Here is a 72,089-nt window from a genome sequence, read left to right on the forward strand (position 1 = left end):
GAAAGTGGACCATTATTGGGAACCTGTACCCATCCTGAATGACAGGTTGGTGGACCTAACCCTTAAAACGATTCCTTTTAAGGATGAGTTTACACAGTTTTTTGGACCGGATTTTGATGCGGAATACGCCTGAAAAAGGCATCTAGTAGCCGCAAGCCGCGGGAGGTGTTTTTTTTTTTGGACTGGGTTCTGAGGCGGCCTCCGCGTCGATATCTGGTTCAAAAAGCTCTGTGTGAACTCAGCCTTACACGTCCATAATCTAATTGTAATGAGTTGACTCTGCTTATTCTGTCCCAGTCTATACAGTAAAGCTGACAAGTGACCTACTGGAAGTGTCTGGGAGATTGTTTGCTCTAGGGTACGGCATGAGGACTGGAATATTTCAAAGTTTTTGTATTTTGTTTTTTTTTCTAAGCCACAAAAAATATGACCAGAATGTTTGATATATTGATAGGTTATCATATATAATTTATACAAATCGGATTTAAAGGAACATTATATTTCTTGACAACTTGTTACCTCCAAATTTTTATTCGCTATGTTGGGCCCCCGGCCTTAGAATAGAAAAACTGTCAATATCTCCTTGTTTAACTCTTGTGTTTCCCCTGACTAACCTTCTGTTTGTTCCAATGGCTATATGGAAGACGGTAAAGACAAACTATACATTGATGTAAATTGTGCACAGGTCGAGGCTGCTTTACCTCTAGATATAAACACTTCTCAGATATGACTAATGCAGAAGAATATAGGGACAACATGGTGGCTCAGTGGTTAGCACTGCAGTCTTGCAGTGCTGGAGCCTTGGGTTTGAATCCCACCAGGAACAACATCTGCAAGGAGTTTGTAGAATGGGAGGAAATCCATGCAAACACAGGGAGAACATACAAAGACATACTGATAGGGAAAAAAGTACCTTGTGATTCCTATATGAGGCTCACAATTTACATAAAAAGTGCAGGAAAATATAAGTTTTGGAATATTTCTTATTTAAGAAAAAGAAAATCTAATTTGTCACGAAATTCTAAAACAACAAGGGCTATAAAATGAAGGTAGCCAGAAGTCACAGAGTTCTTCTCAAGCAGAGCTGAGGGGGATCATTGACGCCAACAACACGCTCATTATATGGCGTCCCAGCCAGCTGCTGAGATGCCGGAACAATCACAGGCACGGTGTGAGGAATAAGTTCAGCAGCAGGCCAGCTTGAGAGCTGCTGAAACGCCGGATCAGGCGGAGTATTATGATGGCAATAATTTGCTGAATATAGGCAGATCATCGACAACAACATGCAGATGAAGTCGTGGACAGAGGCTAGTGATCAGACAGTAAGTCGGGAGGGAGGGGCTGTAAGCTAAATCTGTATTCACACTGCCCTGCACCCCTCCCCTCTGCTCCTGTACTGAGGCGGCTGTCAGCTCTGCTGCTCTGTATAAGAAGTGTCACACTGGCAGGACTGACGCAGCGCTCATACAGCTGGGCTAGTGCAGGGTGAATGCAGATTTGTTTTATAGCCCCTCCCTGATGACTACGTCATTGGTCCTGGAGATGATGCGTCACCTCAATGATGGGCAGAGACTCTGCTTATTAGCTTTATATTGCTGGTAATGGGGCAGTACATCGTGTCCTGAAGTGGAGCAGGGGGCAGAGGCTACAAAGACATCCCAATTAAGCTGCTGGTTCAATCCCCAGACGGCTGAGGATAAACCATAAGTGTGAAGAGAGACAACCGAGGGGGTGGATCATACCAGAGTCTATGGTGGAGCAGATCAGTGGACATACAGGAGGGAGTTGCATTTCAGAGAGAGGAAAGTTTGAGGTTGACTGTGAATACAGTGTATGATGCTACAATGTTTTGCTCTCTGTTATCAGCCATTATAGTACAGTGAGGTAGTGTAAGGCTTAGCTGCTCTGGTCAGTTGGATGTTATAATACAGATAACAGGGTGAGGTTTCACATCCTGAGGTGGTGCAGAAGGTAAAGTCTCTGGGGCAGGGACAGAGGGATCCTGGTTCTATCCCTGGGGCAGCAGGTTGGGGACTGAGGGTAAAAGGCATCCCTATCATAATGTTAATGACCTGCTGGTATTTGTTGTCCACCAAGGAGGTGGTACCTAACCTATTACTGTTAACGGAGGGTGAAGGGTTTTTGGATGATCCCTATAGTGTGTATCTAATAATCCAGAAGGAAAGTCTGAACTGTGATGAATGTAGGAAACCAGAAATGCCTATCTACAATCTATTGCTCCCTGTTATCAGCCATTTCGGGCCAGGGGTGGTTGACTGTCTAACTCCAACTCTAACTCTGTAGGTGGGGTACATACTTCCTATTATAAGTCATTTTAGGTTCCCGACCTGAGGCCCTCCTGGTACACTGTAATGCTTACCTGCTAAGTCTAGTGGTGCACAGAACTCTTTTGTATGTTATAATATAGATAGCAGGGAAAGCTTTCATGTCCTGTGGTGGAGCAGAAGGTAAAGGCCTTGGAGCTGGTGATGGAGAAGCTACAGATGGACTCTGGTTCAATTCCCCAGAGCTGCAGGAGGCTGATACAGAAGATAAATGTCATCACAAGAAGGAGGATCACAGAACATAGAGAGTCAGACCAGTGATCGTACAGAGGGGGAATTTTAAGGCCCTTCACCTATTTCTAGCAAGGGCCCCAGAGTAAATGGGAACTTCCCACCATTTAGTCAAACACACAGACCTGCCCACTTTTCATATGACCAAAGATTGCCAGGGTGCCTTGTGATTCCTTAACTAATGCAAGGGGAGCCACATTGTAACCCCAGGGGCGCTGCAACAGCTAATCACAAAAAGAAGGAACACTGATGGATATTTTGGTAGTTCTAGCTCCCTTTGGGTCACAGTGTGACTCGATTCACTTACAATAGTGAAGAAGTTGCAGAGCAATATGTCACTTCATTGTCACACAACAGGAGTTGTGGCCAAAGTTGCCGTGTATCCTTCACCTAATGTGCTGCACTACTCCTCCCCCATCTCTAGGATGGAACTGAGATCAGCACAGACTTTTGCAACATGAATGTAACAGACAGACTGTCACCCCCATCACATTTACATACTTTCCCATGGTGCATTGCCTTTAACTCTCCTTTGGTTAAATAGATTTCCCACTGAAGGCACCCATGTGTGAGGTTCATAGCCTCTTGGTTCAGAGATCAGGAGGAGTTGGGAGCCAATTCCTTATGGTGATGGACATTCAGTACGTTCTTGGCCTTTTGGCTAAGATCAAGTGTAGTATCTGTTCTTATCAGAAGCAGAAAGTACATGAAACTGCTGGAGGTGCTGAACTAGGGCCCACCATGCAGGAGTAGACCGAAATCTGTGGAGATGGGAACGTGAGAACCACTTTGGGCATGTTGCTGAGGGATGCAGTTAGTAATCGGTTCCGCCAGTGGTATTGCGTCGCTACCACTGTAGGGGACCGACAGAACACTGCTGACGCTGGCAACACGACCACTTGGCACCTCAGTGCCATGGATCTTGGCTGGAGGGTCGGGGAGCGCTCGAAGGCCTCTTGTGTTGTGTTGTGCCTCGGGGGCTGAGTGGACCCCGAGGTTCCTTAGCTCACTGGGCGTGGGGAAACCCACTGAACTAGGCACATTGCGTGGCACATGTACACACCTTTTTGAGCACCCACTCCAAAAAAAAAAAAAGAGGAACGCAGTGCTAGACAACTGGGTTTACTCATAAACTGAGTTAGTCACTTGTGTAAATGCTTGAGCATGGACAGAAGTAAAGTTAAGAAACTTAAGCACAGGAAGGCTGATGGAGTCATTGGGCCTTGCTCCATGGTGCACTATAAGTGGTGAGACGACCTGGGAGGACTTATGTGAGGCTCCTCCTCAGTAATAAGATTATAATAGAAACACCTTCAGCCCTTTAGATTTACATAAATTCCCATAATGCACTGCCTGAGTTTCTCCTTAAGTTCAATGAATGTTGCTCTGAGGTTGTCCCTGTGAGGATGCGGCTTCTTTTATGCAGAGTGTATTCTACATTCCTGAGGCTTATGGCTTCTTGCCGGTAGAGGCCCAGGGCTGCCACTAAGTGTGGCCCATGGTTGCTTCCTGGTAGAAGCCCAGGGCTGTTTTTAAGTGTAATAATTGAGACTCAGCAGTGACAGTTCTGAAACAATGTTATCTGGGGACACCTCTGGATAGACCAGGCACATAGCCTCCATGCTCTTTCCTCTCCTTACTGCCATACTTAACACTTCCTCCCCTCCCCCCTTTTCTTTTTTGACTCTGGGTCACCCTATATGTAGCGCCTTAGATCATGGCATTCTGCACAGAGATCTAATCGTTGCACTTTTGATGGATTGGCTCCTGTGATTTCTCCTGAATACAAGGGAAACTCAACTGCAGAATTTGTGGTAGTGGGGGGCTGCGGTCGCACTTTCCTCTGTTTGTTTTTTGTAAATGAAAGTAAATCAACCCTGACCCAAAGCACGGCCCAGAGATTCCACTTTCTTCAGGGTGGCTAGAAGGGAGTGCTTGCTTCCTTGCATGTATGTATTCCCTTTTCATTTGGAAATTGATTACATAAAAATCTGCCTACTGCAAGCGCCATAGAGTTGTAATGTATTATTATTAAATTACATTTTTAAATTAAATTATTAAATTTTCTATATCTATACACACATGCACCGCCCCCTTCAAATATGCAAATTTTCCCATGATGCATTGTCTTGAGCTCTCCTTAGTTTAAATAGAGGGCGCTCAGAAGTTGTCCATATACGAAGCGGATGGTCTTGCTTTGCTCTTTTGCAAGTTGCTTGTTTTGTTGGTTGACTTGGAGGTTGTTGTGACTTCCTGAGTTGATCAGTTCAGAAAATGATTATGTGTTTTCCAAGTTGTCTGACTTGCAACAGCTCCAACAGTAAGAAAAGAAAACCAAGTGTTCTTTTAAGATGATCCTCTTTGTACTGATTAGCATGAGAAGGGTGTGTTATAATCACTGGCCCCAGCTTCATGCTGCTCCTCCCCCTCCTTTGTTTCATATAATTTCAGCTGTTCTAATTTGCATAAATTCCCACAATGCTTTGCCTGAGATTCTCCTTAAGTTAAATGAATGTTGCTCTGAGCTGGTCCCTGTGAAGACGCCGCACATTAGACATAGAGTGTATTCTGCACTCGTGAGCGCTGTGGGGCCTTGCCTGTAGCTGTTGCAGCACGGTGGCCTTGCAGTGCTGGTGTACTGGGTTTGGTTCAAAACCTGCCAAGTACGCCTTGAAGGAGTTTGTATGTTATCCGTGTGTTTGCATGGCCGGCTGACAATGACCATTTCTCTGCATGTAATTGTTGCGGCCGTGCTGTATGGTGGCTGGAGGTTGATGCTCCAAAATGAAAAGTGAAAAAAAAAATTGCCTCAACAGATTTTTCTTCCCTGGCACCGGCCGGACGGCCAGCCAGGCCCAGATTCTACTCTCCAGATAAGCTCCGCCCACTCTTCCAGATCAGATCAAATTTCCAGATTCTAAGTCATTTTCCTTCATTTAATTTATTGTTTCCGCTATTCATTCAACTTAGGGCGAGTTCCTGCAATGCATTCTGGGTAATTTATGCAAATGAGGCACTTTTGATTGGATAAGAAGTTAGGTGGGCGGGTCATGTCAGAAAAGAAGGCATCTCAGCACCAGAACCATGGGCTTCTACCTTCAGTCTGCCCCTCGATAGCCATCATCCTGCTCACCAGATGGTAATGGGTAGCAGAGATTGCTGATCACAGGGATTACGGCTGTTGGACTAGACGGAGCAGCTCTAGACCTTTATCCACTTCTGGAGCACTCAGATACTATAGCCTTCTGGGCAGTTGTAACCCTGCCATGACGTATAGACTGCCAGACATGTTATCTCACCCAGTATATCCCAGGAGTCTCCCAGTACTCAGGGCCCTAGTGAAAAATAGCAAAGCCTTGTAGACTCGGCTGCCGGGACATTAGCACTGTGACGTCAGCTCAGTAATGGGAATGTTAATGAAGAAATTGCCTGGAAATTTACATAGATAGATAGATAGATAGATTTAGGTATAGATATTAGAGATGAGCGAGTAGTAAAATATTCGACTATTCAAAATTCAATTCGAGTAGAACCTCAATAGTTGACTATTCGATCGAATATTGAATCCCATTATAGTCTATTGGGAAAAAATGCTTCATTTCAGGGAAATCCAAATTCAACCCATTGGAGTCACCAAGTCCACTATCACACCTCAGGAAATGATGCCAACACCTCTGGAATGCAACTGGGACAGCAGGGGAAGCATGTCTGGGGGCATCTAACACACCCAAGTCACTGTATTACCCCACTATCACAGCCTATCAAGTAGACACTCCAAACTCAATACAACCTCTATGAAAGTGGAAAAATACTTCGAAACCTTCTTTCCTCTACATTAATATGGACAGAAACACAAATTTAAGCTAAAGAAACATTAGTATGCACCCCTTTAAAGGGATTCTACCATTAAACTACTTTTTTTTTCTAATTACCACGTCAGAATAGCCTTAAGAAAGGCTATTCGTCTCCTACCTTTAGACGTGGTCTCCACCGCGCCGTTCCGTAGAAATACCGGCTTTAACCGGTATGCAAATGAGCTCTCTGCAGCAATGAGGGCGGGCCCCAGTGCTGAAAGGCCGATGAGCGCGTCCCCATTGCTGCCCAGAGCTCTTTCCTGTGCCGCCTCCTTCTTCTGCAGCAACTCCGCCTCTTCTGGCTTCTCTTGTTCTTGTAGTTCTATACAGGAGCATAGAGAGGCCACCCCAAAATGGCCGCAGTCTCCTGTATAGAACTGCAAGAGTGGCTACCCAAAAATGGCCGTCGGCCATTTTGGGGTAGCCACTCTTGCAGTTCTATACAGGAGCTGGCCGGCGGCCATTTTGGGATGGCCTCTCTACGCTCCTGTATAGAACTACAAGAACAAGAGAAGTCATGTCAGAAGCGATGGTTTTCTTCTTCCAGACACCACACTTGTAGGTTTAGGGTTTTCTGCCCCAGTACTAGACCATTACACACCAACAACACCGATGATAAATGTCATTTTATTCATTGTAAACAACTGTTATTGTACCAACATGAGACAACTCGGCCCCAGCAGTCCAACGTGTCACACAGACAGAACACAAAGGGCCATCTACAAATGCTGCAGCCGTCAGTAAGTGCTCTAGGTAGTCTGGTATTGCTTGTAGTAGACTGCAGCTATGGATTTCCTTTACGGAGTCCATTATAATGGTAACAAAAAATAAAATAAAAATTGCATATAAAATACAGCCAAGTTATCTGACAGCATGACATCACATCTAGGACTAACCTTACCAAGCCAGGGATCAGCATCAGGCGCCGTATCATTCATGCATTCAAGACCTAGCTCACTACAGAAGTGATACTTGCTGACTAGACCAGGCCGTGGCCTCCACCGCTACATAGAGTTACATATAGGACAGTCCTTAAAGGGAGTGTCATCAGAACTCATCCAGCAGAGAGATAGGGTTAGTGACACCTGAACCAAACAGGGGTTTTCCCCTTGTGCCTCCTGTGCAGAGACATCACATGTAAACTAGCTTTTGAGCAACAAGAGTGTTGCCATGATTCAAGGGTCACCTGGTTCAAGTGTGTCCCCTTTGTGAATCGCGGCCTCTATTTTTGTCAATATGCAAATGAGCTCTTTGGAGCGCTCAGTGCTTTAGATTCTCTGAAGTGATAAAAACAGCAATATCTTGGTAACAGAGGCCACAATTCTCAGGGGGGGGGGGAGGAGGAGTACCATAACTCAGGGCAACCTAACCCATCTATCAGCGGGGCTGGGGGTGATATGCTGGGCTCTGGTGACCACTCCCTTTAAAGCCTGTGTATTGTATGGAGCTGTAATAGGGCCCTTAGAATTGCACAGGGTCTCATATGCCTCATATTTTATTCAGATTTTTTTTTTCTCTTTACAATCCAGATCTAAAAAAAAGTGCTATGATCCACTTGATACTTTAGAGCCATTCCATGACATGCAGCACCCAATGGGACTCAGTTCACCATCTTTGCTATAATAACTATAGCAAAGATTTCAGGACAAAATCTAAGCAATAAGAAGAGGATTAGGTCCAAGATTGAAAAAGGTTAAATAATCTTCCACCCCCACCCAAAAAACCCCAAAACACAGTGCCACACGTCTGCAGGTTGTGTCTGGTATTGCAGCTTGTCTCTAAGTTACTAGAGCTAAGGACACAGCCTATGGCCAGATGTGGTGCCAGTTTTTGGAAAAAATGAAATGCAGATCCTCTTCTAGTTGTGGACAGTTGTATAACCAAGTATGCCAATGGTGAGTGATTTACACAGCTTTAACCCTTGAGGGTACAATTTAGTAAAGAGGGTCATTTATTAGATGTAGTCAAGCCACTGAACTTCCAAAAATTAATTGTGCTATGCCATGGACGACTTATCAGCTTTGACTTTTGTCTATAGGTATTTCCATTCCCATCCCCCCCTAAGAGCAATGCATGGTCATCCCAATAAAACAAGCAAGTAGGTAAAACAGAAGACAATAATACATAACATTTGTGTTCAGTCCCCTCTTGAAGAACAAGACTAGTCGCTGACTAGTAAGGGGTTGTATTTTGCATAGCATTTTACAATTCTGACTTACCAACCAAGTGGTACATGAAGAACAGTCAAAAGATTGCTAAAGAACTAGTAAGGCAGCACCAAGGTCTAGTAAGGCTCTGCACAGAGTAATGTTATACAAGGCAGTCTGCGCCAAAATCCGGACATCTGTGCATAGGTCATGGGCTACTTGGTCAGGACACATATATGGTAGCACCAAACTGTACTACAACCTGGGATGTTAGAGATCTGGACAGATGACGACATAGAATGGGGTGATGTATGGATGAAAGGAACCAAATAATAGGGTGAATATTACATGCCTGCCCTTCAAATAATGGCCGACCATGTACTACAGAAATGGGTATGCTCAGCAATAGATTCTATTTGTCTACTGTGGCTCATAAAGTGAAGTGCCAAGATGGCGGCCAGCACCTTCATGATGTCCGTATAGTTCAATAGTGCATGTAGAAAGGGGGCGTCTTCATGAAACAAGTTCTTCCAGCGTACATACAAGGAACACTGCTATAGGTGTTTGTTCTTGGCTTCTTTAAATAACCAACAAGTATTCTCAAGAAGGAGCAGGCACCAGGAGTGGATGGACCAGTTCTCTCCATCTTTGATTTGGAGCAAATGGATGTGGCAAGGTCTAGAATACAGGTAACAGCTGAGAGGCAGGTTGCTGTATCTGAAACCTCTCTCCATTGCTACCAGAACCAGCACTGACCATTTTCAGTCTTGGGATATTAATCCAAACTTTAAACCTAGAAGGACACCATGTTAAATTCCCAAGTTTTATTGTTTTGTTACTACTTTAAAGAGCACTTTTCACCCCCTCCATCATCTCCCACACTTTGCATCCTTCTATAGGCGAGACTCCACATCTTCTACGGTTGGAATTTTCTCTGTAGCCCCCACCATTTCAGAGTAATCACTTGTTACCTTCAGCACAGCCATGTTGTCAGGTGGGCGGTCCCTGTGTGTCAGCTCCAGCCAAAGAACGCCCACCTGACAGCACGATGCGCTAAAATGTAACGGTGCGGGCTACAGGAGAAAAATAAAAAAAAGTTACAATTGTACCAGTATCGGCTGAGCGCCACCTACCGCAGGGTGCAGTGAATTGGCATGAAAAGTCGTCTTTAAGAAGTTACTCATTATTTAAGTCACAATATTGTAAAGAATAAAACCATCATCTTAAATAAAAGTTTTATTTATAAGGTCTATGTGGGCGATAAACCAGAGGAACCCTGAGACAAAAAGATTAAAGGAATTAAAATGTAAAAAAAAAAGTGAAATAAATAAAACTGATACATAATTCAATAAAGTCGCTTGTTGGATTCTAAAATCAGGACGTGATGTAGATGAGGGCTAAAAGCAGGACGTAGACAGAACGGAGACTTGCCTATTGTGCCCAAATCTCTTAAAAGCATAGGAGTTTCAAAAACTGACGTTGTCCCCCCTCAATAATAATTGGGGAAAAAAATTCCTGCAGCAAGACCACCACTTTTTTTTTTTTTTTTTTTGGCATTTGGATTTTACACCAAAATACATGCTATACTATTCAGCCATTGAATAATATTCAATTACACATGACCGATGAACTTCACATCACATGGGCTGTAATACAGAAGGGAGCTGCCCTGCCTCGTCATACAGCGGAGCCACGGGGGTCTCTCCCAGACACAAGGCCCTGCACAGATCTTCTACTGATGACCTATCCTAAGGGTAGGCTATTAAAGTTTCTAGAAAACCCCTTTAAGATGCTTATAGGATTCTCTCCCATCATGCTTAGTATATATATATATATATATATGAGCCAGCTCACCCCACTGTTACATACAGGGACATAGACTTGATTCTTGGTAGGAGTTGAATGAGGACAGACGGATGGATTAATGGCAGTATCTTTAACATCCCAGTTAGAAATATGTGCACCCTAGAATCATGTGACCTCGAATACCGCCATGTCCTTCTATCGGTAAAGAAACTGGATAAGATGACGGACCATGCAAAGTAGAATACCTGCCTAAGAGTAAATGCAGACGTGGTGATACAACCAAAGCTGTAACCTTAAAAAAAAAAATTAAAAAAATCCATGACTGTAAACGCTGTCACTCCAAAAAAAGTCTTGCCCATTATGTCCTCTATTCAACAGTGGGACCCCTTTGTAAGAACTCTATGCACCGCAATGCTTTATATATACTGTATATCTATATATACACACGCACACACATTGATAAAAATAATCATTACAGGTTTCATTTCTTACAGGACGCAGCCGGATGGTTTCCGACGCGCCACAATTAAAAAATAACCTATTAGATTTATACTAGATCATTTCTGTAAGGTCTATCAGCAAAATCCTACTATTGTCATCACAAGGTTAACACATTCTGAAACCCCAAGGAAAACTTCATGCTGTGACGCTTTTCCGGGTCTTCCTGCCTTGGCTTTGCATTAGAGTTTTGCAGCCATGACGTTGTGTGGCTTGACTGGGAAGAGAGGTAGACTCCTCTTAAACTCTGTAACGTCACTGATGACAGCGGGCTGCGGGGAGAAGAAAGTGGAAACTACAGTATAATACAAGGATTCAATGACTGGACATGACTATAACCCCGCTGGACTTTAGCCATTATAATCATGGGGTTGTAAAACTGAACTAAAGTATAATAAAAGTGACAACACGGGATTGTACCTGAGGAAGAGCCGGGGCTGGGGCGAGATTGACATCATTCTGACTAGGGAAATCCTGGATGACTGTGCCTGGAAAAGAGCACAAAGGACAAGGTTAGAAAATGGCATTTTGTATACTAATACATTGGCTTAAAACTCCTGAAGTTCTGGCCATTTTACATTGTAGGGCAATGGTCTGATGAGGATAGGCGCTTATTTACACTGGATGATGTAAACTGCATGAGGAGGAAGGATCAAGATGGCAAATGGTCAGCACCGTAGTGTTGTACAGAAAGCCAACGAAACCACATACAGTCACTGCACCTCCTCTCCAGTATTCACAGCTAGTTCACCTGTCCCATGAGGACTGACTTTACTATATTTAGGGAAGCCCTTACAGCACAGGAAGGTTGCAGAGCGACCCATTGGTCCGAACAGGAGCAAGCGATCGTCATGTAATGGAAGGAACTGTAGGTCCAGACCGCAAGAGGCAAGAAGTGAGACAATGGTTGGACACATGAGCCTAGCACTAGCAAGAGTGTGCTGGACCATCCTTAGGGGTCGTGTCCATGTAGGCATAGGATTACTTGTCTTCACCAGTATGGCAGGTCACAAGGCAGCCATTGTTAGCGGCTACCAGCATCCCATGTGATGTACCGTCCATACGGATGGGCTAGTGCAGGGGTAGGGAACCTTCGGCTCTCCAGCTGCTGTGAAACTACAACTCCCAGCATGCTCCATTCACTTCCATGGGAGTTCCAAGAACAGCAGAGCCAGTATGCATGCTGGGAGTTGTAGTTTTGCAACAGCTGTAGAGCCGTACGTTCCCTATCCCTGGGCTAGTGTATGCAGCACGTTGGATACTTGGAATAAGGAGGGGCTGCTGCACATGGGTTACGTAGACACAGCTAAGGCAATACTCACTTTCGTCCATCTCTCGGGCGAGCACGTGCACAGACACTTTATGCCTTCTCGAAGCTTCCACATCTAATAATTCCTGAAAAATACAAGCAGCTACACTTAGTATAAGAAGTTTTGAGATGTAATAAGGTTTCGGGTCCTGTTGGTGTGTGACAGTACGGCAAGGTTTGCTAAGTAGTTGTAGGCGTACTTAATCCATTTACTTCTGTGACCTTGAGGGGGGGGGGGGGGTTGTATACAATGACATGTAGTTTGCTGGTAGCTAAGATTAGTCACAAAATTAATTCCCTAGTGCGAGTCCATGTAAATCAGGTTGCCAGGAAACGACTCTCGCAGCGAGAACCAGCCGCATTGTAATATACAAAGATAGAACATCCATTATTACTGACGTACGGCAGTGACCGCTCCACAGAGGGCCAGTCGTGGCGTGACAGTCAAGAGAAGTTACTGTGATACAGATTTCAGACTGAGCGTCCAGGAAACTACTTCAGGAAGTTACTGAAAGAAATACAAAGTTTTTCAGGTATCCTCTTTAAGGGGTTTTACCTCCCAAAGCTAAAAAGATTTCTGATCTATCCTAAAGATAGGACACCGATATCAGATTGGTGGAGTCTGACACCTGACACCCCCATCTGTTTGTATTAGCTGCTGAGAACGCCTCAGAGAATAGAGCAGGAAGCAGACAGCACTGTTCTGTGTGTAGTGGTGGAACGGAGGTACTGCAGTATCATGTCTGGCCACTACACAGTGTGTAGTGTATTACCATAGAGACATATTTCTACATAGGCGCTAGAGACGTAATTGTAACACACCATACAACTATTACCCTCTTTTTTCTTTCCCTGGAGCTCAGTTGTACAGTCCCATTCCTGTTTAGCGGCTGTTCTGGGTTTTGACAGAACTGGAGGGATACTAGTGACTACCGAGACTGATCAGGGTCGTCAAATGGTCGCCGGTCAGGAATGGCGATATAGGTGATTGACGTCACCAGTCCCTCTTAAGCAACCCCTGCAGCCAGTGACTAGTCTCAGCAGTCACGCGAGCCTCCAGCCCAGCCACAATCCTGAGTTATTGGACCTACGACAAGGATCAGGAGTGCTCAGACTGGAGAGCTCCAGAACATCTGCCGTATACACAAGACAAGTATCTTATCGTTTCCACTCCCTGGGTTTCACACTGAGAGGAGGAGCGCGATGGCACAAAGCGCACAGCTTGCTCTCCACTGCAATATTTAATAAGTAATGAGACTAGGGAATTTTTTTTTTTTTCCGTCACAATCGATAACATTAGGCACAAGATCAATCTTAGGCTACCTTGTAAAATTTGATGATATCATTCTTGACCAGGGTTTTTAGAAACGCCACTTCAACATTATCTGCAGAGACAAAACAAGAAGCATTTCACTGGAGACGGGCACACTACACCGCAGGCAGATACATGAATTATACAGAGCGACGCAAATCTGGTTTTCTTTTTAATAATGGCACTTCAGGACACAGCAATACTTTGTTACCATTACAGAGAGCATCTGCTTTATAGGATCCCTCCTCGTATAGCCTACAAACACATATAGGCCTTGGGTAAAGGCAGGGAACTGAAAACAATGGATGCCCAATCATTTAAAGGGGTATTCTAGGCCAAAGATATTCATGGCTGTAGTGCCGTACACTATATAGTGGCTGTGCTTGGTATTGCAGCTAGGTCCCATTCATTTGCATAGGATGGAACTGCATAGAATGACCATTTAACCCTTAAGTACTATCATGGTGTCTATTGTAATGATGTGTGTATGATAGTGGTGTATGATAGACAACATGATAGTACTTAAGGGTTAAGGCCCCACGGGATGTACCACAGCCAAAAAGCGCTGCAGGAAAACGGCATCAACGCATTGCAGTTCTTCCCACACCGCTTTAAATAGAAAGTTTGCAGAGTTTTCCTCCGTGGACTTTCTGTACCAATTATATCTATGGGGAAACCGACGGCGGTTAGATATAATTGACATGCTGCGATTTCCACCGCAGTTTTTACTGCAAAGTGGGCATGGGATTCGCTAGAACCCTGTCCACTTTACACTTATTGTAAAATGCAGCGATTTGCTAGCCCATGGGGCCCCGGCCATAGGGTGGTTTTCTGGGACTAGGATATTGAGATTCGTTTCCTCTTCTCAGGCCGATGACATCACATCTGTTGGTCACATGGCCGTGCTGCAGCTCACTCTCATTCAAAAGAATGCAATACCACGGACAGCCACAAGACAATGAATGGCGCTGTGCTTGATATTGAACAGGCCACAGTAATCAATATCAGTTATGGAAAACCCAAGTATGTGATACAGGTCTTGGCCATGTTAAACACAACAGGATCCGCTCTGGTTTAGGATCGCCCTGAGAGACAAAGCATATGGCTGCTGGGCTACCACTCCCCTCTTTGATACCATATATACATCACTACTAATAAAAGGAGAAATCTGATGGGCACTGAACAATGACAAGTGGCTCAGAGGAGTTAACCCATGACATACAGGTGCAGCATTAATACAGGATAGCCGGTACTGAGTATATCTACATCACTGGCGCCCCCTCTCACCTCTATCAAATTGATACTGTTGAGAGATTATTTCCCCCCAGTATTTTGCACATTCAGCCACCAGCTTCTTTGGCTTGTCCAGACGCCGAAGCGCAAGGGCTTGGATGTGTTTCTGGAAAGCCTCATCTTTCATGTCTTCCACCATCTTCTCCGTAGTCTTCAAAAAGGCCTCCACCCGGGTCTCTAAGTAATAAGGTTGCCGCTCAGACTGAATAATAAATCGCAGGCCTTGGATCCCATTCGCCCTGCGGGGGCCGCTGAACACAATATAGCCTTTAAAACACAAAAGTACCAAGTTTAGAGGGTGAGAACAGCACCTTAATCTCATAACCTCCATCAGCTAGTCATGTATAATGTCCCAGTATGTGCTGTCATCGTTCACATGGTCTTGGACAAGTCATAGCCATGTTCCTCAAGAACTAGATGTGCCCTTTTGATACGGTATGTGCAAGACCATATGGCAGTGACAGGTCGGGGTTGTGCGGTGCTCACCTAGCTGCTCCTTGGTACGCAGGGTGTTGAAGCAGGGCTCCTCAATGATCTGGCAGAAGAGCTCCAGCAGCATGTTCTCTGATGTACTCTGCATGTCTGTCTGATAATAGATCTCGATACCGCAGTTATTGTGAACTTCATTCCGCTTCTGATACACAAACCAGCCCCCTGGAAAGGACAAGAAATCAGGTTGTAACAAACCACCAAGCGTCGGCCGCTCTAGTCACCAAGTGGAGGGGGAACCGTGACTTACTGTCAGGCAGTTGTACTTCTCTGTATCTGATCAGCTGACTTGGCAGCAGGGGTTTGGTGTGGGCATATTGTATGAGAGTGTCCTCAACCATCTGCATGATGCCCAATGCCGACTGGAGAAGGGAAAAAAATAAATAAGTGCCTTGAAAATCTAGTTCTTTTTCCTAAATTGACAGTAGGAGGCACCCATACACATTAGAGCAAGAGTCAGCAGCCTTTGGTCCTCAAACTACAAGTCCCAGCATGCTGAATTTTTTTGGGGGGGTTCCAAGAACAGCAGAGCATGTGTGCATGCTGGGAGTTGTGGTTTCCCAACAGCTGGATTACCAAAGGTTCCCTGCATTAGAGGGGAGGTCAGCTGAACCTGCTGGTTGTCACAGGACTCTCCAGCCATGTGTCCAGTGGTGACTGATAAAACCATTAATATTAGATTGGTAAAAAAAATATATATGACAACTTGGACCCTTACTATCAGCGGAGGTGAGCTCCCCTTCCTCTTCTCAGGCCAGAGACATCACATCCATTGATCACATGGCCATGCCACAACTCAATTCCATTCAAAAGGATGTGAATGAGCTGTAATACCATGTAGAGCCACTGGACAATGTACGGCGCTGTGCTTGGTAAGTAGTCATGAGGAACAGCCCTTTCAATCTGTATGAGGGGGGGAAGGGGTTCGGTGTGTTGGATGTCCTATCCAATCGGTGATCAATATAATAGTCCCAGAGAGCCCCCTTGAACCCTCCCTCACTGGTATATGTGGGGAAAAAGAAGGGTCAGATAGGCTGTATTTTAACATGGCTGATTAACTTTGGAGCAGCTAACACCCCTCTGAAAATCCATTCATGACCCCCATAAGCAAAGGAGCGGGGCCACACCACATAAAACCATACACCAGGCCTGGCTGTGACGTACGTGGGGGTCTCCATCACTCCATCTGTTACAGCCCCCCATACACGTACAGTGTAAATAACCAACCTGCTTTGTCATATTGCCATGGAGAAGGGCCTCAATGTGCAACCGGGACAGCAGCTCAGGAATGAAGGCCTTGAGACGAGGAAGGGTAACATCTGGGAGAGACAAGAGCACAGTCATTACAGAGGCTCATACACTATTCACATTACTCAGGTTTTATGGGAAGAAAGTGAATTATCAGGTAAACCTTTTATACAAGCAAAGCTGTAATGGCCACCGGTTATAACACACAAGTCAGTGTGTAACGTGTCGGAATAATCACATTTTATAGATTACAGCAGAGAGGATTAGGAAGGATTAAATCCAGCGACTACACCGTAATAAAGTTATTAGTCATTAGCTACATGACGTATCTAAGCAAGCTCTAAAATGAGAATAAAAACAGCCGTTTACCAAATAATACAGAGAATAAACCTATATGTAGTCATCTCCCCTCGCTGAGCAGTCTACGCCATTACTGGCCACTTTAATGCCGTCTGTAGACATCGGCTATCGCCAGGCAAAGCAAATCAATTTCAGCTAGATCTGTTGATAATCCGATATCTATGAGGTCTGCCCGAGAGCAGCAAATTTTCTCTGTTCAATCCAATTATGTCACCCCCACCAGTCAGCAACACCAGAGCGAAAAATCATTAGTGCAAATCTTTGATCTACAGATCAGAAATGGGAGCGAAATGCCGTGTCCCTGTTCAGCAAAAAAAAAAAAAAATAAATATATATATATATATATATATATATATATATATATATATATATATATATATATATATATATATATATATATATACATATACATATACACACACACACACACACAGGTAGTCCTCGACTTACGACGTTGATCCGTTCTTACACAGCGTTGTAAACCGAATTTCAACGTAAGTCAGAAACATGTACCATACGACGCCACAAAGGAACGAATCAACGTGATATAGTGTGCAGCGGCTCGGAACCATATACAGTACAGTCTTCCTCGGTTCCGAGCCGCTGCACACTAAATCACATACTGTACAGGGAGAGTTGGCAGCTTGCAAAGACGAGCCTGCAGCAAATCAACACTGGTTTTGCAGAAGGCTCTTCCTTGCTAGTCAGGAGAGCTGGCAGCTTGCTGTTACGAGGGAGCTTACTTTTTCTCATAGGAATGAATTGAACAGCGTTGTTGGCCAGTGTACAGCAGTCTCCATTGTGGTCCGATTGTAGACTCCGCCTCCTCACAGACGAGCCTCTGGCAGAACCAGCGTTGATTGGCCGAATGCTGTACACTAGCCAATCAACGCTGTTCAATTCATTCCTATGAGAAAAAGTAAGCTCCCACATAAATGCAAACTGCCACCAGCAGGTAGCCATAGTACAGTCTCTAGCTGTCTATGTAATGCTGTGCTGATGGTTCATGGGATTAAAAAGAAACTTGCGAAGATGGAGGAGTCTGGAGCCTAGAGGAAGCTGGAGTGCATAGATACCTGGGGATGGGTGCACAGATTGGGAGTGGGGTAGAGCCCAGTAAGTCCCCTTCCCCACACCCAAGTGTTTCTTAACTGCTTACCCTAAACATAGACCATCACCATTCACATAGCTACAATGGCTTATGCGCCTGAGCGATCGGTACTGCAGTTGTTGCCGTCCATATAAAACCCTTTACATTTTAGTTGGAGCCATTTCTTAATATTTATTCCATCTAATGAGTCATTTTCTTTTTCTTTCCTGGTCAAAAACTTTGGTTTTCCCCCATGAACGGGTGACATGAGCAGGAATCGTATCTGAAACCAATGGCGGAAATGCAGCTGGGTATGGAAATTGCTTTCGCTTCTATGACCATCTTTTTTATCTGAGCAATTGGGTGATGTATGGAGGCAATAAACAAATCTAAAACCAAGTAATGTTTCCATTTTGTATTAAATGACATGAGCGGAGGCAGCGCTCATAATCCACTCGCTTCTGACCCACTTTCTGCATTTACGCTCGGCAATCTTCCGGCACATGTGTTTACGCTCCAGAGCAAATAGCTTCGCTCGTTCAGGTGGTGTAAGGAGATAAAGCTGCGCTCTCTGCAGAGCGGGGAACATGATTTATAGGGCTGCTGGGAAGGCAAATGAAGTATTATACAACTGGAAAATGGTCTATTAGAGCAGCAGCAAAAATAATCACCCGTGGCCCAAACAAAAGACTCCAAGCGGAGGAAATGCAGCGAGATAGAAATGTGATGTTCTAGAAAAAGAATAACGGAATGTGCTCCTGTCTGCACACACAAGGGGGAAAAAAACCTATACAAATCCAGAAATAGAACAGCCGGGGTGCAATCTACGAAATACGTGAAGTCACGTTCTGAATCCAGCCCTGCCGGGACTACGCAGAGTACAATAGCTGAACGAGTACAGCAGAACTACTCGCAATGTCTCTGCAGTCTGTATGTCACCCACATGACTTCGGGATGGGAAATTGAGTGTGGGAACAGTGCGGGAGAGGAGAACGGGAATATTAAGAGAAACACTAAATGTACATCTGGGAGGATATACTCCGGACCCCAAAACCCCATATTGACTACACTATAGGATGAAGGAGGATGCAACCTTCACAGTCTAGGGCAGCAGCGACAGGTTCTCCGCCATATATATCCCCACCTTCAAGAAGAATGCTTTATCAAACCTCTACCATGACAAGATGGCACACAGTTTTTACTGGAGGAGTTAAGAACCCACTGTGTGGGCACAACTGACATTTCAGGTTAAAGAGAACCTGTGTGAAAAGCCACCCTGAGCGATGCGGTCACCCTGCGCATTTTGTTGTTTTATCAAAATCTGTTCAGCTATTCCAAAGATATAGGCCCTTATAGTGTTTATACAAAGTAGTGTCTACTAGTCAAGTGGGGGGTAAGATACTGCACTCAGACCCTGTCCCTACAGAAACAAGTGTTATCACCCCTTGGCTAGTAGAGCTTAATTTGATTGGCTGAATTAATTTGGATACACTAAATGCCAAAATGCTGTGATCTGGTAACAAGGGTTGTTCTCAGCCCTACCAGACAGCACACATACCTCCTGCACCCTGGAGTGCTGGGCGTCTTCTGTGACCAGTGTCCAGGTTATCGTACATGGAGGTGATCTTTCCCCTACAGTGAATGGTGTGATCTTCTCTATATCCAGGTGTTACCCTTCATTGTAATCCCTGTGATACAGTGGTAACTGCAAGGAAGTGATCTCTACTCTACACAGGAAGCCTTGGTCTATTAAACTCAATGGATTCAATTTTCATTAAAAAAAATTATGGGGGGGGGGGGTTGATTTCTCTGACCATCTAGGGCATCCCGAAGTTCATCTTTGGTCCAGGCCACTTCAGTCATCAGCACCCTGAGGTAATACATGGCATGTTGGTGCGGCTGCTCTGCCCGGAAGTTGTTGAGGGAGCGCATGTACTGCAGAACAAAAAACACAACAATCATTTTCCCAACCACAGACATTAAAAAGTCATTTTACAATGGTGCCTGGTTACAGAAGGGAGAGCCTTAGAAGCAGACAATCTGCACATATTGATTCTTTATTTGGTTCAGCCAAATCTGCATTTTTCTGGGGTTCAGCTAAACAGGGATATTTTGGGGAGTTTGTCACACATGAACTACAATAATACTCTGAGGGTCTCTTCAGAAGATTGCTGAGGATTCTCTCCATGCTCTCCAGGCAGTCACGTAGCCAACGCGTCACTACATTACGTGATCCATGCCACCGCCTGACATCTCTAGGCCGTAGTAGCATGAGGAGCAGCGTCAGGACAGGAAAGTAATACTGTGTTTATATTCCATTACCTCACAGTGGCATATATCCCTGGGAATAGTTGGATATACCCCAAGGGGTAAGTGTACTGCGCCTTGGAGTATATACTACTAAAGTGTATAATCCAAGTGTCTGTATGGCCACACACACACACACACACACACACACACACACACACACATAAAGCAAATAATACAAGATATGGGAACAGACTTACCGCTTCTTTTATGATATTGAACCGTTTCTCATCTATTTCAAAGGTGGCCATTTTCTCAATGATCTTCTTCAGCAGGATGGGCTGTTTGTCATTGTAACCCTTCACCGCCAGCTGCAAAACAGGGCACATCTCAATACACCCCCAAAACTACACATTATCAAAAAAAAAAACTAGCAGAGATTTCTTCATCTTTCAGTGCTAGCCTTCAGTGGTTCTGAAGCAGCCATTTGGGGTGAGAGGAGTTAATCTGGGCCCCTACATTCAGGGAACATTTCCATAGGCAGACCGTTACCTAGCCAGAACACCCGCTGTACTAACAGGGGATTTAACCATGGGGTTTTCTGAGTTAGGGGGAGTTCACACGGAGTTAATGAATAAATGCACGGCCGCAAACTAGCGCGGCACATACGATCCCCGCTCTCATTGAAATCAATGGGAGCGTGTACGGCCCGCAAAGGGTCCCGCAGCGTCTACGTGCCACATCACGCGGCACGTAACTCCGTGTGAACTCCCCCTTAAGAGACGGGTATCCAAATATCACATGTTCTGGAGGATGCAGCAAGACCATACAATACATGGATATCACACTGATCTCTAAGGGCATGAGCTAGTGCTTGGGTTTCTATATGGGAACACTTCCCACCATCTGCAGGACACCAATTAGCTTATTTTGGGGGAACACTTCTTAGAAATTTTGATTTCTTTCCCCAGTGGTTTCATATTAAGCATTCTTAGGTCTGCCTAAAAAAAATGGCTTCCTGCGTGTAGGGACCGAGTATATTGCACTGCACCCAACTGGAGTTAAAGGGATTATCCAGTTTCAGATCAATATTAAGAGACAAAATGTTATTTAGTGTAGAATGAATTGTTGTACAATTTTCCAATATACTTTTTGTATCAATTCCTCATTGGATTATTGATCTCTGCTGTTCTTTTGCTTATTTCTAGTGGATAATAATCAGTTCATGGCCATGTGATGAGCTGTGCGCTTGTGTGTCCATCATGTGACCATGGACTGTAGATCACATGACCATGGTCTGATTTTTATCCACTGGCTGTAAGCAGAAGGAGTGACCGCAAGCAGAGATCTAGAAAACAGCGAGGAATTGATACAGAAAGTATATAGGAAAGTTGTACAACTTTTTATTATACAAACAATAACATTTGGTCTCTTAAAATTGATCTGTACCTAGACGACCCCTTTAGGCACGATACCTTAATGCATTGTGAGGAACACACATGCAACTGTTAGGACCACATGCATAGGGGTCACATACACAACACAGCATCATAGGAGAGAGATAGATGACCCCGTCAATTTTTTTTTTTGTTGCATGTAGCAACCTCAGAAATGGGTCACCAGAGAGGGGACAACCCTGCATCACAGAAAGGATTTCTAATAATGAACCTTTTTAGGGAAAGTCATGAACATGTAACAAAATCCTGGGATGAAATTACCAACGTTACCATAACACGATAGTTGCCATCTATTAGCATGAACGGCTCAGCCCTTGAGGACTCACCAAGTCCATGCGTTTCTGTGGAAATGCTGTAATGCTATATTTTACCCCAAGGTGGCACTGCGGGGAACTGTGGCACCACAAGTCACAGCCGATTACATAGAATCTCTGCAAGGGGGCGCTCTGTGACCACCTTATTGCTTTTAGGGGCCTTGTAACTGTGCATAGTACACTCCGCCTACCAAATGTGACTGGGCATAATAACCTTGGAGTCACTTAGACCCCCAGCAATCTGACACTTATCCTGCGTATAGGGAATAACTGCTGGGACCCCAAACAATAATGAGAATGGGGGCCTGAAAGCTCCAACGGTTGCTCTATTCACTTCTATGGAGCGTCCAGGACTGCAATTCCATAGAAGTGAATGGAGCCATGATCGGGCTGGTGCACTGGCACTTTATCCTCATGAACGATGCAGGAGGAATATCGGCCCCCATTCTGATCTCAGGGGGTCCCAGCAGTCGGCTCTCCAGCGATCTGACATTTGAATAGGGAATAAGTGTCTGTAATGAGAAAATATAACAAAAATCTATTGTCCATGTTCGGCTGAATTCTTACTTTACAAGATCTGAGCCCCAATGTTAAAAAAAAAAAAGGTTTAACCCCCTAAAGGTTCAGAAAGTAAACAGGAATTGGAGGTAGACTTTTGCCTAAACTTCCTTTCCACTTTCTGCTTGGGCTCAGATGAATGGACGTAATGAGAGTAGTGGGGTGCAGCACAGGATCTGTGGTTGAATCTGCCATGGTATCCATTTGGTACCTAAATTAGGGATACACCCCTAGCGTATGGGGGTTCATACACAAAAAAAAGACTCAGAATTGAATTAGTATGACAAAAGCGTTACCCAACCTGCAAATGGTGATCTTCACAGCACCCATGCATTTTATTGGCTATCAATCCCTAACACTGCATTCATATACCAATGACAAACTGGCTATTGCACATATGGTAAAAGCCTTCACAATAAGGGGAAACCTGTGTCCATATATATACACACCAGAATAAGCACCCCACACAGTTATATATATATATGTGTCTTTCATGCCTTGCGGCTTCCTTGCCATATTTACTTACAAGAATTGCATTCATTCCTGATGCAATGCCATAGTTGACACCTGCGAGGCGGGCTGCATATGTATACTCTTTTAAATCATCCTTCAATAACCTTAGAAACAGGTATGTCATGTTGCAATGGAGGGGGTCAGCATAAAGGTAGCGACTAACAAAAAGAACAATGGAAAAAAAAAGGGAACAAAAAATAAAACAAACTAAAAAGAAAGAAAAAATAAAAGGAAAAAGATTCAGCAAATCTGATAGTGCAAGCAATGAGATGACCGTGCGAGGAGGACCCTTGGCAAAAAGAGTATGAATATGCAGCGTCACAATCACATTGTCTTTGGGATGGGATCTGTACAATGACACCGATCACATTTCTGTGCTCTGAGCCATTAAATGGGTAATGGAAAGGTTGGTTCCCCATAAATGACAAAGAAAAGTAACAACTCTAAGCTTGAGCAATAGTAATGAGAGTCTTCCCGCCACTATGAGGATGTGGAGGAGATGGTCTGATGTCCTCCTTGGTTTCCGGTACTTACATACATCCCATAGACGGTACTTTGGAGGTCATAGTTCAGGCCGGCTAGTTCTGCTGCATATGCATACTCGCTGAGGGAATCTTTAAGCAGTTCAAGGTACAAATAGGCCATGTTACAATGCAAAGGATCCACATAAGCAAATGGGCTGAAAGAGAACATTGAGATTAAAAGTCTGGCTTGTGGTATATGTCTAAACTAGAGGCACTCCGACTACATGGACCTCTTGCCATTAGTCCTCCACCTAACCTGGAGGAGAAGAACATGAACACAATACTATACACAACAGAACAACGGAGGGTTAACAAAAAGAACAAACATTTGTGCAAAAAACACTGCAACAAAGCGTGATGTAAGCTAACCAAAAACTTCAGGCCCCATGCACGCGACAAGGACGGTTTAAAAGCGCTGATTCCAATGCGAAGTCGCAGGATCTCATCTGGCACGCAAGTCCTTGGTGGATCAACTCAGGTGCTGGTTCCAATGACGTCATCTAGCTGGAACCAGCCTAAAAACCCAATGTGTGCCAAAATAGAGTCCCAGAGGAAGTGGTTATAACAGTCCCTGGGTAATCCCTTTAAAAGTCTTGATCCTCTATGCATAGGAAAGAATGTGGGGTGTATGCATAAAGCCTGACCACAGCAAGGCAGAATGTAGGTGCACCTGGTGGTGGACATTGTTTGGGGACAGCCAAAATATTCGACTATCTCTGGTGCTCCTATTAAAATAAATGGAGACCTCGTCCACCACCAGGGTGGGGGTAGTTGTCTCAGTGGGGAGACCCGCACCAATCAGGTATTTATCCTCTATAGTCTCTATCCTATGAATAGAGGGTAAATACTCTTCATGGCATAACCCCTTTAATGGCCTATCCTAAGGGGCAAGTCCTCTCATAATATCCTGGAATACCCCTTTAAGTTTTCTTTCACAACCCTGTAAGAAAACAATGAGGGTAAGAGGGTGACCATCTGAAACATGCAAAGTACAGGGGGGAGGGGAGGTTTAAATCAAAAGTAAACCAAACACAAGTCAGTAGCGATATCATACACTGCATTGTTCTAAGAATCTACATCGGCAATCCTCAATTCATCCCTTTATGAAGCGTCACACTGCCCATAGTTCTTAGGAGTAGAGTTATAATGAAATGTGTAGGCTTATAATCCCTGGTAATCTCCTAGACTTTATAACTAAAACCAACATCTAATAACTGCTGTGTATGACAAAACATGGGGCCCGAGGGGTTCAGTACAATCTCTAAGACCCCTGTGAGGATTCAGAGCTGCTACAGTGACTGTGGCGGAAAACTAATATACTATAAGGTATGCTGCAAGCTATATACAAACCTATAGGTAATGGATATAGGAGGCTAATACCTCTTTAACTAGATGGTCTCTATAGTGGACGCCAAGTCCTGTGATCACAGCAGACTCTGCACATTTCCAAGCATGTAAAAGCTGATGCATTCAAGGAAAAAAAAAAGTGACCCACAATGCACTTCTATGGCTTCTGGTCTCTCTTCTAAAGTGAAGTCTCTCTCCGCATTAAGTAACTTTGTGCATTTCTCTCCGCGCTACACTCCTTCACTCAGAGACAGAAATGGAGCGACTGCAGCATTAACTGCTTAATGGGTTATGGCCAAATATTTCAGACGTGGTGGAATTTATCATTAGCCATAAAGGGAAGATAAATGAGCCACAGTTATGGCCGACGCAGGGTATTATGACAGTTTTATGGAAGTTCAAGCAATAAAATACACGAACATTATAGTGCTCAGTGTCAGCACATCGCGATCCTTGCGATTCCAGTCTGCCACATAAATATTAGCAAAGCGCTTAATATCCATGCTTGGGAAACACAGTCTCTTGTAATTCATATATAGATGCTGACAGCGGGCTTTATAGGGGATGTAAAAACCACTTATATAGGGGATATACCTACCTGAAGAACTCAAAGTTGAGGCAGGCTTTGGGCAGAAAGAATTTGTCATCTTGCTTGAACCAGAGTTTGCTCATCGCTGTGTCCTATAAAGACAAGACCAAAAATCCACTTACCCAACAGGAGGGCACAATGCAAAACAATACAACATACCTCTTCCCCAAGATGCTGGTGTTTGGACAAGAAACTTCCAAGACTCAATGGCCTACAGGTTATCAGTATCAGACTGGCGGGGTCGGAGCAGTCTCTTTGTGAATACACCGGACTTAAAGTAAGTGTCTGGTGTCTTCTATTAATGCTCCGACTAGCCACGTGGCACAATATGACGTGTACCATTCTGACTAATAGAAGGGCGTCCCCATGCTATGCTGCCCTTACATAGTATACTAATATACAATATATAAAATAACATTGTCTGATGACTGTTCCACTAGAACACATTTTTATTAACAAGATTAATCCAAGTATTAGAACTGCGGCATAAGAAAATGTAGGATCTTGCACAAACATACCGGCGTCTGGTTACCTAATGGTCATGACGTTTTACATTTAGTGACTGACCCCTTATTCTTACCTTTACTAATGCAGGGTAGGGGGCTGCATCCTTTTCTAGAGGAAGGATCTCAAAATTTGTGGGAATAAACTCATTCTTCATTGGTAAGTGAAACTTTCCGTTTAGATCAGCATTTTGCCACCTCTAAAAGATACAAAATAGAATATTATAAGTGAGCGACTTACTATAGGGATAAAGACACAAGCCAAGGCAGAAAGTGGACGATATGTAGAGAGATCTACAGGAGAACAAAACTGCACATGTAATAGTTATTGAGCAACAGCAAATATGGAAAATACATCAGACTTCTCATCTAAAATATACAGGCCACACAGCACAATATACAGGCCAGTATATACAATTATATATTCTCGCAAGACCATTGATTTTCTGTCCAGTTCTTAAAGAGGAATGAAGGTTTGTTTTTTGTTTTTAAAGTCTTCTCTTCTCCCTCTCCTTTGCCTGCCCTTAGGGGGCCTCCTACTCTGCCTCCCCCCACCCGTATCAGACAGTCTCCCTGTTTACCTATTTTGTGTTATTCTGGCCCATTCGGACCCTTCAGTAAATTCTCTCGACTTATTTTCTCTTTTACTTTATTATCAGCCTGTTATTTCATGGCGAGGACAATGTCCGGTTGGCTACGTCGCGCTCTTTTTGTTTGATTCTTGTATTTTTGTACCTTTATTTCTACAGTGAAAAATCTTAAAATAAAAGAATTTGTAATCTCCAAACCTGGAGAAGCTCCTTAGGGATGTCTTCTTGCTTGTACTGTGTTCCGTACCACTCTTCCGTCTGGTCAGTTTGGCCCTCAAAAGACTTGGAAACCACGGCCACTCTGTGGGATGAAACAGATATAAGTGATGTTGGGCGCAAGATCTCCACACCACATACACATATACATATGGCAGCAGCAAGTTAGCTAAAGTGAGATTTCTCGTATGGCTTCTAAGGGGTTCTCCAAGACTTAGTCTACGGCCCCACGTTGCAGAAAATCAGGGTTTTTTTTCCTAATTGCAGGTTTTGCTACGTTTTTGAGTCAAAGCCAGGAGTGGAACATTAGGAAAAAGTATAAGAGCTTCCTAGATATTTCCCATTCCTTCTGTAGTCACTACTAGGTTCGGCTCAAATACAAAAAAACCCAAAACATAATAAATATAATATTATATATAAAATCCGTAACATCAGGCCTTAGGATAGATCATCAATATCAATGGCAGCTGGCATAGCCACCACACAGTGTACAGAGCAGTATGCTTCTGTCTCCATACATGGCTCTCCAGACAACTGATCTCAGAATGTGACATTTTTCCAAAATACCTTGTATCCCAATTTTTGCAATTATTTACATGTACCCTAATAATCTTCCCAGCTGCTTTCTTTCTATCCATTCTACGTCTTCTTTCTGTACACAGGGAGCAAAGAGGGTGCACGTGGCCACCATTTGCTTTCCCTGTAACACTTTGCGCCTCCTCCTCGCTCCCTGTATTGCGGTGTACACTAGTGAGCATGCACAGTGTACACCGCAGGCAGGTCAGATGAGGACAACTCTATTGGAGATTTAGAATTGTAGAGCTGAATGTTATTCAATTTAGGACTGAATTTCAATACTAAAAATTACATTCTGAAATAAAACTAAATAAAAAAAATAACCGTGAAATAAAAAGTTTACCATCATAACATTATTAAAAGTAAAATAAAACCAACTTCTCTCCGCAAAGGCAAAGCCTTCCCCGCACATGGAGAAAATGGAATATGAACCGCCATAAAAGCGGCCGATGCTAATGAGATTCGCAACACAATCTTATGATCTAGAAAAGGTCACATCATTAATTTTAATAAACGCCACAATTCACACAGGCAGTTTTATAGCAAAACCTCTCTTAGCACAGAATGTCAGAACTTACAACGACCGATAAAGAAAACTAATAAAACTGCCGGCATCTTTTCTCTAATAAACCAAAACATTCTTTATCTTGGGTTTTAATGGTTTTCCAGTTGTAGATTTTTAATTCCACTTTCTGTAATTCTCTGCGAAGGATTATGGGGGCAGCCATCTTGTCTGAACAGCAGTACAGAGATTTGCTTTACAGCAGCATGTAAAAAAACCAACCATGACAAATCTGCTCTACTACGGATAAACTTTGGGGTTCTAAGCAGTTCTTGATCTTGCGCCATGTGATTGGAACCAACAACCCCATGCCCCCAGGGAGGAGGGAGGGGTGCTTGTTCCGAATCACATGACCTGGGTGAGAACCAGCCCAACAACCCCTAGAGCCACTCAGGAAACAAGTGCTGAAAACTTCTTTGGAAGTCACTGCGGATAAAAGGGGGTAGGTAGCAGTGACCCAGGACTTATTGTACAATGGTGGATCTGGTGTGATCTGCAACCACCCGCCTTTATATTAAAAGGTGTCGCTTTAAAGCCTATCCCTGCCTGAAAGGATAATGAGACTACTACAAAAATTTTTTGTTTTTAGGTCCCTTTCACCCATATTCAGACCAAGAAACACAGCCTGGATGACAGACTTCTACAAGAGAGTCTTGTGGGCATGCTCGGACCTTTGTAGAGGTCTCTGTACAGGACGGGAAAGGTGTTCATAACCTATTGTGAATGGTGAATCCTGAGCTAGAGTTACATTTTACCCTCCGCCATAATCCTGCCTGTGATAACAAGATGATTGCTGAGCAGTGATCTCTACAGAACAGGAAATCTGGAGACATCTAGGCATTCTGCATGACATTTCTGGCACATCTGAAAAACCACAGATCTAGCTGCAGGGGTTAAACACACAGCGAAAACCATCCATGTTCTGCTATGGATGGGGCCACTACAGGATACTGCCCTGTGGAAATACCACAGCGCTCTGCCATAGATTAGAAAACTTAACGCTCTGTTCACACTTGTTTGCAGACTCCATCCAGAGCCTCAGGGTCAGATACTGGGAAAAAAAAAGGGCAGCTCTATTAGTCCGCATGTACCGAGTGTGCAACCGATGTGGGGCCAAGTTTGCAGCAGACCCTTGGAGTGACATCCGAGTGCATTCATGTCTATGGCGGCTTCTGATCTGTTCCGCTGACATGCAGCAGGATAGAGCAGGTCCCAGAGTCATCATAACAGATCAGACGCTCCCATAGATAGGGCAATTGGCAGGAGCCTCATGGCTTTTTTTGCCTTCCCCTGGAACAACACCGTAGGGGATTGTAGGGTTATAGGTTGGACTTGATGGACTAATGTCTTCATCCAACCTCATCTACTATGTAACTGTGTAGATAGGATTTATCATGGAACGCACTTGGATAACACTCTGTGTGTCATATGACTGTATTGCGCTGCAAACTTAGTCATGTGCATGAGGTCTCACTACAATAAAATGGACATCATGACGGAATTAGAAAGACCCCATTATACGTCAATGGTCCAGCAGGTACCAGTTATGCAACAGATCCAGCTCGCCATCATTTTTGCATTTCCACTCCTATAACGTATTTGGTTTAGGTTCTCCTCACATGTGACTATGGATTGTAGGGTCTGATCTTGAAAACGTCGCAGGACTCTTACAACCGTTCTGCTACCAATCTGAATAATTTGTCATGTTTGCACACAGACAGTATATTTATACCAAGCGTGATCCTCCAATTGTGCCCCTTAACTATGTGACAGACGGAAGTTGTGCCTGCAGGAAGACTATGCAGCCACTTGTGCAGGATCAGCAGAAACCTTGGCCGCTACAAGTCTCTAGTACATTAGACTGCAAGAAGCAACAAGGTTAAGGGCACCGGAGAAGATGGGAAATGGAAAGTGAGTAGGAGACATTTCCCAGCACCGTCTGCAGTCGTCTCATCAGCATGCAGGCTGTGCCACTACAGATGGCAGGCAGAATCCAATCCAACATTACTTTACAGATAATGGTGTTCCTTCTGTCTCTAGGGCTGCTTTTCTGCTATAGTAAACAAGCTTGTGCTTGCTCGCAGCAGAGGGGAGCGCGTAAAACTCAATTTTATGGTGCAGGATGGAAATAACAGAGCATATGGGCACTTAGTACTGCCTTTTCAGCTCGTGCTCTCTGCTTACTAAACACAAATCTGCAGACAGAGTAGGAAAGGTTGGTAGAGTAGAACATCCCCATTTAATCTCCACACGGCCCTTCTGTTAAATGACAAAAAAAAACAAAACGCAAAGCAAACACAAATTGCAATGTCCTTATTATACAGTGAATGAATAATACATTGCATGTAGGATCGGAATAATAATAAGATAATGCAAATTATATCACAATAGCCAAAGGGGAACTTTATACATTACGCTACTAAAAAGTGCAGAGATAGATTGTATAGGGGAAGATACTGTATATATAGTGTAGAGGAGACGTCATGTCTGCAGAAGGATTAGCACAGAGCAAAGCGTATCAGGCAGAGGTCTCACCACGCGTAGTACAGTACCTGCAATGTGGATGGGAATCCGGCTAATCCCATACACACATCGCAGGAAAAATCTGCAAGGGAATTGCTGCAATTTCAAGAACACTTGCGTTTTTGCAAATCTTAACATGTCAATTATTACTGGTGCTTTCCATATTGGTATAATAGGGGCGGAAAGTCTGTAGAGGAAAACTCTCCCCCCCCCCCCCCCCCCCAAACTAACTATAATGCATATCTGCCACACTTTTGGCTGCAGCTGGGTAGACTAGAATAATCTGCAATACCAAGCACAGCCACTATACAGGATACTAGATCTGTAAGGGGTCTGACAACTGGGACCCCTGCAGATCACTGGCGGGACTGTGGTACTACTCACTTGCTATACACATTGTAGCCCCATACACTTCAGACACCATAGATTTCATTTATCTCATCCCCACATTTGGAAAATGCAGCTTTTCTCCGCGGCGAAACATTTTTTTTTTAACCAGGCACAAAGTCACACGTGCAGGACTTTTTGTCCGGTTAAACAAAAAACGGTTTCGCTGCGGAAAAAACAAACACACACACACACACACACACACACACACACACACACACAGCAAAACTCTGACCCCCCTGAATATTTTCTTCCACCTCATCCACTATATTAGTACTCTACATCTCACCTGGCTAGCATTGAGAATGCCCTTTGTCTCCTGGATCTTAAAGGGGTCTTCTTACCTAAGACATTTATACTATATCCACAATGTCAGTTTTCTCAAACTTGACCTTTTTCTACAAAACAGTTACCATATTTTTCAGACTACAGATGCACTTTTTAGCAAGAAAGTACCTTGCCAAAAAGTGCCTGTATCTTATAGTCCAAGTTAGGGGGTCCAGCCAAGCCAGGTTCCCTCTCCCCTGATAGATCATTTTACCCAATCACACAGAGCTGGCCCTGCACCTCCCCTCCGCTTCCTGCGCCACGCTCATCTGTCAGGTCAATAATATACAGGAGAGGTGAAGCTGCATGTAATGGCTGTGCCCTTCATTCTATCATGGAGAGAAGAGTGTGAGATACGCGCCCTCTTCATTGTGCAGGGGTACTCCACTGGCAGACTGCAGACCTCCACTCCATTTGACCACCAGGGAAGGTTAATATTTTAGGAAATATGGTTTTGCAAATTTTCCTTGCCTAAACCTAGAATGTGTCATAGTCAGAGGCGTCTTCCTCTAGTACCGTGCTTTCCCCAAGATTATGTATTGTAGACAGGCCGTATACAGTATATAGAGAATAAGGTCATCATGATAAGCGACTGGAGACACAACACTACCCGGATGGTTTACGCAAGGATTTCAATGCAGAATGTGACATGTTATAACTTACCTGACATTGGCCGGCCTGAGTTTATCCAGCACCATGTCTATTAAATCTGGCCGGAATTCTTCCAGCAAAAACTCAGCTGATATCGCTTCTTTCATACAGTAATCCTGAAAAAACAACATAAATGATATGGATTATAAGCTAGCAATGTCCAAGTGGTAGAATGTGAGAGAACTGTAAGCTGGATGTTTAGTCTGGGTTGTGTCTGCATGTGTCCCAGGAGAAGGGAGTAGGAATACCAATCTGTCATTAAGGAATCTGGGAAAGCTGGGTAACCCCTCCTGAGGAATCTGCAGGTGCACCCATGTGTAGAATTTTCCAGAATCAAGTAAAATCCCATAAATTATATGCAAGAAAGAAGAACACATGCATTACATAAGAGGCGAAGTGACTTTATTAAACCACATACACACCATGTATACCGGGAGTAAAAAATAAAATAAAAAGGCAGGCAGTTATTGCAGAAAGGCTGCATTTGTTGTTGCAGATTTTTCTGAGACAGAGCCAAGGCTGGCATTGGATTATGCAGAGGGTAGAAGTCTTCGAGCTTCCTATGCCAGTCCCATTCCTTGTGAAGCCAATCCTAGCTTTGGTTCAATATCTGCAACAACAACACAGCTTTTCTGCAACGTGTGACTTCAGCCTTGAAGGATTTCCCGGAAATATTGATAAACACATTATCCTTAAACAGAACAGCGCTGCGGTACCAAGCACAGATGGACAACTGGATATGTCACTGTTATAAGTGCTTTGTACCCTTCATTCTGGGGGGGAGGGAAATCAGCCCCCCGACTATCACATACTGATGGCTTAAATGAAGCAAAAGCTTCCAGGAATATTGGAAAATACGTTTAATAATGTTTATTTTAGGAGTACACAGGTCTTTCACTTTATACATTCTCTTACTACGTTCAATTCATAAATTTCCCCCGCTAGCTTTGAGAAGCCATGTCCATTTAGAGCTGCTGATAGGGGGTTCTCCATCTTTTGTATACAGGTTAATGCCTCTCCCTCTGAAACTAAGCTTTATTTTAGGAACAAGATTTTGGCTCCACTTTAACCCCATCCCAGTGGATTGACTGTTACATATCCATTAGCAGGGGCAGCTGACGGATCACCCTTACGGGGCCTTTCTTGAAGGTCCATCACAGGCCCCCATCGGTTGTATAGTTTTTATCTTTCAGTCTGACCCCTAAGCTTTCGAGGCTGTAACGTCTTAGGCATTACTTTCCATAGCCGGTGGTCCTGCCCTCATGGCCATCGCTTCTGGGAAACTATTCATAGATCAGCACAACGACTTCTTGGCTTGTCACTTTGACTGTCAGCCACCAGTTCTGATACTCGCCCTCTTTTTGACAAAGTTTGGACATTCTGGATTACCAGATCCAACTTCCAGGGCCTGCGATACGGTCTCCAGCTAGAACTGAGAATTGAGATTGAGCGTGAAGTACCCCCCACTCCCCCACTTCTCCCTAGCAGTACCCCCCACCCCCACACTTCCTATTGTAGCACTATTTACTCCCCCTCCCCTATTCCCTTTGTAGTCAATGTTGGTTTTTGTGTGTTCTACAGTTTCAATCATTTCTCCAGGTTGGCATACTGATTTTGGAATGGTATCTACTACATTATTCTAGACTTACCCTGTGTGGACATTTTGTACTGTTTTCTGCTAATTTTATTGCTTGATGTGTTTTCGATGTAGAGTTTAGTAAATACCTTTGAAACTAAACTACATGTGTAGCTTATTGCCGGAGAGCCTACAATGAAGGATGTCTATATGGTCACTCAGCAACTTACCTGTAGTAATCCGGCCACTTTGGATGTGTAGCCACGTGGACGCTCTTTATCTTTAAATCTAAAGGCAACTGCATTCAAGTCCTATAGTAAAAAAAAACAAAAAAAAACGATAAGACACGTCACATCCTCATAGCAGAAGTGTAAGACGACAAATCATTATAGTGCCATTTAACTGAGATTTTAGGAAAGTCCCTCAGACATCCTATAGATGTAGATCACTTTATGACCTCCGGACCCATACATATCCTACAATTAGGACGGCTGCAGTACGGATTCATTGTTGGGTACCCTTCACACTGGCGATCCAGGCCACACATCCATGTAGAGACCTCTTGCTGGCCTCATTCACATGAATAGAGCCATTCAGCAGAGGAGGTGACTGAGGCACTGATATAAAGGAAAACACTATTCATTCTTAGGATCAGTGGCATTTCCGAGGTCAAGCCCCCAAGGAAAATAAAATGGAAGATCCAAGTTATAGATCACCATTTTATATTGTAGAAGTATTGCAATCTTATACTCATGTACTTTAATAAGTGTCAGGCTCTTGACACACATCTTGATCGATGTATAGGACGTGTCAGTACTAGATATAGCTGTATCCGTGCTTGCAGAGCGTTCCCGGTCACAGACTACTACTAGCATCTACACAGTCATCTCTTGTTCGCCAGTGCTGACTTATTCTGTGGGATTGCACAAAGCACAGAGGAGGGAAAAAAAACACAAACAGCAAAATGAAGTCACAGCAGGCGCGGCAGATGGAGCAGGTTTACAGAAGAGGTCACTGAGGACAATATGGGTCACAGTCATGTGAACAGAGTCCTTAATGACCCTCCCAGAATGCTTTGCTTCAGTAAGTCATAAGCATCCGGCCCTCAGTGACCTTTTGGAGCACCGAAGCATTGCCATGAGTTTCCCCATGAACCAAAAAAAATAAAAAATCTGCAGAAGTCATCATTGCATAATTTCTAGCCCTGCAGATCAGTGGTTACCAACCTTTTCAAGTGAAGAACCCCTGGGGGAGAAAATGTCCCAATCCAGAACCCCCAAAGTAGTGATCACTTATAAATGTTACTAATGCTCATTCACAATTATGTAATGGCCCCCTCAATGTCCTCCACATGTAAAACAACAACCCATACAGTAATGTCGCTAAGTGGCACTCAACCCCATATATAATGTCCCCTATCTTAATAAAATCTCACATACATAGGGATTTTCTTCCAATATCGGGTGTCATTGTTTTTTTCTGGGGTTCACCACACACAAACTAGAATTATATTCTGAGGGTCTCTTAGGACCCTCAGTGTAATTCGTGGAGGCCTCTTTAGGAGGGGTAAAGATACATAAAAACAGTATTACTCATCTATCCTGGGCTCTGGTGCTGCTCCCTGTGCTCCTCCGATGAGACGTTGGGTGGTCACGTAGTGTAATGACGCATATGGTACGTGACGCCTGACGTCGTCTCTATAGGCTGGAGGAGCACAGGGAGCAGGACATTTAAGCAACATTGTTTTGGGCTTGTTCAACTCCCTTGGGCCACTGCTAATTATTCTGAGCGTCCGAAGAGAATCCCACAGCAACCCCCGGGGATAGTTGCAGGTACCCCCAGAGGTACGTATGCCGCATAGAAGCATCGCCATAGCCAACAGTTCTCAACTGAAAGCAAGAATCACTACACATCAGAATCTATCTCCCGCACTTAAAGCGAAGCTTACAGGTAACAGACATCCCGCACCGCAGCAGACCCACCTACACCCCCCCCCCCCCCCCCAAAAAAAGGGAAGAAGTGGATCTGCGCAAGTTGGCTGTGGTTCAATAGAAAGTGAGCAAACACTGATATTTCTGTCCCACTGCTGATCATCTGGCAGACATTTGCGATACGATTGGCTGATATCTGACATTTCCACCTATGGACAGAGGATAAATCTGCCATTTCACGGTTATAGTGACACTCACCTTTATTTCCTTGAAGACCCATTCTTGTGGACCCTCTGCTCGGAGTTTTTGGATGTACTGAAACATGTGGTAAATGATATCATCCACATGCACTAAAAACAAACAGAGAACCCATTACATAGGTAATAACTGTGTGCGCCATCTTTGGCCTCCTGCACGACCATAGTTTTTAATAACAGTAAGGACCTCTTCACTTCTCTAGGTCTCGTCTGTAGCTTTTGAGGCCTTGTATCCGTGCTGTATACATCTGCAGCACAGACAAGTGCAGGGGATCATATAAGTCCTTTTGCCGATCAGTGACTTTGGATGACGTGGACATTTTTTTTTTTTTTTTTTTGGCGGACAGTAAAAACCACTAGAGTTGTGTGCAACAGGTTGAAAGTTGCCCAAAGAACTCAATGGAAACCATATTAGAGGACATTCACAATGCACAAGGTCGGTCTCTTCCATACACATTGAGGAGGTTAGCAAATGTTCAGTCACAGTGTGAACATGCACTTCCATAGATCTTGTGATTACTTACATAGGCCTTCTTCAGTCAGGTCTACATTAATGATGAAGAACATGAATCCCTTGGCTCCCTCTTTCTGCCCGCCAACCAGGGTATTTACCCAGCCTATGGAAGAAAACAGGGCAAAGTCAATAATGGCAGATCATGTGTAATGACCGATGGTGGAGCCAGAGCACGTTAATTAATCTTAGACTTAACCCTGTAAAGGCACATACTATTTTGGCCTTCAGGATAAGGCTTACTTTACATTTTTTTAACCCCAGTTTAAAAATATTTTGGTTTTTGCAATGCCATATTGTAAGAGCCTAAATTTACATTTACATGCGGGCTGTGCTGTAATGATGAGATAGTGTGAGAGCCTACAACTACCAGAATACATTGCAGCAGGAAGCTACACCGAGTAAACAAATGCAGAAGATGCCAGGCACTTCCAGAGGAGCCCAGAAATCACTATAAACACTGCTAAAGTGATATGGGTGCACTTATTAACTATTACTGCAGTTCTAATAGGTTTTCCTTTAATAGAGCTACTCTGCAATCCCATGTACAAGCTGTGACCAGGTGTGGTGGTGTTTGATGACAAAAGCAGCCATTATGTCTAATCCTGGATAACCCCTTTAAGCTCTGAGAGAAGGACTTCTGAAGTCTTCTTTACCATCTTGTAGTACATTGGAGATTTCCTTGCTGGGGCCTGTGTAACTTACCTTTAGACTTGAGCTCAGAGAGGAGACTTCCAGGACCTTCATGTCCAATGAGGTGCCCAAGATAATGACCCGGATTAGACTTATAATATTTCTGGAGGTCAGGAATCGGGAATGTGACGTACAGATTCCTTAGGTCCTTGACAGGCACTATTTTGCACATTTTCTAAAAGAAAAACAAGAAATAAATTCATATAGTCTTCATCATGAAGAAACCTATATCCTCACAGTGGTGTAACTATAGGGGTCACAGCAGTTGAAGTTGTGACAGGGCCCAGAAGTCCAGTGTACACATAGCTCTTATTTGCTAGGAAGAAACTGCTGAAACGTATCGGAAATTTCACTCTATTCAGATAGGTGTCAGCAAATGCAAGTATAGCTGAATCACTTCTCACCGAACATGACTTGGTGCTTTCCTTATACACCATACACAGCTGTGTGAATGAGGCCTAATAGTAAGACCAGCGCTTACCTGCAGATATGGCATATGGAAGGGATTCTCAGGAAATTCAGGAACTGGGACATTTTTATTCTCTACTTCGCCAAACAGTTTCACCAGCAAATCTGTCAACTCGTCGAGGGTTTCTGAGGATGTGATAGTATAAAGAAGATGATGCTAGGTTAGTTTTCTACATATTCTTGAAGCCAGCATATAGTATGTGCCCATACTACAAAATCTTCAGATTCAGCCTGTGTAGTACAATGAGCTCATCCAGTAATGACAGCAATCCCCTACATGTGTATGCGGCAGTAGTGGGCATGCTCAACCGCTGCTCCATTCACTTCCAGGGTGGTCCATAAGTCACATGTAAGTAAATGGAGCGGGACTGGGACCTTCACCGATTAAAACTGCTGACATGTCAAGTTTTCTGAATGTGGAAGTACATGTTATATACCGAGTGAAGCAGGAAAAAAAATCCCTTTGTTTCAGATCTTACTGAAGGTATCCCAGCAACTAATACAAGGGTACACAGCACGCTATAAAAAGGATGACTAGTCCAGATCACATTTCTGTTGGCATAGCACCAGCATCTGCAGGGACTAACGCTCAGCTATACAGAAGGTTACTCGCTCACATGGAAGCAACAGGACTTTTCTCCTAAGTTTTATATTTTTGGAGTGAGAGAAAGCAATAATGCTGTTATACAGGAGAATGGCCGGGAGAAATGGTCACCATTACAGCTGCTCTATCAATACCATGAACTTCTGCTGGTGAAGCACATGGTCAGTACTCAAGCAACGCAGGAGGAGGGTGAATAGTCAACTGGTCACTGACAACACTACAGGAGGCAGAGCCGACCATCCGAAAGGTGAACAGTGCAGTACCATATAAGAATACATAGACAGTAGGCATAACCAAGTGGTCACCATCAGACTGCTCCACAATCCAGCGGTGCTCCCATTAATGCCTTTTGCCTTCCTTGAAGAGTTCATATAGACAAAATATGGTTTATGACCCTTCAGAGTACTGGGAATCAGTTCTTCTCTTATCACCACTTGTGGGGGGCAATTGTACACAAAATGGTCATGTAGGAGCATCTGAGCAGATGTATGGGGGCCTGTATCACTGCTGGCACTAATCTGGTGCGGTCAGCAGTCCTGACACCGTCGTGCAATCCTATCCCTACTCCTTGTAGTGTAGTGAAGTGTCTGACAGCTGATCTACATGGTCCAGGTCAGAGCCAAGTGTTCAAAGTAGTATTTTAGCAAAAGGGGGCTCAAACTTGGCTCTGCCTTTTCTGATTTTAACAACGGTGATAAAATCTTCTTATGTCGTACATGTAACTATACAGACGACCTTTCCTCACCTCCACCAAGCCCAGTTCTTTAAATAATTTATTAGGCAAAGCCCCACTGATTCTGGCACAGTTGGAATTGTTTTTTTTTTCTCTAGCCCCAACCATTCCTGAGCAGTCAATGCTGTTAGTTTTGGGGCCTGATATGCTATTTAGACTCTGTACTGTCAGGGGTCGGTGTCAGGCAGGAGCAGACAAGGGGTGCGATTCTGAGCTCTGACACTGGCTGCCTCTGTTTGGAGCTCCAAGTCACACCCCCTGCCTGACTCCGCCCTTCTGACATTATAAAGCCTAAATAGTACATCAAGCACCAAAACTAACTGTGCTTATTACTCAGGAATGGTGGGGGCTAGAGAGAAAATTCCAACTGTACTGGAATCAGTACAGCTTATAAGTAAATGCTAAGAACTGGAGTTTGTGAATAATCCTCTTTAATGTTGCGACCTCATCAACCAGCTTTTTTGTGGGGTTCCCGAATATGTCCTCAATATTAATGCCGTGGAAACCCCTTTAACATTAATTGATCAATATGGTGCCTAAATTACCCTGAATAAGTAAAGAGATCTAGTATCATTTTATTACCTCTTCCAAGTATACAGATGCACATGAGGTTAGAAGAATAAAACGTGGAGTGGAATTTCAGTAATTCTTGTCGCACATCAATCCCTTCTTGCATAGGTTTGGTTTCAAGAGTAACCTTATTTCCTGAAAAATAAATAAATAAATAAAAAAAAGTTCCATAACTACCAAAATAAGCACAAAAAAAAACAGCCAAATTATTTTCTGGAATAAATTTTGTTTGTGCAAAAGTAAATTTTATTAATTATATATTATTATTTAAAGACTTTGTAAACACACACGCCATGTGCATGTGGCCTTATTCACATCGGTATTGGATCAGTATATTGGAGGGTAGAGGAGCCATCTTGTCCCAACCCAGGTAGCTATACTTGGCCTACATGGCACAATGACTTCCATGCTTTAGCTTCATCAGCTGGTGCAGGGAATATGAGAGCAAGTCCATAGAGCCAAGTCACCTCTGACTAATAGAAGAACATAGTAATGGCTGCACTTCAGTGACATGTTATTGTCAAGCTGCTGCCCCTTATCTAGAAAGACTGGAAATAAATTATTGGGCTGAACAGAAGCCAGCGAGCAACACCCGATGAGTAACACATTGCTATGTCCCACCCGTGCACAATAGCTGATGTTCATTACATTGAGTACAGGCTGCCAAGTGAACCTTAAAGTATAAGGGGCAGGCTGCCAGAAATAAATGTGGCTTAATAGTACAATGTCATCCAAGGGAAAGCAGAACACACCAGCCTGGCCTGTGCAACGAGATCTTCTTCACACTGGAAAACGGGCGAATCTTGAGAACCAACACCCCACTAAATATTTACATGGGTGCTAAAGTTCAGGCGTGATCGCTACACGTAGGTGAGGGAGCCACAAGATTGGCAATATGAATGGATGTGCGGTCACAGTTTTCATTTCTGTACGACTGCCGGAGAAAGCCAAGCACAGTAGTCGCTGGATCGGGCAGATCTCTGACACATCACGTGGGGATGTCCTACCATTCTAAGGGGTTCCTCCTTTATGATATTTGGCCACATCCTACATACACAAACATATATTCAGCAACAAGATAATATGCAAAGAGCTTAGTAGTAATACCAAGGGATGTGTGAGCAAATGTTATGACTGCTGGGCTACACCCTGGAATACCCATATGTATTACCATATAAGCACCGGATACACCGCAGCGGTACACAACAGCTCAGCCATCCTTCATGTGACGGCGCCAACCAGTTACATAAATAATAAGGGAGGGCTTAAATAGCCAAAAAACAAGTCAATATTACATTACAAAATGTGAGTTAGCAGACATGACAGTAGGAGGAAGATGGAAGAGCATGACTGCAGGATCAGACTACAGAGATTGAAGTCTCTTACCATGGAAACAAGTCTGTTAAAGGCGTAGTACACAAAACTATGTATAATTAAGGATTATTAGCCAAGGCATCACTTATCCTCTTAAATGCAATGGAATGAAAAAGATTGTATAGGTGCAGCGAAACTGCATCAAAACCTGTGGCCCCAGTAAAACAAGAGATGTCACTGGTTAAAATGGGAGCTGCACATATTCACAGCTCTCGCTTCAACCAGTTTAAGGAAGAGGAGAATAATTTTTTTTATTCTCCTAGCCCTGGTTCTTTAGGGGGTGCCCGGGAAATTTGTCCATGGTGTCATGCCCACGGAGCACGGTGGCTCAGTGGTTAGCACTGCAGCCTTGCAGCGCTGGAGTCCTAGGTTCAAATCCTGCCAAGGGCAACATCTGCAAGGAGTTTGTATGTTCTCCCCCTGTTTGCGTGGGTTTCCTCCCACACACTAAAGACATACTGATAGGGAATGTAGATGGTGATCCCTATATGGGACAGTGACTGACCATATCTGTAAAGCGCTGCGGAATATGATGGCGCTATGTAAGTAAGCATAATAAATAAAAAATAATTATTAATTTATTTTGCTTACATCATGTTCCGCAGCGTTTTACACACATTCAGTCATTGTCCCATAATACAGGGCTCACAATCTACATTCCCTATCAGTATGCCTTTGGAGTGTGGGAGGAAGTCCACAAAAACACAGGGAAAACATAAAAACGCCTTGTAGATATCATCCTTTGGCTGGGTTCGAGCCCAGGACTAACCCCTGACCCACTGTACTGCCCATTAAATAGCGCATACTTGCCATTTAACCCCTTAGATGCTACAGTCAATGCCAACGATAGGGCAATCATATAAGGCCAGAAAATCCCGACACATTGTTACCACATACAAATATCTCTTTAATTGAATTGCCACCCTGTATTGCAATGTGTGCAGCCAGCATTTCAATAATCGCAATATATTAGGCAATTGTTGTCTATAAAGGGCGTGCCAAAACGCAAGGCCCCTGAGGCCAGCTGTCACTGCAGATCAAAGATTCTAGTATAAATGAGGACTTTGATATATAATGAGGTCTTTTAGGACGCAAAGGAAGCAACTGTATAATTCCAGACCAGCACCACACAGAAGTACTTATGAGGCGCACTATCGAGGAATCACAACAATACTAAGGACAAATGTGACGTCAGCAGTGACCTGATCTCCCAGCAGTGTAACACAGTCCAGGCATGGAAAGCAGCGGACAGTAGACGACCCCTGGATACTAATATACAGGTTATATGAGCAGTGCAAGAGTTGTATACAGAATTGGATCTTAATCATCTACATGCATCTACATGCGTTGACTAAAACACACTCTGCAAGACGCACTGCACTGGGGGTTTTAAAGGGGTTGTCTGAAGTGAAGGTTTTCATGGCCCATTCTCAGATTAGGCTATAAATACCGAATTGGACAGCAGGACACAGAACAGATCAGCTGTACAAAGCCACTACCGACACCCTCCTACACATAGTAAAGGGCTGGAAGCAAAAAGTGCCGCCTGCTTTATAGCATTTGGGTGCCTTAGGCTGGTCTTACATGACCGTAGTGGTTTTTGTGGTCCGCAATTTGCGGATCCACAACACAAATTTCACTCTAAAAATTCATTCCACAGACGTCCGTGCCCAACTGCAAAGTGCACCCGCAACGTTCTGTGTGTGTATCAGTATTATGCGGATCCACATAAAACAAAACACACCACAAAACACACGTTGACATCCGCAATTGCAGATATACACTGATGTATGTTCAGTGTCTATCCGCATAACTACACGCGCCCATAGACTTGTATGGGACAGTCGTTGCCGTAAAAACACGGCCATTACAGACATGCGGTATACTGTCTGGACAAAATCTACGGTGGTGTAAGAGGCCGCATAAAAAAAAACAGTGGGTCCGCAATTTAAAACCCGCAATTGCGGACCATTTGTGGTCTTAAACTACAGTCATGTAAGACCAGCCTTAACTGCAAGAACTCCCACTGACCTCAATGTCTACTGATCGGTTCAGGGGCCGCCTGTCAGCCCCCCATAGATCCTGAGTATGGGCCATAAAACATTAACCTCATATCCCCTTTAAAACCCGTAGCATGTGAATTATTGCTGCCACTTTCAACCATTGCAATACAAATCTGCAAGGCCAATTTCTGGTGGGTTTTGCCACAGCAATGTGCAGGATTTTGTGTTTTGGCCATGGTGTTAATTCAGGACTGTGGGTGTCCAGTATAGCATACTGAATAGGGAAACACCTTATAGTGTCATACAAACACATTTTTAGACAGAAAGTTGTGATACATTGTATTTAAGATTTCCTTGTAAGTTCATACGGTACACACCTGTCCCAAATTTATGGTAGGGGTGTTTAGGGTCTCCTGTGGCCTTCTCCAGTTGGCTTAGTCTCCAGGTATCATTCATCAGGTTTTTCTCATGCTCAGACTGTACTGCATTCACTTCCCGTTCTCTACAGCTCTCATCAAAAAGAGGGCCCAAGAAGAACTGGGCAAACCTGAAAGAAAGGAATATGGAATTTTAGGATTACTTGTCCTGGCTGGATGACATGTACGGCCTGGCACCCCTGTAAAGAGGAGAAGAATAATAAAAACCTAAATAGAAGACCTAGACACGCACAGCCATCAGCATTATCTGGATCCAAGTGGCACATGAAGAAAATGTATTCAAGACAGTCTGGCTTCTATAACCCTGTTAAAGACATGTCTGGCCCAGGTCTTGAACCCAGGACCTTGTGTACGAGGGGCAGGCTCCCTCATAGTTGATCCATAGTTTCACACTTCATATTAGATGTGTTCTTTATATACTTTCTGCCAGTGACATTTTGACACATACAAGACATGACCATATTCCGTTTGCATTACCTGTCCAACGCTCCTTCGAGGTGTTCGTGGGATACATCAAAGTAATAGTTGGTATGTTCTCCACTGGTGAAGGCGTTGGAGCTCCCCGCATGCTCACTTAGAAACTGACTGTACTCGTTCTCTTTAGGGTATTTTTTTGTGCCCAAGAAAAGCATGTGCTCACAAAAATGAGCGAGCCCTGGAATGTTTTCTGGATCGGACAGAGACCCTGTGAGGAAAGAGAATGCAGAGCGTTAAGCAGAGACTAAAGAGACGTTCCCACGAATAATTGTTCCCCATCCACAGAATTGTTTATAAGTGTTTGATCACTGGTGGGGACAACCACTGAGACCCCCGATGGTCATGGGGGTCCCCCAAGTCCTCTAAGACAAAAATACAGCATATGTGACCACCACTCCATTCACATCTAGGAGACTGATAGTATGTATATGTGCCAAGTACAGTGCGCCATAACTCCACTCACAATGGGATTCACTCTGGAACCTCCACTTTTAGGAACACCAGGGGTCTCAGCAGTCAGACCCCCAATAATCACTTAGGTCCTATATAGTGGATATGTGATATGAATTGAATAACCACATTAGGACTAAGGAAGGAAGACAAGTCGGGGGAGAGAACACAACCCTGAAATTGGATGGTTTCTTCTGCACTTTTCAGGTAGGATTCACAGAGGGCTGGATTCCCACATGCAATTACAAAAAGGTGAAAAACGTAAGATCGCTGGGACCCCCGCCGATCATTTGTCCCTCCCCACTGCGCGCCAGGAGGATTTCCATGGAGTCACAGGTGCACTGCCACTCTATTCATGGTCTATGGGACTGCCGGAGATAGCCGAAGGGTGTACTTGGCCCTCACAGTCAACCCCACAGACATAGACTAGGGTAGCAGAGCACATGTGTGACCACCTCTCCTTTCTGAGGTGCAATGACAAAGAACAAGAGCCTCAGAACTAACAATCTATTGATTTATGGAGTCTCCAAAACCCTACATTGATCACTCCTATGTGTATCGTGTGGAGAAGTGATAAATGCTTGTGGTGGAATAGCCCCTTTAAGATCACAAGATCAACCACGAGTGACTGTTACTGTGGCCACAATGCAGTACCCAGGAATCTAGGTACACCTTCCTCAGGCTCCATACCGATTCCTCATGGGTCATGGTCATAGTCATTAGGACTGTAATATATCAGAGCACAGCCATGCAACAAATACATTGCTAGGGACAGGACAGCAGTCCCAGCTCTGACTAATGGACGACAAGCAAAATTTGCAAGGCAAAAAGGCTAGTTCAGAAAATTCATACCAATACAAACATCCAGAGCTGCGGAGGATTTGTCGGTGGTGGGGTCACTTATAAGCATTGCTTTTATCCCATTGGCCAGTTCGACACCCCGATACAACCGCTTGTCTTCTGGGGACTTGATGACATCATCGACAACTCGGCTGATCGTGAGAGAATTCATTTTGCTGTAGGTTTTAGACTGAAATCTGTAATGAAAATAAATGCAGAATGTTAGATAAAGGCGAGAAGATAAGATGCTGAATACACTTCTAAGGAGGCGGTGAGGCTGCTCTGTCCGTGTGGCCATAAGACGGATTTTTTTTCCTTTTTTTTGCAGGACAAGCTGTATTTTTCATAGTATCGTGTTGGAACAAGTGTGTAAAAAACCTCCCTTTACTTTTTAGGTTTAAGTTTTACTGCGTTCAGTACTGCAGAGGTTTTTTCCCCACAAGACGCTGAGTGTGACCCTACCCCAAATATGCTTTCATTTACTTGTATCATCTGATTCTGGGAACCATAGCGGTTTTTAAAAGGTGTCAAAATCCAACACCTTGCCACTATCGACGGTACAGAGTTAACAGCTTGGGGCTCAGTGCTGTATACAGTACAGGTCTAGGAAACTTCTCCATACAGCTGATCTGTGTGGGGGCCACATGTACACCCACCAATAATCACATATATGCGGCCTATTCTATGGATACGCCATGGAAAAAAAATAAAATAAAGATTCCTGGGCAACCCCTTTTAATAAAATCGACTTCACTTTGCTTTATGCTTTGCTCCGTTTCCACAAATGTGCTACAATACCAGACATGTCCAGTTGACTAAGTGGCGCAGATACTAGAAGACCGCAGAAGGTTTTTCCAATCTCGCAACGAGGATACAGAGTAGGATGAGTTGTCAGACCATTAGTTGGTGGCTCAGAGTTCTGTAAAGTGCACAGGTCGCTGGACTTAAAAATCTATTTCCATAACATGAGTAAGGCTAATGTAAGAAGCCATTACCATGTAAATCTGAGGAGTCTTCAGTAGCCCGTACACAAGTGCATAGTAAATATCAGAAGCACAACATCAGTGTCAACACACAGAAGTCTTTTAAGGACATTTGTGTTATTGCCGAGCGGAGGGAAATCCTACACAGAATGTTGAATGACAGCCAGAAACCTAGCTCAGCTCTGACTACACAGACCGCACCAAAGTGTCACATGATAACATCAGGAACCCAAAGTAAACACGCTGCGCCCCCTCACTGGCAGGCGACAGCTTTGGCTCTAGGTTAGGAGAGCATTAACTCGCTGCAAAAATATTTGTTACAGAGGGTTATTGTGGTTCAGGCCTGACAGTATACACCGCGCCGTAAACCGACACTAGTGTATTAGGAAGCTGCATAAATAGTTAATTCCCCCAGACGGTCTCCTCTAGATCACTGCCGAAATGTACAGGATAAATAGATATAGAGAGAACTTAGATTTCTCCCTTAAACTAAAACCACTCCTGGCGTTGGCTCAAAAAACAGCAACAAATAAAAAAAATTCTGCTTTTTTGCAACATATGGGCTCAGCCTGAAGTTAGGGAGACATTTGCGCCGAGGGAACCCAAACCATGTAGAAGAGTGGTTACCCACGCACACCACTGGACCCCATTGACTATAATGTCCGTGTCTTCTCTCCACCCATTTCTGACGGTTTCAGTCTGCAACAGAGACTTCAGAGCAGATGTGAACTTGGCCTAAGGACACACAGAGTAATACCAGCAGCTTTTAGCTTTTCTGGTATTCTTCATGGTCTTTTGAAAACCAAAGATGCGTTGTAGGCCGTGAACAAACACTGACACAGGGCAGAAAAAAAATTAGAAAATATATATATATATATATTTTTTTTTAATAAAAATGCCATGTGTGACAGCGACCCAGTGGGTCCACGTAAAAAAAAAACACAGGTAACACCACAGAGAATTGCCTTATCAAAGACACAGACCTGCACCCAAACTGATGTATTAGGGTTACATACCTAGGGCTAGGCTCACACCACATCACTGATGGATCGGCTATCCGGCTGCACACTGACGTCTTCGATGTCTCCTACAATAAATAGTCTGTCTGAAACCTGTTCTTCAACAGGACAGAAAGGAGGAGCCGCTATCATTTCACATCCTGCTTTCTTGTTTCTTTTATACCAAATGTAACCAAACAGAAAACATCGCCATGCAACACTATGCAAAAATGTGATGTGAACAGGCCCGAAGGCTCACGCCGCTTCATAGGAGCAGCCATTTTTTTAACAAAGCCTAGAAGGCTGGGGTCACACGTTGCAAAAAAACAAACACTCTTCTACTCCATCTGTAAAAATGGCAGCTAATCCCATCCACACATTGCTGAAAAAAAAATCTGCAGCGGAAATGTTGCAATTTCAAAAACACTCGTGTTTTTGGAAATCGTAACATGTTACTTATACCTATAGTAACGCTGGTGTAAGGCTCCACGCTGAAATTTTGCTTCAGGTGACCCTAACCTATCTATCTGCAGGGCCGGGTACTGGTGACAACTCCCTTTAAATGCAATGGCTTTACAATTTCTACTCTCAATCGTATACACAGCTCTCAGATGAGGAAGATTCTGGTTTAAAGGGAGTGTGACATTAGCAAAACCACAGGTCATTTATAAGTCTTACACTCCCTTTATTTGCACTCACGTCTGATTCCTGAGCGATGACATGAGTTACAACCTGTGGTCACACCACAGCCACGACTAGCCGTCCTCCCACGGCTCAACAAACCAAACTTGGATCATCACCCAGAGCCTTATGTTGATCTGAGAACAGTTCAGCCGGCCATGCTCGTTCTATGAAATACATGTGTATGTCAGCCATATCTCCCAGACCAAACGCTGTACATGAAGCAGGACTCCCAGGATCTTAGTCATCTATAATATTAGGAGTCCCCGCCTCACCGTGCGACTACTGTCCAATGCTGTAGCCATGTAGTCCGACACAGAGGCAGGGGCTCCTTACAACGTAGGTGACCATGATGTTGGGCATTGGGGGTCCTTTCCATAGGCCACGGACTACAGCCTCAGGGGGCCACACGTTTGAGACCACTAATCTACTGTGTATGGGGGTGTTCAAACGCTTCCCCAAACAGAGGTCTGCGGAAATCTGGGTATGTTAAAATCTCACAGGAATCATTCCCCCCTCAACTGAGAACACATGTATGCCCACCAAAGTGTGATGTGGATGAAGCAAGAGTGTTATGGGGTAGTTGAGTGACAGGCTCCCACCGACAATAGACTGACACTAGGAAGACACCGGCAACCCAGGCACCAATCCCAAATAGCAGAATCCAAGAAAATTCACATTAAAAATGTTTATAAAAGCATTCAGATAATACACCAAGTCTCCGTTACCTGGCGTACCTCGCCATCATGCCAGACTGAGCCGGCACAAGACCAACTTGCCCAATGTTGTCGGAATGTGACAGGAAAAGTGAAGAAGCGCTGCAGGATCCACGGCGGTTACATAAGTGTGTAGAGAAGATATAGCATGCCCTGCCAAGTACCTAATGTCAACCAACCAAGCGAGTCGCAACGTCAGCGTGCCAACAAGTCTGGAGGAGGTTACAGAAAGGATTAACGTGAAGAAAACCACACAAAATAATTTATGTGCACGTTCTTCATCTAAGAGGGGTTTGTAGAACTTTAATACGGGTGACCTGTCAAAGTTTACAAAGCCGCAAATACAAACAGATACAGGAGCTGCGCCATTTTGTGGCCCTTTATTACCATCCAGACACACAGCTGCAATAACTACGACTATGTATGAGCCCATTGATATGTATGAGCATGTACCGTCATCCTCGTGTGTGAGGCTTTAAGGGTTATTTCCATCGTAGACATGGATGACATAACGACAGTATGTACCACAAGTAACATATAGGTACAGACCCAGAGGTGGGACCCATGTCCAGAATGGGGGTCTCCCAACTGCAGTGTCTATTAGAAGCGAGTTACACATCATACATGGCCGCCACTTCCACTGCTCTATATCTGGAAGCTGTTTACCCTACCCTTTCAGTTTTAGTGGTGGAGTCACCCCCATTCTAGACATAGATGTGGGATCTTGTTCATTGCTTTAGAAAGGGAATATTCCTCCCGAAGAGCTTTCTACATTATGTCTGACATGCCAATGGCCCCTTGATTGATACAACACAACTGAACGCCTGCTGGCAGGAAAAGATCTACAATAAAAGGTAAGAGGGCAGAACGTACCCGGCCTACGGAGTAAAGTAAATGAAGTCACATGGGCTACCAGAACGTGTCACCTCATCTCACGGAGGGCAGCCACGCAGCTCAGTGTCCTCTACAGGATCTGCTTGATGGACACCGAATTGTGGGTCTTTCCCCAAATCTGTACAGTAGGTTGGAAGTATATGAGCAGTATATGATAGCATTCAAGTAAAGGTGTATCCTCATCTGGTATTAATGGCTATATCCTGAGCTACAACAGATGGAGGTCCCATCCTTGAGACCCACAATTCTCCCCTAGATGGTCACACATGTATGGGTCTCTCCACTCACTTGTAAGGGCTTCCAAAACTAGGCCTTCAAGGGACCAGCATACTCAAGATACATATATGTCCCAAAAGCGGGGCCCGCCTCTACTGGCATATACCCTATGGATATAACCATAAAGTCCCAGATGGGAGTACCCCTTTAAAGACCTTTCACATAAGCTAGATGTTCTTACAAGAGATTGCCCCGAGCACAGTCACTCATGATCACTTGTCATACACACTAACACTTGCTTGTCACCTGATGGCACCTTTGTCGGTGATGCTTCACATTGCAAAAACAAGGATGTCTTGCCAAAAATAATGAAACAGTATGTACCCAAACAGTCACACAAACATCTGTTCAGTCTCACACCGATGAGTGCAAGTAGATGGAGATAACCAAGCACCGACTGACTCGATATGCTGCAATTGGTGCTCATCACTAGCGGAAAACCTGCCTGTGTAAATGGACGCCTAGCTGATTTTTCCGACTAAAGGAAAAATAAACGTCACACTCCATCTTCAGACAGATTCCACCTGGAAAATACCGCCTGACAGGTGCAGATTTTGTTACAAAGTTTGTATATACAGAAAATTCAGCTTCAAATTCATGAAGCTGCGAAAGTTTCCTCCATGTTGACAACCCCTTAACCTATGTGCCTTACATTATTTTTGCAGCAGACGGTTATAGGGGTGCAGTATACAGTTGTTCTGTATGAATGGGTTGTTTGGCCAGAATTTGGTTACTTAGGCACCTTGCTGTATAGGACTATACGATTATTTGTACACCATATGAGCCAACACATATGGTCTATAGGGGGCGACTGACGGGAAGTACTGCCTCAATGCAAGTCCAGTCCTGATCCCCCTGTCTGAACCAACTGAACTGAACTCTCCCATATACAATGTCCACCACATTCATTTCATCCCATTAGTACAATAAAGCTAACCTACAACTGCGGCCTCATACACCCGACCATGTGAAGTGTACACGGATTAATATTCATGTGTCATCTATGATTGTCACTGACCCATACATTGAAATTAAATTGACCAAGCCAGTAATATCAACAGGTATAGGACCTGCTTCATATTTTATGGCTCTTCACGATGTCCCAGACAAACAGCCGCAAAAACTGCAGCTCACACCATGTCATATTATATATACGCCAACAACATTCTCTCAAAAGCTGTGGCATACCCTATTGTGTGCTCTACTGCATAAGTACATACAGTGGGGAGGGATTTGTTATGTTGGTTATGGAAGAAAACTGGCCTACAAATTGAGCATCTTTGGCAGCCGTGGCTGTAATTTGCACTGAAGACACACCACCTTGTTCTTTATTTAGCCCGCTAAGGGCGGGTTCACACCTGCACCCAGTCTCCGCTTTCAGGTTTCCGTCTTCTGTCCGAGAAACTGGAGAGAAGACGGAAACCGACAGTCGCTTTTCAAACCCATTCATTTAAATGGGCCTGCAAAGTGTCCACCCGTGAGCGTTTTGTGGTCTCCGCAGTGAAACCATTTTTTGTTTTTTTGTAACCGGACATAAAGTCGGACATGCAGGACTTTGTATCCGGTTAAAAAAAAACAAAAAAAAACGGTTTCACCGGAGACCACAAAATGCTCACAGGCGGACACTGTCTGCCCGGTTTCCGTCTCTTGTCGGCAGAAGACGAAAACCCACAAAGCGGAGATCGGGCGGCAGGTGTAAACCCACTCTAAATGCTTTTAAGGAACTAGGGCAAGGTTTGGAAATCTCAGCCCGTCAGATTTACCTTATGTCATGCCAGAAAATTGTTGTAAGCCATAGCCAAAATCTACACCATTGTCTGACTGGCATAGATTTGATTAAGAGGACGAAGCCTCCGAATTGTGTTACCTCTTGCACTAGTGGGGGAATTCAGGTTAAATTCACATCTGCACACAGGACTCCATTGTTTGGATTCCCCGGAAGCCTGAATGGTAGAGAGCTGGACCACTAAGACAATGGTTACACACAGACACCATAGACTATCAATGGGGTTCTCCGTGGAGGACTTTTCTCTCTGACAAGTTTCGGTGGCAGTACCCAATGTAGACTCCAGTGTACATGTAGGAATAGGTCGGGCTTACTAAGTTTTCCCCCAGTGACTACAGTTCTGTAGAGACTCCAAGAGCCGCCATACAGGGTCCGTGCAAATGGCAGCATTACTGTCCTAAAACAAATATGGTCAACAATTGCAATATCTTTATAACAGTTTCAAATACATAAATTAAAAACTGATCACATTAAATTGTTTAGATATCACACAAAAGGTATAAAGGACTTGGATGTGAAGAATGTCCTCTGCAAGGCGGATTCTCTGCTTTGGGATAGGCATATTACAGTGCCATAGAAGCTCCATATCGCACGCAGTAGCAGTACAATACTGGGGGGTATATGGGACCTTCCTATACCTCTGTATGACAGATTGCACCAAAGAAAAGACATTGTGGCATGGCCTGCCTGGTGATGTGTTAGGGCTAGTTCACACGTGAACTGCCCATGCGGGTTTTGACACCGAGAGAGACGCAGCGAGCCGCGTCTCTCTCTGGTCAAAACCCGCCTGCTGCGACCATCGCGGTTGCGGCTTTCCCCTCCGCTGTCGGCTCAAATGAATGAGGATGAGAACATAGGATGGTGCTGCCGGGGGTTGAAAGAACATGTCGCTTCTTTTTTCCGCTAGTAGCAGCCCTCCGCTAGCGGAGAAAAGAAGCCTGGCGGTCTGCATAGACCACCATTGTAGGGGAGGTTTTTGACGCGAAAGCCGCTGTCAAAAACCTCCCCTTTGCTCACTTGTGAATGAGCCCTAATGCACTGCATTAGAGGGGTCCATCCAAGGTTTGGCTATAAGATTTTTCTGATGGAGACCCCTAGTGCACACAATTATCAGTTGACACAGTCATGTATCACCCATAGATGCCCAAAATAAAAAAAAAACAAAACATGCCACACAACGAAAACCCCAGCACATACCAACTAGACAATTCTTTTGACCTCATCATGTAGCCTATAGATCTGGTCAATACCATAAAACCTGATCCATGTTTCAGAGACAACACTCAGCGAAGATGCAGTGCACGCGTTTTTGAAAATTCAGCTTTTCCGTAACGTATGGATGACAGCAATGAACTCTTTTTCTTTGCGCTTTTTTTTCACTGCATTTCTGCAACCCCCAAAAATGATGCATTTCAGAAACGTGAAGCCTTAGCCTTACAGGGCTTGCCCAGGTTAGACACTCTAAACGCTAAAAACAGTTTGGGGGTCTCGTGGAAAGTACTGTGCCAGGGTTGGGGCAGTCAGCCACGGGCAGTAGAGGAGACTGCACAAACTTACTCAATTTTACTCTACTCAAAATTCCCACAAATTTACATCCATGAACAGACCAGACCCCATCTGAATGGCCCCCACCTCATCACAAAGCAAAGGGATTGAGGGACCCCCCATGCTTTCAATAGTTGCTGGTTTTAGTTATTTTTTTTTATGGTGTCTTAGGCTGAGGCCCCACAGGCCGGAAACAGCGCTAAAGTGCTGCGGGAACAACTGTGGCGTGAAAGTATCACGGTTCTTCCCACAGCGCTTTGAACAGAAAGTTCACAGAGTTTTCCTCTGCGGACTTTCTGTTACAATTCTATCTACAGGGAAGCCACCGACTATTCCATAGATATAATTGACATGCTGCGATTTTCAAAACCGTGACGTTTTTGGAAATCGCAGCGTGTCGTGCTGCGATTTTTTCCACAAAGTGGAGATGGGGTTTGCGTGAATCCCATCCACTTTGCAAGTACTATAAAAAAAAAAAAGTTAAAAAAAATAAAATAAACGCAATTTTTCCCATGGGATATCCGTCGCGGGCAAATCGCAGCATTTCCGGCCCATGAGGCCCCGGGCTTAAGGTGAAAAATCCACAAAAAAATATATATATAAATACCGGTATATCTCAAGTACAAAACATGACCCTATATTGTAAAGACGCCACTCTGTGCTGCATTACATGAAAAGGAAATTGGGGGTCTTTAAGTAGTATAACATTATATAGTCACCAAGTGTGGGGGTCTCCCTGTCTGCACTATACCAGGAAGCTGCCATCCACATGTCTGCACTATATATAATATATATATATTAGTTCATTCACCGGTGTGTGTGAGGTGGGACGTCTACCTGTATTCACTATATGGTAGGGGGAACACGAAGCTGTCACACATACAGTCTGACTTCTATACATTACAATATATAGGGGTCTCTATAGAATGTAATACTACATATTCACCAGGTGCAGGGGTTTCCCTGTCTGCACATTAAGGCAGCCATACAGTTGGACTATGTATATTGCAGGGAGACCAGCAGGAAGCCTCTGTCCATACAGTCTGACTTCTATACATTACACTATATAGGGGGTCTCTATGGAGTGTAATACTAATATAATATGTATATTGCAGGGGGATCAGCAGGAAGCCTCTGTCCATACAGTCTGACTTCTATACATTACAATATATAGGGGTCTCCAGGTGCAGGGGTCTCCCTGTCTGCACATTATGGCAGCCATACAGTTGGACCGTCCATACAGTCTGACTTCTATACATTACACTATATAGGGGGTGTAATACTAATATTGCAGGGGGATCAGCAGGAAGCCGCTGTCCATAGACTGACTTCTGTATAATGTGACTGGTTGCTGACTCACGACTTTACAGAGTCCGGGGCGACAGAGACGAAACATACCGGGACAGGGGCAGAGCAGGGGCGGCTGCAGAGTGCGCTGGAGGCCGCTCTTTCCCACCCTCTTACCCTGCTGTGAGTGATCGGGACCCCCAGAGACAGCTGACGAGGAGTAGGCGGCGGGAGCCCTGCAACATGCCCGGCACCGCAACAAGAGAAGAGGGGGGCGGCCTAGGGAGAACAAGGCCCTCCTCCGTCCCCCGCTGCTAACCTATAGAGCCAGTATCTACGCCACCATGCCCGCCTCCAAACACCAGGCAGGGCCGTCCGCCTGCCCAGTGCCCACCTCTAACTTCCCGACTTGTTGGTCTTCCTAACTAATCCCCGGTCTGTCCTAACAGTCAATCCGCCCTGCTAAGGAGGTTCTAGGGGAGCGCGCTAAGAAACACCGAGGGTTTAGGCCTAGGCAAGGCCTCATGTACCATAACTTACCAAGAGATAGCGGAACCGGCAGGACAGCTGGAGGATGGTTACTCTGTGTCTTATAAGAAGCTAAGGGAGGGGAGGACTCGTCCTAGAGATTAGTCACCGGCACCATAGCTGTCAGCCGCCCTCCTCTATGTCATCCATCACTGCCCTGCATCTTCTACTCTATACTTATAGGACTATAATAAGGAGAACTTAGGAAGGAAAAGCTGGCACTTAGTCAAGTTGGCACCCATAACAAAATACATATGAGTATTAATAATACAATTGATGACCGGTTCTTCAACATCAGTCATGTTGGCATTTGTAGTCACCCTATGATCGACCTACATAGGCGTAGTATAGACCCCTCCGATGAGGACCCACTGCGCCTCTATGGTAGTGGAAATAAATCACTGTAATGTGCTATACCCCTGTACACACACAGGTAATTACCCACCAGGGCTGGGGAGTCTCCTATGTATCCACAACTCCTTCAAATCTGACCAAGGCGCCATTTTCCCGATGATCGCTGGTGCCTGGAGCAAGCTCCCGGGCTTACGTCACGTTGGTATGACACCCGGGAGCCTTGTGAAGACTCCTAGGCCTGTCTGCAGTGATTTTCTTTTTCAGGCTACTCTATATAGTCTGCAAAAAGAAATGATGATTTTTTGCAAAGCATTAGCATTGTTATGCATTGCATTAGTGATCAGACCCCTTGGGGTTCAGCACCCCCATGGGGTCTAATAAATGCAAAAAAAAAAATTAAAATCAAACAAAAAGTATTGAACATTCAAATCACCCCCTTTCCCTAGAACACATCTAAAAGTAGTTAAATACTGTGAAACACCTACACATTAGGTATCCCTGTGTCCGGAAACGCCCGCTCTACAAATCTATAAAAATATTTTTCCTGTATGGTAAATGCCGTACAGGAAAAATAACTGCCGTTATTTCACTGTTTTGCCTCTGATAAAAATTTGAATAAAAATGTGATCAAAGCAATAGCAATTCCCCAAAATGGTTGAACTAAACAGTACATCTGACGGCACAAAAATAAGATGCCCTATACATCCCTGTACACAAAAGTATAAAAAAAAGTTATAGGTGTCAGAAAATGTCGACTTTTAGAAAAAAAATAAATTGCCACAGTTTTGGATTTTTGTTAAGGGGTTAAAATGTAAATAAAAACATATAAATTTGGTATCCTCGGAATAGTACTGAAATATAGAATACAGGTGACATGTCACTTTGGCTGCACAGTGAATGCCGTAAAAACGAATCCCATAAGAAAACTGCACAAATGCTCTTTTCCTTCAAATCCACCCCATTCTGAATTTTTTTCCAGCTTCCCAGTTCATTATACAGAATAATTAATGGCGGCATCATGAAGGACAATTTGTCCCGCAAAGATTAAGACCTCATATGGCTCTGAGAGCGGAGAAATAAAAAAGTTATAGGGTTTGGAAGGGGAAGAGTCAAAAACGAAAAATGCCCGCGGCGGTAGGGGTTAACAAGAAGGTGCACCGACATCATAAATAGACACCGCAGTAAAACTACTTGAAAAAAAAGGTGCACCTGCGAAACTACGCCCAGAAAAGGGGAAGCTGATAAATAACGCGACCGTAACAATGGATAGTGCGTTACTAGTTTGGACCTAGTGTAATACAAATGAACCAAATGTGCACCAAGAACCTTCCTTGTCTCTGTATAGCACATATTATGGGATTATTCTTCAGATATTCAGTATTTACACATCTCTTTGCTTGCAGTGTTCTGCTGTATCTGTCATGTTTGTATGCGTATGCCCTGCAGGCTCTGTTAGATTCTCTATGGAGATAGTCATTGCTTTTCAAGGAACTACATCCGTACATGCAGTATCTGATGAGTTACGCCATTTATTACATACTGAGTTTGGCAGGATAACACTATGATATCATACAGAGGTACGGTGGTGGGCTCGGGCATCTCTATAGAGCTGCTACATAACAGTACAAGGTGGAACATGGCAGAAAAGGATGATGCAGATGTAATAACATTGAGGTGTGTGTACAAGAAACTTGTGACTAGTGACTGTCCAGTGACAAATATATCCAAAGAATTGTACAGTGACAAGTTGCTCACAAGTTATGTAAACAGTTACCTCTGAAGCTATATGAAGGCCTATCACTTATTCTGTGCATAGCTATTCCTCTTGATTTCCATATAAACATGCATGCTCAGCGCATTCTCTAATGTATGCAAAACCTGGCCATAAACCTGAATGATTTCGGGCTGGATTCACACCAGCATTCGCACTCCGTTCGGGGATTCTGTCTCCGAATCCGCTTGAAAAATGCGGAGAGAAAAGTCCTGCATGCTGGCAGAAACCTGGCGGACCCCATTATGGGGTCCATGGGTAACCACTTTTTTAGTGAATTCAGTTTTTGTTTTTCGGGTCCCCAAGTAGACCAGAAGAACAGAAACCCAAGGATGAGTGTAAACCTACTTCAGCATGTCCTGCCAACAATCCCCGGAGATATGAGCCCTGCTTGAGTTGTCTATCATGTTCCGTTCCCCTCTTCAAGGCTAAGACCACATAGCAAAAGTTTGCTGCTGCAAATCTGTAGCAGACACCACACAGCAGAACTGTCCTCGGCAAAAACTTCCTGTTTTTGCTGCAGCTTCGGCCATGATTCCTGGGCCTGGCTTTGAAAATTTGCATTGCAAAAGTTGGTAGCAACATCCAAACCTGCGGGAATAATTGATACAGTATACTGCTGGCTCACAACCTACAGCATAAGACAATTTGTGTTATTTTTCTGCAGTGTCCGGGCAAGGTTTGTTTAAATCCCATCCACTATACAACTACTGTACATCGTAGCAGGTTAGCCACTGGTAATTCTGATGCAGCTAACGTGTTGCATACTCACCCCATATGTGGCCAGAAAACATGCAAGGTAATAGAAGTGTCTAGAGAATAACTAATAAGTTCAGTAGACATGCCCTACTATGTTATTGGGTCTGTCTGGCAGCAAGCAGTTTTAGTGAATGTTCCACCAAGCTATAACCCAGCGCTGGAGCAAGGTAAAATACCAGTAATGTTATGCACATACAAATAATGTGAGATAAGATAAGATAAGATAATCCTTTAATAGTCCCACCTTGGGGAAATTTCAGCGTGTTACAGCAGCATAGTAATACAGATACAGGATAATACAGAGTAATATGTTACAGACGTAGACACAGATAAGCTGAGAAGATATACTAGGAGTCCATGGCAGCTAAGGAAAAACAGAAGAGAAAGAGGAAGACCTCATGGTCATCCTCATAATCATTAGTTCTCTGTGCGGAGAGCTCTTCGTTTGGTCTGATGTAGATTATACAGCCTGGAGATGTGACTTTTGGTGAGAATGGTTTGCTATAGAGCCGTTAGTCCATTTTAACCCTGGTTGCTTTGTATTGTTTGTTGTTTTTTGTTCCATGAAGTCAGTCCAGTTTAGCTTCTTACCCTATCCCTGTCCTGAAGGATTATACTATAAATGCATAACAATTATTCACAGATTTGGCACGTATACAAAATGCAAGGGCAGTGCCTAAGAAGTATCAATTGGAGAATACACATTCTACCTTATATGAACCTGTGGCCTTATTCCACAAAGACCTTCATAATAATCATGGATTGCCTGGAGACCCATTTCTTTTATTGGGTCTATGCAGACCTCGCTTTTCCAGGGACCATTGGTCTGAGGAAAGAGAGCAAACACATAGTGTATTTGGAGAGTATCAGTACATATTATTTTACCACGATTCTCCTGGGCCTCAGTTTAGTGTACACCGAGGTCTGAAGAGACCCCACTATATAATAAAAGCACTTTTGGTTACAAACATAACTGGCAGATGAACCTTGCAAATATCTCACGAGATTCACCCATCTCTACTCCTGCGGCCATTGCAGTCACAGCTTCATAAGTGATGTGCTTATAAGAGGTTGGGCAGTATTGGCGTCCCTGGAAGCCTCGGGCCCCAGACAGCTGCCAAAAACGTCCATGTTATAATTCAGCACTAGTAATACAGAAGTTTCATATACATTTAATGTGTTCCTAAACCAAACTTTGCATAACTTAAATGAAGAATGTTTCTGGTTATTACATGACGTGTATTCTGCATTTTAGCCATCATTCCCTCTGCAGGCTCTATCTCGAAGTTCGCCTTGAGCTGGTAGGTTGAGACTATCTGCTATGATATCTCTAATAGACAACAAACAGAAAGTAGAGGACAATGTATTACCTCTCACATTAGTAGCATCAGTGGGTTCATATAGGACATTATAAAAGTATGTGATGGGAATAAAGCACTTGGGATAAGATAGAAGCTTATTATATAGTTCCAGCAGTCTCTCTCTATGACATCTTTCCACCTCCCTGCTCTATACACTTACATGAAATCTGTCTTGCTCTGGCAAGATAGATTCAGCGGAGATTTCAGAGTGAATGCTAGTTTAGGAAGGAGGGACAGAGGCTTATCCTTGATCTATGAATATTTGTAAGTTTTGGTGAAAGGTTAGTTACTGTAGAGATTGGCCAGGAATTATTTTATTTATGGTCTATGCTTAGGGATTAGTGGTGAATATCTGATAGGTGGAGGCTGACAGCTGCCCCCTCCCTACTCCTTGGGTCAGCAGTTACGGGCCGCTTCTAATGCCCATACTATACATAACACACTTCGCTTTGGTCCTTACATAGTAGCCAGGCACCGGTACTATAGGTCAGTACTGAGCTGCAGTGATGGATCCTGGTCCCTATACAGGGCATAGAGCCAACTGCTTCCAGCTCCAGGTTGTTGGCCGCTCACGATCAGATATTTATGGACTGTCCAAGGATAGGCTATAAATAATAAAATAAATCCTGATCAACCCCTTAAAGTGTTAACTCTCCACTGCATCTGGCTCAGTGTTGTTCCCATCATCGTATACATAATATATGCGAATGAGGGCAAATGTTTTCAGACGATATTTAGAGAAAAGATGATGTCATTTACTTTATTAAGTCCTGATAGGGTGTGTCTGTATTGTGCATGGATAAAATAAGACTCCACGGATACCAAGTAATTACATCTATTATCTTAAAATAACATGGCTTTATTTTGAATGAAGGCGTCATCCTGTTCCGACAAAGAATCATAGAGTGTCAAATGTACGCAGAAGACTGAAATTACCACATTAATGCATATTCATGTGTCAGAACTATTATCCTGTATTGTGACATCATTGTACTATCCCTGTCCTGTGACATCACTGTGTGTATTATCCCTGTACTGTGACATCACTGTGTGTATTATCCCTGTACTGTGACATCACTGTGTGCATTATCCCTGTACTGTGACATCACTGTGTGTATTATCCCTGTACTGTGACATCACTGTGTGTATTATCCCTGTACTGTGACATCACTGTGTGTATTATCCCTGTACTGTGACATCACTGTGTGTATTATCCCTGTACTGTGACATCACTGTGTGTATTATCCCTGTACTGTGACATCAATGTGTGTATTATCCCTGTGCTGTGACATCACTGTGTGTATTATCCCTGTACTGTGACATCACTGTGTGTATTATCCCTGTACTGTGACATCACTGTGTGTATTATCCCTGTACTGTGACATCAATGTGTGTATTATCCCTGTGCTGTGACATCACTGTGTGTATTATCTCTGTACTGTGACATCACTGTGTGTATTATCCCTGTACTGTGACATCACTGTGTGTATTATCCCTGTACTGTGACATCACTGTGTGTATTATCCCTGTACTGTGACATCACTGTGTGTATTATCCCTGTACTGTGACATCACTGTGTGTATTATCCCTGTACTGTGACATCACTGTGTGTATTATCCCTGTCCTGTGACATCACTGTGTGTATTATCCCTGTACTGTGACATCACTGTGTGTATTATCCTGTACTGTGACATCATTGTGTGTATTATCCCTGTACTGTGACATCACTGTGTGTATTATCCCTGTACTGTGACATCACTGTGTGTATTATCCCTGTACTGTGACATCACTGTGTGTATTATCCCTGTACTGTGACATCACTGTGTGTATTATCCCTGTACTGTGACATCACTGTGTGTATTATCCCTGTACTGTGACATCACTGTGTGTATTATCCCTGTACTGTGACATCACTGTGTGTACTATCCCTGTACTGTGACATCACTGTGTGTATTATCCCTGTACTGTGACATCACTGTGTGTATTATCCCTGTACTGTGACATCACTGTGTGTATTATCCCTGTACTGTGACATCACTGTGTGTATTATCCCTGTACTGTGACATCACTGTGTGTATTATCCCTGTACTGTGACATCACTGTGTGTATTATCCCTGTACTGTGACATCACTGTGTGTATTATCCCTGTACTGTGACATCACTGTGTGTATTATCCCTGTACTGTGACATCACTGTGTGTATTATCCATTTGCTTTTACAACTGAAATTTAGACCCATATTGGAAGCAGCAGTAACAACAAACTACTTAGTGCTGGACTATGACAAGCAGGCATGAAAGGTGGTGAGGTAGATCTACGGTGTAAAGTGAACCTTTCAGCCTACCTGACTTGTCTACTAGGAAATACTTGTATTCGTCAAAAAAAATCATTATGAAACTGTTTTTCTTCTAATTCTATGTTGTGCAGTTTACCTGTTATTTTTACTATTTTACTTATGCTTTGCTGTTATTTTTACTAGAATAACGGATGAACAAATTGTATGAATAAATTGACAAATGGGTCAAAGAACACACCCCATTGACAAGGGCAATAGTAACAAACGGTTCAGAAGAAATTCATACTTTTACACATCAAACCATCGAACAGCGACCAGAGCGCAGGAGACAGGCTATAATGAGTTAGTTACCACGGTCTTCCTGGGTCCTGTTCTCACTGGGACTCAGAGTAAGTGATGATTCCAAAAATAAAGTTGCCAGCAGTGCCATAACTAAAGTCTTGTGGGCCCGGGTGCAATCTTTTGTCCAGGCCCCCTACCTCATCCCTACAGCAAATTCTTGATACTGATGGTTACGAGTGTTAGGCTGCATTCACACGGAGTAACGCCAGCGTGTATCACAGCCGTACACGCCGGCGTTACAGCAGGGCTGCCGTACACTTCCTATTCATTTCTATGGGAGCCGGCATGCGAGCGCTCCCCATAGAAATGAATGGGCTGCTTCTTTCACTGCGAGCAGTCCCATTGAAGTGAATGGGAAGTGCCGGCGTGTACGGCACGGCATGAGCAGAGCTTGCCGTACACGCCGGCACATCCCATTCACTTCAATGGGACTGCTCGCAGTGAAAGAGGCAGCCCATTCATTTCTATGGGGAGCGCTCGCATGCCGGCTCCCATAGAAATGAATAGGAAGTGTACGGCAGCCCTGCTGTAACGCCGGCGTGTACGGCTGTGATACACGCTGGCGTTACTCCGTGTGAATGCAGCCTTAAGGAGTTTAATCTACTTTAGTGTGGTTAGGGGTAATCTGTGGGTCTCCTTGGTTTGTGGTCCAGATGGTAGCTGCTCCTGGGCCCTGGTGTGACTGCACCCCCTCAAGTTATGCCCCTGGTTGCCAGCCACAAGGGATAAGCAAAGTTTCCTGTAGCCAGTCAATGACACTGTGGTGGAGGAATAAATGAGCCCACTATGGATATTGGCAAGATTCCCAACTATGGGTGGGTCAAAGCCCCTTTATTTATGCACGCACAACAAGGTGTATCCATTTTTTATTGGTTAATGCGCTTTACATAACTCACAATGGCTAGTTGGCATACCGCCACCATGAGTGCAATTTATCTATTCTAACATAAAGTTATTTCTACTTCTTAGCAAGTCATTCAAGTTGGCAGGCGGCCATTATCATAAAATAGAAGTTTTAGCAAAGCTTTAGTGGTCGTATGAATTGTGAATAGGATCTCATTACTTCAGGTACAGGTTAAGCCAACAGGAGCCCTGGGCTATATGAAGATTGCCATGATGATCAGCTGGATCATAGCAATGCTTATTGTACATCATTTTCCAGGGTTAGGTTGGGTTTATATGTTACTTATGCAATACAACATGCACCTGGGACGCTGCCAAACCCAGTTATCAGATAGGGGGTATAAGGGCTGCCCACACTATAATGCTACCCTCTTATGTGAAGACTAGTTGCAGTGGGTATTTATAAGTACAAACCTTCAAACAGCCCCGCATACAGCCGGACCATCCTGGACAGTTGTATGCTTCTGCACTGTACCTTGTTTAAGTTGGTCCCCTGCCATGGAGTAGCTAAATATGTCAGTCCTCCTGGGTCTTCTCCCTCATCACCTTGAGATGGAATTCACATGCAATGAGGCCATCTCCTACACCCCTGCCTGTCTGAAGCCAGAGCATGGGGGATGGAAACGTGTCAGCACTGCGCAGAGACGGTCTCTTCCAACCTGAGGCCTGGGAATTGTCCATCCAGTGAGTGGAGGGTCTATGTGTGAATCTGAGTGGAGGCCCCATCATACTAACTGTGGTATATCTTCATGAGTATACAGAAATCAATATATAGGATGCAGTATATATAAGGGTTATGATATATATATATATCAACATATACGGTATACATCTATAGAGAGAAATCAATATACTGTATATAGGGTGCAGTATACAAAGGGATAACATGTAGTATATATAGGCATCATGATATAAGGTATAGTATATAGAGAGATCAATATACTGTATAAGGTGCAGTGTATACAGAGATTAATATATAGGGTGCAGTGTATACAGATATCAATATATATGGTGGGGTATACATAGGTATAGAAGTGCAATATATGGGGTCAATATATAGCCTGTATACAGAAGTCTGAATACTGCACCCCATGTACTAAGGAGTTGTTCATGTATAATGTGACTATGAGCACAGGACACTACTGTGTGAGACACTTGTGAGAGATTTGGGCTGGCTCAGGCCCCATATTATATACGTTAGCTCTGCCATTACTCTCTCTATACTGTCCTTACTACTATGTACTAATGTCTCCTCCCTGCTACAGCCTGGCCGCTGCACAAGCTCAGGCTCCTCCCCTTGTAAACATGAAGCCATCACCATCACCACAGCCCAGTGGGCGGGGCTTCTCACCAACACACGTGATGTCTCAGTCACTAATTGTAGAGAAGGGAAAAGCCTCTGTAGTTTAAACATGAGCACGTGATACACGGACCGTCCAATCCGTAGCGCCATGTCATATGCTGGCCAATCAGCGTGCAGATAGCGGATTGTCAGGCGCTGAGGTGTGATTGGCTGCTGCCATCGGAAGCGCAATTTTCAAATGTCCCCAGTGTAGGTTGAGCCGACGGCGGCGTCTGTGCGCTGTGTAACGTCCTGCCAAGTGCGAGCACCGGAGCCGAGAGCAGGTAGGGGCAGCGCGGCCTCCTCTCCTGATAGCATTGTATCGCCCATCGGTCAGACGATTCCGACCACCGAGCCCTGCAGCTCCTGCCTCGCCCTTGTCGCCTTATGGGCAGTGCTAGTTAGGAGCAGCGATCGGCTTAACCCCTAGATAGCCGCAAGTATTCTATCACATTTCTGGGTTTACTTTTCTATTTCTTTGTATTTTTCTGCTATTCTGTCAGCCAGGCTAATGCAACAAATCGTGTTCTGTGTTATTAGCGATGTGATCTATAATGGAGGGCAAGCTATGGGTCGTGTCACCAAGTGCATGTTCATACGGTGCGGGTATCGCGCAGATTTTGATGCATATGACTGTTGCGTTCACAATGCTCTCCCTATGGTTGCAGAGTTTTGTGCTATGTATTTCCTATCTGTATCCTGGACTGTGAGGGATTCTTCATGCAGCGGTGACCCTGCACCAGTCCCTCAGGCTGCCCCCACATGGGGATCCTCCGCAGACTATACTGCATTTCTGTCACCTGCATCATGTTTCAGAAAAATCTGCTAGATGTATAAGGCTAAGTTCACACTTGTGTTGTACTCTTTATCAATGGTATCCACCATGGCAACCAAATGATGGAGCCCACAAGCTAAACCTGCGGCTACCTGCGGACTCCATAGACTATAATGGGATCTGCTTATATATGGAAACCAGGAGAGAAAAGTCCTCTGAGCTTCTTAGGCCCAGTTCACACGTGTTCAGGTTTCTGTTTGGGGAGTCTGCTTGGGCCCCCTCCTCCCGAGCAGAACCCCATATACATTAAAAAGCAGTTACCTGGGAAATCTGTGGGCCCCATAGACTGAATTGGGGTCTGTGTGGATTCTGCTCCGTTTCAGGAATTTTCTCTTTGCATGTTTTGTGTGGAAACCAGACACAGCCCATTAGTCTCTGGGGTCTGCGGAGTTCCCATTTAACTGCTTTCTAATGTCTGTAGGTTTCCGTTTAGTGGGTCCCCATGTGGACTCCCCGAATGGAAACCAGGCCTTACAGAGACTGCGATGCAGATGTGAACAAAGCCTTGCACTGCTTTCACATCTCCACTGGGAGATTTGTTCTGGTACCACAAAAATAGGTTCAAGTGGAGCCTGACACTCGGTTCACAGAACCCCCAGCTGTCCGTTATTCTGGTGATTTGGTAAACCAGCACAACGGACAGACCACTAATAGCGGTTACATATGGCACCCGACTGACACCTCTGACTATATGGGGGACATCAGGTGTACGTGCAGGACTTTTCTTCTGATTTCAGGTAGTTACTAGACTGAGTTTCCAACACAACTGTGAGCGAACTGTTAGGGAGTCCAGTGACTATAATTTAGGTGGGATGTCCATTTTTTGTTTTACTGAGAAAATCAGGCTTGCAAGACTTTTTGGATGGATATTGGATGGACTGACCCTGTGGTGGAGGATCTGTGTCATGGTGAGCATATCTTTAGCTATATACGTGGCCTGCTTAAAGTGGTTTTCCAGTCTGAATTCGTGTGTGATCTGTCAGGGGTAGGTCACCTGGACGCTGCACAGATCTGTTCTAGCTGCCTCCAGGTGGTGTATACAGCAGTGTGTGCAGCATTCACACTTGTGTCCGCCCATTGGGTCTCCATCCTATTCCTAACTGGATAGGGGACGACTCCCCGACAGCCAGTTTTAAAGCCCATTCACTTGTCCATATGCAGCCTCTGCGTGTGGGGGAACTGTTTTTTTTTGTTTTTGCAAGGACACAGTCTTGTATGTCCTCCAAAAACCGGTTTTCCGTTTGCATACGGACACCGGCGGTTAGCTTTAAAAAAAAAAAAAAAAAAAAACCTATTCAAATGAATAGGTTTTAAAAATGGCTGTCGGGGAGCCCGTCTCCTATCTAGTTTCCGTGGGGAATAGGACGGAGACTTGGAGGGTAGATACGGCGCAAGTGTGAACGCCCCCTTAGCGATATTATATACTGCTAGTATCCCCTGCCCCCTTAGGGTCCATTCACACAGAGGAAATTGTGTGGAATTTCAGCGCTGAAAAAAAAGCCTCCCATTGACTTCAATGGGTTCCTTTTTCTGCTAGCAGCAATGGGAGGCTTTTTTTTTTTCAGCGCTGAAATGTCTCACCATTTTCTCTGTGTGAATGGACCCTTACAAGGCTGTAAGGTCCATCTTTCTGACAGTGCACAAGATTGGTGCTGAAATTAATGGAACTAGCCCTGATACATGGGTGCATACAGGTAAGCAGGCAGTGCATAGAAGTCCGTTCAGACCTCTTTCTAACAGTATACAATACCGCCCATCTCCAAGGACATGAAAAGTCCTCCTTCTCCTTCATGGATATTCTAATAGCTTATTTTTAGGATATGTCCTCATTTTCTGACTGCAGAGAATTGATTGGGGTCACACAAGACCATGACATGTTAGTGTTGCATCATGTAATGATCAGGAGCATGTGATCTCTGCTTTTATGCCATGTCGGGCTACTGGATGCTCTTGATATCTCTGGTACAGAATAGTAAAGCCTAACAGAACTGGGGTCTCTAGCTGTATTAATCTGAGGTTTTGCTGGCAGTGCACTTCCCCTTTGCGTTGCCTCTGTTCTATGCCTGCTGGCAGTGACAGTTCGGCCTCAGTTTTTGGATTCTGCTGCTGTTCTCTAGCTTACGATATGTGTAGGACAGTAGGGAATGTATAAGTGATAGCGGTCAATCTGGTCAGCTGGTAATTGTATGTCTGAAGATTTCCTTGCAAGGCATCTTAGTATTGTGGGTGTTTGAAAGTAAATTCCCACTGCTGTCATGTCAGATGGTGTTGGACTAAGACTAGGTTCACTCCTGTGCCTGATCTAAGTTGGTAGTTTGTCCCTGAATCTGCTTTAAAAAAAAAATGCGGAGAGAAGTTCTGCAAGCACGAATTTTCTCTTTGCCTTTTTCATGCGGAAACCCGACGGATCCCAATATAGTCTATGGTGCCTGCGGGTAGCCACTTTAAACGGATTGTTTCCATTCATGGGGTCTCCAAATAGACCCCATGAACAGAAACCCAAAAGCAGGTCTGAACCTTCAGCAATGTAACTTCCTACTAATCGCCTTAGTCTATATGTAAACCTGCACTCAATACAGTAAGGAGAATGGTAGCATTAGCCAAAGGGCGGAGGTCCCTTCAAATAGCTGTATCTCTGGTTTTATACCACCTAGACAATGGTATCAGATTCTCAGCTTTCATATACTGCCAAGGCTGTTGTAGCTATGACGAAAAACAGAGATCACTAGTTATTCGGGAATCTGATTTCTATATACAGTATAAACTGCTACATATAAAGCCTAAACCTTTCCTCCAGCGTTCTGCCGCCTTCCGCTGCAGTTGTAATTTTTTCTCTAGGCCCCACCATCCTTCGGCAACCAATGTTGTCACTTTAAGCCCAATTACTCCCTCTATGATCAGGCAAGTGGTATCTGACAAGGACCGTCCATCTGACAGACAGCATCATTGTTCTGAAAGTAACAGAAATGATTGCTCAGGAAGCCAGTGATGGCTACAGTTGCCTTAAGTTACTATGGTGTGCTATTGCTCCTGGAATTAAGGGGCTGGGGGACACAAGTGCCAGGGTACTAACTGAAGCTCACAGGAGGTCTGTCACCTGGGATCCCCCTGCTCACTTATAAGTGGTAACAATGCTCAGGTGAGGGTTTGCTGTCAGACCATGTGACATCGTCTTCACCTGTTCGCTCCTCGGTCCCATTGGGCTGAGCTGCGATACCAAGCTGTATGGTGTCTGGTTTTCTGTGAAGGGTCTGCTGCGGTCTATTCAGACGGTTGGTCATGGTCTCGGGGGGGGGGGGGTCAGACCCCCACCAATTGATGACCCATCCTAAGGATAGGTTATTACATGATAAGCCTGGCAAACACCTGTAAGAACTATAATAATGACTGAGTGACCAATGCACTTTCCCCTGTCCCTACACGGACAGCCCGCACTGCTTGGACTGTATCAGTACATGGGCACACGTCCCCCAGCTGGCAACACCCAGTTGCCAATTTAATAACTTTTTATAATCTATATAGTGGGAGTGGCCTTTGTTTACCATGACAACCCAGCCAATCAGCCATGAGCCACCTGTCTGGCAGCGTGGGGACTACAACTGCCAACCACAGCGGGAGCTGCTGTAAACTGAGAGTACCGGCAGAGAAGAAATAACAGGGCATAGGGTGATCGGTACCATCAGGGGCTGACTCTTAGGAATGGCCTATCGATGCCTAAGGGGTTAGAGCACTGTATTATGTCACCGCACTTTCTTGGGACTCCTATGGGTTCTGACTTGCTTCTTTGGGTTGTCTTCATGATGCAAACCCTTTTAAAACATTAGTCGTGTTTTTTTTTTTTTTAAGGTTTAACCATATCCTGACTGCTTTACGTTGACCTACAGAAACATTGTGTATGTTTGGTGAGTGACTTGTTTTGTTTCCCCAGTAGGTCACCTCTTTGTGACCATGTCATCCCAAACTTCTACCATGTCCAACAAGAAAGACGACAAAGGGAAGAATATCCAGGTTGTAGTAAGATGCAGGTATGTGCTAAACTTATTAAATTGTGTGCTGATACTACACCCTAGGATAGGTGCGATCTCCACCCATTTCAAGTACCGGGGGCTTTGTGTCTGTTGTCTGAATTCGGCATTGGTCACACATGTGCAGTGCCGCTCCATTCAGTGTCTATGGAGCTGATGAACATGGCCAAGTAAATCCCGCTATGTCCATTAGGACCATATGGAGTCACTGGAGTATCGGCAGCACAACACACGAGACAAATAGGGGGCCTAGGACCAAACACCTCTGATGGCATCTCTTTCCACGGGGGAACAAAATAATCTGGCATTAATATAGAACTAGATTTTAGTAATTGTCTGACTCGAATGAACTTCAGTCTTGTGATTATTTTTATATAATGTATTACTTTGTATCTCTTCCATTTTCCTTCAAGACCCTTCAATCAGTTGGAGAGGAAGGCGAACTCTCATTCAGTTTTAGAATGTGACCCCCAGCGTAAAGAGGTTTCCGTCCGGACTGGTGGAATAAATGACAAACTGGGGAAGAAAAACTATATGTTCGATATGGTAGGTAGCTGTGTGTCCCAGGATTTCAAGGGATTGTCCAGTTTTTGTCCAGTTCATTTTCATTGCTCTATTAAAGAGAACCCTGCTGATCATCTGTGAGGGGTTTGCTGTGTAATTTTATAACCTCATTTAATTTACTTCTATAGGATGAGGCTGATATTACATTGCGTGACTGCTATGAATCACAGCTGATCAGTGGGGGGTCTGTCCTGGGTGTCGGACTCCCACTAACTTCTTACTGACAACCTGTCCTACGAATAGGAGCATCAATAAAAAAAATAGAGAAGGCGGATTTTGTTTTTTTCTACTTTTTATAAATTGTAAAAATATAAATCAATCGTCATCGTCTCATGACTGCCATGGCGGTGACCCGGGCTATATCAATTTTTAGGGGCTTACTGCAGTCCCAGGCACCACTGCTACATTTTACTGATATGTTTGATGCCAGAGATCCCTATAGATGAATGCTGATTCTTTCTACAGACCTGTATGTGAATAAACCTGGTGGGTGCTGTATAGTGGCAGAATCCTATTACATTATGTGCTGCCCTATAAACTGCAGGATGAGGGTGTGTTATATATACAACAGGGTAGACAACAAAGCACTGGAGTCCATCACTGTAAGTGGGGAAGGTCTTCATACCATTTACAAAACTTAGTTTAGGAATTTCTCATCTACACCATGATCACCAGTTTAGTTATAGTTGGTCAACATCCTTATACATTTACTCCTTTGGAGAAGGTGCCTGCAGGTAATCTGTGTGCAAAGATAGTAGAATATCCGCATGAATACAGAACTTGGTACCAGCACCGCTTCACTATTTATTTTTTTTTTTTTATTTTTTTTTTTATTTTTTTTTTCTTTATTTTAGGTGTTTGGTCCTTCGGCTAAACAAATTGAAGTATACAGAAGTGTAGTATGTCCCATCCTGGATGAGGTTATTATGGGCTACAACTGCACCATTTTTGCGTGAGTAGCCTTCAGATTTATTTTTTGCTTTACTATGTATTAGCACAGTATATACCGTATACTAATATACCCTTTACCTGTATAATCTAATAAATGGGCCAAAATTCCAATACACTTTTCATTGTGATCTGCTAGTACATTTCTCTGATGCATACATGAAAGTGACACTACTTCCAAGGGGTATTCCTGTTAGGACAAGGTAGGGAATAACTTACTGCTCGGTGGGTGTCCGTACCCCCCCCTCCCCGCTGCTGGGAACCTCGCATATCTCGAGCACAAGGTGTTTTTTATTCTTCCATATCCAGTGGCCCTCATTCAAATGAATAGAGTGGCATGTCTTGTATAACTATGCATCGTCACCCTGGTTCTCTAGATCAGTGAGGGTCCCAGCGTTAGCACAACCACCAATCAGCAAGTTACCAGCTATCCTTTGGGGTCTCCTTGTTCTTACTGGGATACCTTTGTAACTTTCATGTTTTTATAAATGAGCAGTTTTCTAATAGCTGTTTAAATAACCATTAGGCTTTTTAGAAAAAGAAAAAGCAATGGGTTAAAGTAAAATAAGTATTGCTCACCTCAAAATATACCCTGCCACTCCTGTACCAATCCTTCATGGTTTCCGCTGCTTTCTTCTCATGGGTGTCTTGAGATACAAGAATCTTCCGCTCACCCAGTGATTTATCTATACAGGCATATCCTGTGTGTCAGGACCTCGTGGGAAGTAGAGACCAGCGGGCACCCAGTAAACAGAACACCCCCTTGTATTCGTCATCTAGATATCATCCCTGGTGGTCATTATAACTAGATGCTGAATAGATTATTGAGGTCTCATATTATTTCTTGGTCCTGATTTATCGATGGTTGATCAGTTGTTCACATCCATGAAAAATAGATAATCCATTTTTATTTTTCAATTTTTCAAAAGACAAGGCCTGGAAGGCAGTGTGTGATTTTCAAGGACCCATAGACTTCCATAAAATGGACCATAAGCAGTCGGTGTCAGGACAGGTGTCTGCATGCACCCATTAATATCAATGGGTTGTCATTAACACAGACATCACCTGTATCCTAAAAGCAGATGTGTGAATAAGTCCTTAGAGTATCTTAAGAAGCTGATGGATGTTTATTGTAACTGGTACAATTCCTACTAGTTTTCTGATGGCTTATGCTTCCTTGTATCTGATGTTGGGAATTCTGCTGACTATCACTTCTTTGCCTTAAATTGTCTTTCCTTCTCTCATGTCTATTAGGTATGGTCAGACTGGAACAGGGAAAACCTTCACTATGGAAGGGGAAAGGTCTGCCGATGAGGAGTTCACCTGGGAACAGGTATTTTTGTCTCTTACCACCTTCTGGTTTTTTTTTAAAAAAAAAAAACAACCTTTTTTTTGGTTTTCAATGTTTCTTTACAATCTCTGGCATTTTCTTTCTTCTGCGCAGGACCCCTTGGCCGGTATCATTCCTCGTACTCTGCACCAGATATTCGAGAAGCTTTCGGAGAATGGTACAGAATTCTCTGTGAAGGTCTCTCTGCTGGAAATCTACAATGAAGAACTTTTTGACCTTCTAAGTCCTGCGCCGGATGTTGGGGAGAGACTACAGATGTTCGATGATCCCCGCAACAAAGTGAGTCTTCAGTGATGTGAACCTATTACTCCTGTTAGTTGTCATTCTCTTCTGGTGCAGATTCCGGATTGTAATATAATTGTCTTGTAGAGAGGAGTAATAATAAAAGGCCTGGAAGAAGTGACCGTACACAACAAGGATGAAGTGTATCACATCTTAGAAAGAGGAGCCGCAAAGAGGACCACGGCATCCACCCTGATGAATGCTTACTCCAGGTATATACCATATGTAGTTTTGTAGCCTCTTCACGGGCCTTACATTGGGCAGTTTACAGCTGCACACGTAGATGAGGGTTACTGTACAGGTGTCTAGTTGACGTGCTTGGATTTCATCTGTTCAGTAGACTAATAAAGCCAATATATGACATGCAGGGAATATGACAAGTTCAGTGCTTGCAATAGGTTTAATTGTTTTGTTTCCCTCCATAGTCGATCTCATTCTGTGTTTTCCGTCACCATTCACATGAAAGAAACTAC

At 44.0% G+C, this 72,089-nt stretch overlaps 2 protein-coding genes and 1 pseudogene across 6 annotated transcripts in view; 2 read left to right on the plus strand and 1 right to left on the minus strand.

Annotated features, from left to right (window-relative positions):
- The first annotated feature begins 3,217 nt into the window (after nucleotides 1-3,217).
- On the plus strand, nucleotides 3,218-3,448 carry LOC142183618 (U2 spliceosomal RNA; annotated as a pseudogene).
- A 6,750-nt stretch (nucleotides 3,449-10,198) lies between these two features.
- Nucleotides 10,199-54,562, minus strand: IDE (insulin degrading enzyme). Of its 5 annotated transcripts, none has more exons than XM_075257823.1 (25): nucleotides 54,497-54,562; nucleotides 44,803-44,987; nucleotides 43,501-43,708; nucleotides 42,964-43,133; nucleotides 39,222-39,344; nucleotides 37,316-37,428; nucleotides 36,847-37,009; nucleotides 36,155-36,247; nucleotides 35,632-35,723; nucleotides 33,673-33,753; nucleotides 31,879-31,982; nucleotides 26,823-26,925; nucleotides 26,112-26,234; nucleotides 25,541-25,623; nucleotides 23,606-23,750; nucleotides 20,490-20,600; nucleotides 19,797-19,917; nucleotides 16,512-16,603; nucleotides 15,535-15,646; nucleotides 15,282-15,449; nucleotides 14,790-15,062; nucleotides 13,514-13,575; nucleotides 12,204-12,276; nucleotides 11,302-11,369; nucleotides 10,199-11,153 (listed from the first exon to the last, which is right to left on the minus strand). In XM_075257823.1, exons 2-25 carry the CDS (start codon nucleotides 44,960-44,962, stop codon nucleotides 11,064-11,066), a joined length of 2,931 nt encoding a protein of 976 aa, XP_075113924.1. In that variant the 5' UTR covers nucleotides 44,963-44,987; nucleotides 54,497-54,562; the 3' UTR covers nucleotides 10,199-11,063. The 5 variants fall into 5 exon arrangements, with proteins under 5 accessions (XP_075113924.1, XP_075113921.1, XP_075113920.1 ...); XM_075257820.1 differs by lacking the exons at nucleotides 23,606-23,750; nucleotides 54,497-54,562 and adding exons at nucleotides 23,085-23,229; nucleotides 54,134-54,224; XM_075257819.1 differs by lacking the exon at nucleotides 54,497-54,562 and adding an exon at nucleotides 54,134-54,224.
- Nucleotides 54,563-63,851: 9,289 nt separating this feature from the next.
- KIF11 (kinesin family member 11) overlaps nucleotides 63,852-72,089 on the plus strand; it is a 21,959-nt gene continuing 13,721 nt past the window's right edge. Inside the window, exons 1-8 of the mRNA XM_075258324.1 lie at nucleotides 63,852-63,895; nucleotides 68,375-68,471; nucleotides 68,885-69,017; nucleotides 69,890-69,987; nucleotides 71,238-71,316; nucleotides 71,428-71,613; nucleotides 71,704-71,828; nucleotides 72,042-72,089. The exon at nucleotides 72,042-72,089 is cut by the window's right edge and continues 43 nt beyond it. Coding sequence (XP_075114425.1) covers nucleotides 68,395-68,471; nucleotides 68,885-69,017; nucleotides 69,890-69,987; nucleotides 71,238-71,316; nucleotides 71,428-71,613; nucleotides 71,704-71,828; nucleotides 72,042-72,089 — 746 coding nt within the window. The 5' untranslated portion in view covers nucleotides 63,852-63,895; nucleotides 68,375-68,394. The remainder of the gene's footprint in view (nucleotides 63,896-68,374; nucleotides 68,472-68,884; nucleotides 69,018-69,889; nucleotides 69,988-71,237; nucleotides 71,317-71,427; nucleotides 71,614-71,703; nucleotides 71,829-72,041) is intronic.

This window comes from Leptodactylus fuscus, chromosome 10 (assembly GCF_031893055.1).
Source record: "Leptodactylus fuscus isolate aLepFus1 chromosome 10, aLepFus1.hap2, whole genome shotgun sequence".
Taxonomy (NCBI): Eukaryota; Metazoa; Chordata; class Amphibia; order Anura; family Leptodactylidae; genus Leptodactylus; species Leptodactylus fuscus.

Bases quoted from the DNA above. Each gene is read 5' to 3' on its own strand.
- IDE (XM_075257820.1), bottom strand. From the start codon at position 54,201: ATGTTGCAGGGCTCCCGCCGCCTACTCCTCGTCAGCTGTCTCTGGGGG. The intron at 44,988-54,133 runs GTAAGAGGGTGG...TTTTCATTACAG, and splicing joins TCCCGATCACTCACAGCAGG to ATTTCAGTCTAAAACCTACA. The intron at 12,277-13,513 runs GTAGCCTAAGAT...TGTATTTTTCAG, and splicing joins ATATCATCAAATTTTACAAG to GAATTATTAGATGTGGAAGC.